Source organism: Notamacropus eugenii, chromosome 3, assembly GCF_028372415.1.
Source record: "Notamacropus eugenii isolate mMacEug1 chromosome 3, mMacEug1.pri_v2, whole genome shotgun sequence".
Lineage (NCBI taxonomy): Eukaryota > Metazoa > Chordata > Mammalia > Diprotodontia > Macropodidae > Notamacropus > Notamacropus eugenii.
The window spans coordinates 271,188,400-271,260,488 of record NC_092874.1 but is presented as its reverse complement, the minus strand read 5'-3'; the positions used below and the strand labels follow the sequence as shown (position 1 = coordinate 271,260,488).

At 38.5% G+C, this 72,089-nt stretch overlaps 1 long non-coding RNA gene across 1 annotated transcript; it reads left to right on the top strand.

Annotated features, from left to right (window-relative positions):
* Nucleotides 1–45,835: 45,835 nt before the first annotated feature.
* LOC140531531 (uncharacterized) lies at nt 45,836–53,888 on the top strand. Its single transcript, XR_011976357.1, has 3 exons — nt 45,836–45,981; nt 46,529–46,654; nt 53,791–53,888. It is a non-coding gene; the product is annotated as an uncharacterized lncRNA (long non-coding RNA).
* Nucleotides 53,889–72,089: the final 18,201 nt, after the last annotated feature.

Sequence of the window (72,089 nt, the reverse complement as noted above, 5' to 3'; positions counted from 1 at the left end):
AATGTGCTTTCTGTCTATTTTTTGTTCACTTTTAATTCATGTTCTCATTGGCAGCTCATTGCTTCTCACTGTCATCCAAGGACCTAATTTATCTGTGGGTTGCCATTTAAAACAGAGGTCTGGCTGTTCAGCTGAGACCCAGCAGGCTGCAGAGTAGACAAGGTCTTGGAGATCTGACAAGTTGGTTAGCACCATCTGTTAAAACTTTAACACTTGTGAGACTAGAAAAAAATGAAATGGATAGTTTTTTTTTTTTAAGCTGTAAGATTTTTCTTTTAATTCCCATGAGAACATCTGTTCTGTGATACCTTGTGTTGGCTTTGCTATAAACAGTGTAGTGAAACAACGCATGCTATTTACCTGAGGCAGAGAAAGTGTAGTGTATCCTGGTGTGTTAATGTGTGTGTGTGTGTATGTGTGTATGTGTGTGCGCTCCTGGCATGTGGCTCATGTCACTCAGCATCAAAGAATCCTGTAATCATAGTCTTTGGCCATGGGGAGAGGCTGAGTTGCTACTGAGCAGATGACAGAATCTCTAAGATGTTCTAATGTTAATTTTCATCTGTTCCCACTCTTTGGGGTTGAAGGGGGTGGGGAAGAAAACTGTTGTCAGACATATTTTGGGTCTTTGGATTTGAAAGGGGAGGGTGAGATGAACAGACATTTCTACTTCCTTCCAATGAAGATCCAGGATTTTGGATAAATCTTGCCATTTGCAGGGTCTGGTCCATTTGGCATTTCTGATTGGAGTCTTACCAAAACCTCTTACATGTGCCTGGCCTAATGGATAAAGGGAAAGATTGGGATTCAGGAAGACCTGTATTCAGATACTTTCTCAGACACTAGTTGTGTGAACCTGGGCCCATCACCTCTCTGGGACTCAGTTTCCTCATTTGTAAAATGACGAATTCGGATTTAAGAATCTTAAAGGTTCCTTTCAGTTCTAAATCTATGATACCATTTTTGATTTGCTGCATACCAGGCTGATGATTTACTTCTCAAAGATTCACTCCCTACAGCCATTGCTAACTGCTTATGGTTTTTTCTTGGACCTTGGAGAAGCTCTGAATTTTGGCCGATGTTCCTTATACTTATTTTGGGGTTTCTTTAAGGAGGTGACCAGTGACTTCCATCTATTTCTACTTTGCTCTCTTGTTCTGATGTGGTAAATTTCCACGTATGATTTCTTGAAATATGGCATCCAAAGTCATTTTTCTTTCCTTGGCTATGACTTTCAGTATTCCAATTTGAGGCTTTGCTTCTAGCTGTTATGGAGTTATTCCCTTCTTCAATATTAATACTTTATTGTCTTGTCTTAAAATGTCTTGAAATATAGTCTTTTATAAATCATGGTTTTCAGGGGGTCTGATGATTCCTAAATTATCACTCCACCTGATTTACAGACCAGTTGTTTTTGATATCATACATTTTATAGTCTGTTTTTTTCCAGCTGTTTTAATTTTCTTCTAATGTTTTTTCTTGTTTCATGAAGTCATTGATTTCTGTTGAGTCTGTTCTCATTTTCAGGGAGTGTGTTACTTAGCAAATTTTACCATTTTCTCTTCTCTGCGTTTCATTTCTGGGGTTCAACTCATCGGTAATCAACAGTGACCATCCAAGATACTTGCAGTGGTGAACTAATTCCAGAGGTTCCTCATTCAAAATTTTTTCCCAGTATTTTTCCCAACCAGGGCAGTATTCATTCTTTATGTTTTGTCTTCCCCTGTGTCTCTTGTTAAATCGGTTTTCTTGGAGTAGTTTTGAAGGTCACTTCCATCTTTAGGGATCAGGAAAAGTTTCATAGAGAATGTGATATCTAAATTGAATGCTAACTGAGTAGATTTGGCAGGTGGATGGGGAGATAGGAATAAAGAGAGAGCATATCAGGTGTAGGGAACATGATAAGCAAAATATCAGAAGTGGGGATGTGTGGGTACAGTAGATAGTGTGCTGGAACTGGAGTCAGGAGACCTGAGTTCAGATCTATCCTCAAACACTTAACTAGCTGTATGATTCTGGCCAAGTCACTTAACCTTTACCAATCATAGATTCTTCATCCCAAGGTTGTTTTAAGGATCAAATGAAATAATATTTGTAGTGTGCTTGGCAAACCTTAAATCTCTCTATCAATGTTAGTGGCCATGATGCTGAGGAGGAGTCATCTGATGTGACTGGATTATAGAGTACATGAAGAAGAAAATTGCGAGGTGAGATTGGGAGCCAAATGGTTGGAATGGAAAAGTAGAATAATCAAATCTTAGAGGGACCTCAGAGGTCATTTAGCTTTACCCCAACTCAAACCTATCTGTAATGTTGTAAAACTGCATGGTACAGAGACAGGGTTGGAATTGGAACCTTGACTGCTCTACTTATTAACTGTGTGACCTTGGGCTAGTCACTTAACCCTCTAAGGGCTCAGTTTTCTCTTCTGAAAAATATGAGGGAGTTAGAATTCAATGGTATCTCAGCTCTTCAAATCTGTGACCCTATGATCTCTATGAAGTACTCATCCACCTTTTCTTTGAATACTTCTATTAATGGAGAACTCACAATTCATGGAAACAGAATATTAGAGGCTCCCTCCACCTGGAGTTCCCTCCCTTTGGATCTCCATTCCCTAATTTCTACCTGTTGACATAAAATTCATCCAGCTTCCCTGTATCCCATTCCATTTTTAAACAGTTCTTATGCTTGGGAAATTTTTACGTATGTTGAGCTGAAATCTCCCTCTCTGTAGGCGTTTGGACTTTATTTGGTAGTCAGTGCCTACAGAAATGCCTTCTATTTATATCTACTGTATCTCCCAGGAGGAAGCAGAACAAAGATAGTTTAAGTGACTTGCCTAAAGTCACACAGGAAGTCATGGAGATGCTAAGCTTTTGACTATCTCCTTTAATGTCTCAGCCACTAGATAAACTGTCTTCCAGCCTCCCTTGCTCTCTTGTTGGGATTTTATTCTTTTGATCTCTGAAATCTGGTTGGGAGGAAGGGGGGAAGGATCTAATCCCAGAAATCAGACTAGCCTTTGAACTCCATAGACAACCTTCCAAATTAATCACATGCCAATGAGGGGAGGAAAACTCCCCAGAGCAGAGTGAATATAGTTATGAAATCTTTAAAGTCTCAGAGCATGATTTTCAACTGTGAAATCTGAGTCATTCATCCCATTCCTATTTCTGTGTGAGGGGATGAAAGGGATTTAAAGAAGGCCAATGACTTTTAGACGTTATTTTGGTCTTCTAAAGGAGAGAAGTTTAGAGTATATTTTGCCCATTTTGTCAATTTTACCATAGCATTTAACTCAGCAGAAGGACCTTTAGATATCATCCCTAGAAGCTTCCACATTTGTCAGGAAGCTTAAATGCATTTTTTTAAAAAAAACTGTCCCTAAGAAGTGGGACAGTTTTAGCCTTTTGCATTATTATCATGAAATCCAAGAAAGAAGGTGACTTTATAGGATGTGTCCCCAGCTCCTCACCTCCCCTGCCCATTCTATCACTGTCACAAACATCTGTGCACAGCAGCCCAGAGCAGTGGAGGAACAGAACTCTGAGTTTTATTGTTTATTTTGATTGTAATTTTCAATTCCTACCCCCACCCTCCCCATCTATTCTATTTTTCTCCTAACTTTTGTCCAGTACTGACCCTAGTCAGATATGATATCTAGAATGATCAGTTCTTTGATGGTGCTTCTTCATTTTGACATTGAGTCTTATCTAACCCTTATCTCAATACCTACGAGTGTTCTCTCTGTGTTCCAGGCCTGAACATCGAATTCATTATCTATTTTTCTCTCTCTTATTCCTTTCCTCTAAATCACTTGTGAAATCTATTGATTCTTAAAAAAGAAAATAACCCAACAAAACCAAGTCAAACAATTATCTTGCTATCTTTTGTTCTCATACCGAAATTATTTCTCAATGTGCCTCCTTTCCCCAACCACTATATCCATGGGGTTCAGAGGCCAAGAGCTGGAAGGGATCTCAGAAGTCATCTAGTGTCTAGCATACCCTACTTTCTCATTTTACAATGAGAAAACTGAGGCTTAGAGAAGTTGTGACTTGTCCAAATTCTTGCTCCCTGAACCAGATATCATACACAGTAGGATTTAACTCTAAGAGATTGATCAGTGCTTTATGTGAGGCCCATTTCACCTACCTCCTCTGCCATTTTCTTGCCTTGCACCTTGCACCTTGCCACCTGTACCATCTGGACCTTTCTTCCCCTTTCTGGTTTGGAACCAAAATAAAATCAATTCCGTCCTTCCTCCATGGTTCCATTCACCATCTGTGGAACTTTATATTCAAAATAACCCTTCTTGACCACTGCTTCCCTGTGTGTATCATTTCCCTCCTTATCAGAAAATAAACTCTTTGAATGTAGGGATTGGACCTCTTTTGTGTTTGATTGCCCAGCAATTATCACAATGCATGACAAACAGTAAGCATTAATCCTTTTCCCCCCCATTTATTCATTCATTCATGGGGTAGAACTAGGAATTGAATCCAGATCCTTTGACTCCCAATTCTTTAAAAAATACCACAATGCCTCATTTTTAATGGGGAAAAGCAGTTAAACAAAACCAAGTGATAAAAGGATGATGTCTGACAGTATATTCCCAGTGCCTGCATAGTAAGCATGTAAAAAATGTTTATTGATTGATTGATTATTCACCGTTCCTCGCCTGTAAACCCTTTCCCTTTACTGGGAGAATGTTGTTTAATCATTCCAGTTCATTTTGATTGGCCCTCAGTGTTGTGTTCAATTTCATGACTCGAATCGTTTTGTATATTCTCTCTTGATTCTATCTCCCTTAGCTTTATATCAGTTCACATAAACCTCATGCTTCTGCGGATTCCTTATATTCACCCTTTCTTATGGTATAATACTGTGCTATTATTTCCATATTTCTACTTCCTCTATGTGCCTGGCAGAATGAATGCTTTGTAAACCTTTGGTAAATGACACCTTTACCTGATAGAATTCTTCTCTTCCTTTAGAATCAAGTTTAGACATTACCTTATCCATGAAATTGTTCTCATCTACTGAAAGTGATCTCTCCAAATTTCTTACTCCACTTATCTCTCCACTGCCTTCATTATTACGGTTAGCTTTGCATCCTGTTATTTATGCATCTGTGGCATCCTTCCCCTTAAAGACTGTAAAGTTCTTGAGGTCAGGGAATACATAATTTTTATATCCCCAGTTCTTAGTGAAGTATTTGGTGATCAGTAAATGTGCTGAATCCTTGACTGTTAATGGGCACTAATAGTCCTTGTTGAAATTAAACCATGGAGATTTCCTTCTGAGATCCCATTCATAAGAGCAGGGTAAACTTGCCTAATAAGTACTTCCTAAATAAAGCTCAAGTATGGCCTTGATTGCTATGAACTCCTGCCTATTCGGCTTCCAAGTCCCATGGTAAGGCACCTTTGTAAAGTCATTGTTCAGATTCGACTTTCATATCATGTATGTACATCCGGCGATTCTGTTTTCAGTCTGCAAGGAGCCTTGGAGGTCAGAACTTCCCATATAGTTTGGCAACAAATGAAATGTTTTCAATAGAGGTGAAAAAAAATCTTGGTACATAACCTGTCAACTCGAGGAAGAAGCACAGTTTGTTCCAAGGGAGTGGCTTCCAAACCATCCAGGAGTCCACAGTGACGCTGGATGTGTGACTCATGCAGAAGGTTTGGATGAGGTTAAGAAAAGGGTTGTTATATGATACCAGGGTAAGGACAATGTGAAAAGAAGTAAAAACAAAATACTTCACTTTATAAGCTTTTGAAACAATCACACCCATAAACATTCCACACAAAATAGAGAGGGAAGTTGTGACGACTGGGATCCCCACCCACCCACCCAAATACACCCCCCCACATATACACATGTGTATATATTTACATACAAATACACATGTAGTTATATACATGCACTGTATCTAGATAAATATATGTGTATATGTACATATGTATACATACACACACATATATATGGAGAGAAAGAGAGAGAGAGAGAGAGAGAGAGAGAGAGAGAGAGAGAGAGAGAGAGAGAGAGAGAGATTCTATAACAGTATTCCTTTCCTTGGTTCATGTGTCTCCACACTCCTGGAAAGTGCCCACTTCCTCTTAGAGTTTGCGCATTGTTCACAAATTGCCTCAACATCAAGTCCATAAGTAAATAATCAACTTAATCAGATTAATAAAAGCATGATAAAATAAAAGGAATACGACAACAGAAAAAATTCCATCATTTGCTGCTCAAGTGGGGTTCCTCCTGTCTTCTTCTATCCTTCTCAGATTGGAAGTTCTTCAGTCTATTCTCTCCCTAGTCCTTGGCTTTGTTCCATGATGATGTAGTTAGGAAAGAAGACAACCATTTCTGTCTTCCACTGGAAAGGGACAAGGAATGTTCTTGATCACTGAGAGCAATGGCTTTGTACATGGCTGAGTGCTCTCTATTCATCTTGGATGGTTGACCACTGTTTATGAAGGTTCCAGCATGACTCTGGGTCTGTCTGTCAATAGGACAGGAGCTATCCACAGTATGGACTGTATCTGTCACCTTTTAGGATGCAGGGGAGTATTTCCTACCTATTCTCTAGACTGAGCAAAAGGATACAAGGGTCATGAACATGGCTATGACCGTACAAATTGGTTTCTCCATTTTGCCACCATGTTTATTCCTTTCTCCTTTAGGCTTCATACCAATCCTGCATCTTTATATCCACCAGCCAACCCATCCAATCTGAGGTTACTCATCCCTTGGTACTAAGCATCTAGGGAAGAGCATGTAAGTGAAGTTAGAACAAAGGCATTAAAATGTTTCCAAAGTACTGAAATGTCTCTCTGAATATTTGACACAAATTACTATATTCTTCTATTAACTTTTACAGATAAAGGGACCAAGTATGGTAGGAGGTAGAAAATGGTGGATTTGAAATCTTGGGTTTGAACCCCAAATTGACTACTCACAATCAGTGTGACTTTGAGAAAATCCACTTCTCTTGGCCTCAGTTTCTTCATCTGTAAATAAAGACTGTGGTAGAGGAAACATATACTAAACTTTCTACCATATTGACTAGGATAGTTTTTACTTTAAAAATATACAGATATTGTCCTTGAGACTTAATTGACCCAGGATATTGAGATTTGGGCCATGGATGTAGCTTCCTGGTGGCCCAAGTACAAAAGTCAACACATGAGGAGGCAGGGATTTCTCCCTCAGGACTGACACAGGTTTTGACTGACATACTAGAATGAGTGATGTAGAAGCTACAAAATCATGCCCAATTGAGCCAATTCTACAGCCTTGCTAGATATTCTTTTCATAATATAGCTAAACACATTTCCACTGTTAGATAGTCTGTGGTGTCTCATTTCATTCTAATTCTGAAACTGAAACATGGAACTAGCCTGATTCAAACCTGGCCTCCCACATTTGACAATAGTCAATAGGAATGGATTGAAGTATAATAAATAGGAATGGTTGATAAGGTATAGTCAATATAAGCGTCTGTCTGTCTGTGTTCATCCTTTGTTTTTGAAGAAAACCATGACATCAGAGAAATGATGACATGACTTGCACTTGACTTTGTTTTAAGTGAGGCAGGGCTGTATAAGGTCACCAGCTTCACTTTCCCCTCCTGAGCCATCTGGGTCCAGTGACCAGATATTCATCAGGATGACTAGAGAAGGCCCAGGATGCAATGAGATACCTTGGCCTTTTCAGGTACTCACTTAAAGTGAGGTAACACCCATTCAGTGAATAGGCCTCTTTAAGAAGTAATCAAGGAAATGTCCTCTTTAAAGAGAGAATAAAAAACAATAAGTAAATCAAGCTGGGAGGGAAAGAGCAACAGTTACTATTGATAATCACTCTGAAGCTAGGAGGGTCCTGAAAAGAGCCATTAAAGTGGAGTTTGGGCAGGGACCTATGGTTGTACAATGTATAGGCTTCAGAGTGCAGTATAGTAAATAGGAATGACTAGTCAATAGGAGTGGATTCTTGTTGAAATGGGGCAATGCTGGTGAAGAAGGGGAGACCAGAATGATTAGAAGTCCTGATGGTGAGCCATCTGGCTTCTATGATATGGTAAGTACACTTCTAGCTATAACTGCATACTGCTGAATGGCTCCCACTGACCCCATGAGATTAGAAAGTCAATCGTTTGTGGTCAGTCAGAGAAATATCAATGTACTATGTACTTTTATGGAAGGTACCCTGAAAATGATTATTGTTATAAATTATTGTTTGTTGAATTCAAATAACATTTACATTTGTGGGTGATATTGCTTTCCAGGTCCGCTAATAGGTCTGAACCCTCCCTAAAAGCCAGAGTTTTGGGGTTGCTTAAAAAAAAGTTGCTGAATAAAGTTCTTGGGACTCTTTATATGATGTTTGGGAGACCATGTACCACTTGGTTTTTCTTAGGATCCTTTAGTGCCAGACGTGGGGAGAGGTGCTTTAGTTGAGTCTTTCTAGGAACTCAGAGATCCTTCTGGAATTGAAGATATGGAAATCTATCCTGGATTATTTGCTGGAGTGGGGGATGGGTGTCAGTTTAAAAACAGAGATAGCCTCCCTTCTTATACCTGTAAATTGTAATTCTATTTCTTGCTGGCATTTCTAGTGGGGGGACTCTGTGGTGTGGACTCTAGTACAGGCTCTGGGCATCCTCCCCTACCTGACAGAAGTGGTGACTCCTTCCAGGTGGCAGTTAGTTCAGATACTGGATACTAGGAAAGTCTCAGGCCACCTCTTTTGCTTTATGTCTCTTTCCCTGATCAACAGCAAGTACTCTTGTGATGAATATTCCTAAGAAGTAAAAAATTGTGGGGAGTCAGTTGCTAGTGGGTTCCTCAGTTGGAGCTGACTGGTATCAAATCTGCCTCTTTGGAGCAGAAGTATAAAATATGCTACCCCACAACACTCCTGAGTGAGTCTGAAGCAAATTTAAATGTGATTGGGAGATATTTAACGAAATAAATACAATAAAATATATGTAACATTACATTTTAAAAACTAAGTCAATACGTAGACCATGGGGATCATTATTTATAGTTTAATGGTCCATTTCTATTTCAGTTTGACACCACTACTTTCCCATCAACCCTCCTTCTTCTGTATGAATTAAGTTTCATTTCTCCCCTGCTGTCAGCCCATCCTTGAGCATAAATACCTTCTATGACATCACTATCAAGTGGTCCTCTCATCTTCTCTTGAATAACTTCAGTGATGAGCAACTCTTAGTCCAGAGAGGTGGACTATTCCATTTTGGAAAAGTCCTTATCGTTAGGAAGTTGGTCCTTGTATTGAGTTGAAATGTCCCGCTCTGTAAAATCCTTGTGTTTCTAATTCTGCCTTCTTAAGACAATTAGTAGATTCAATAAATACGTCTTCTTCACTAAGCCAGTCAGAACTGAAGGTAACAATCAGATTTCCCCTAGCCTCCTTTTCCTCGGGTGATGTACCTATGGCTCAGAATTCTGATCACTTGTTCCTCCACATTCTACAGATCATCCCCAAAATGTAGCACCTGAACGTCCTGAAATGTACTTCTCCCTATGTGGATTAACCAGAGTAGAGGGTCACAGACTCATTATTTAATGGTCCTTTGCAGCAATAGACAGATGCAACCTGGGAGCTGTCTCAGGGATGGAGGGAAGCTGTGTGTAGTGTACAGTGGAATTTGAGCTCAACTTGGTGTTTTATCCAGGATTGGTTGCTGAGCCATTATAAACTGAAAAATAATGCATTTCCTACCTTTTTTTCCTTGGGTCCTAAGGTAATTTAAAGTGAATCATTACGGATTTTTCACGATTTTCTGTGGTTTTCCATGTTTTGTTTATTTCATCTTTTTTTTTTCCTTTGGAATAATGGCAAACATTTTTAGGAAAAAATAGTGCTATATAGAATTATTTGTGAATGTGGGGGCCCCTGAGAGGAGGCAAGCACAAATAGTTAAGTTGAAGAATGAGACAATGGTAGACAGAATACCTTTGGGGAGTAAAAGCTTGAGGAGCACCTGCCACCACATCCCAAAAGACTTTAACTCAAAGACGAGCCACGTTGGGAAAGGAAAATTCTAGTTAATGGATGTCTGGTCTATTTCCCTTTAGTCTGTTATTTCCATTTCTCTTAGACAAATTTGCACAATACTACTCCTAATTTGCTTAGCCCCTTACTTCTCCTCCTAGTCCTCCTCTTCTTCCTCCTTTTCCTCCTTCTCTTTCTCCTCCTCCTCTTATCACTACTATTACTTCTACTACTACTACTGTTACTACTACTACTATCACTACTATTATTACTACTACTGCTACTATTGATACTGCCACTACTACTACTTCTACTACTATTATTGCTAATACTGATACTACTACTACTACTATCACTACTATTACTACTACTGCCACCACCATCATCACCACCACCATTACCCCTACTATCCCTCAAACTTTTGGGTCTCAGGATTCCTTGTGTATACTCTTAAAAGTTATTGAGCACTTCCAAAGAGTTTTATGTGAGTTATAGCTATTGATACATAGCATATTAGAAGTGAAAATATCTTAGTAAAAAATAGTTTTGAACTTGTGGACCATTTGACAGGATCTCAGGGACCCTCAAGAGAAAGTTCACCAAGATACTAGAAGGATAAGATGAGATCATGCCTATGAAAGGACATGGAAGATAATGGTACCATATAAATAGGAGGGATTAAAGATTAGATGTGTCATTTTAAAACATGTCCCAGGGATATTCCTGGACCACACTTGGAGAGTCTTTGCTTGACTACTTTCAAGGCATGTCCCCTATCTCAGTCTATACCCCAAGGAGGATGCCAACCTCTTTTGCAGCTTGTCAAACCATCTCCCTTTTTACATTAGGACTTTTCCAAAAGCCCATCTCCTCCATGAGAGAGGCAGTGTTCCTTAACAGCTAGAGTGGTAGAATTAGGAATCAGCTAGTGTAGCAACCAAAAAAGTATTAATTAAGTACTTACCATGTACCAGGAGGAGAGATAAGTGTTGAGGGTACAAAAAAAAGTACAAATAAAACAAAACAAAACAGCCCTTGTCTTCAGGGAGCTTATATTCTAATGGGGGGAGACGTTTAAATAACAAAGTACCTACAAGACAGAGATTGAATTGATGGTAGAGGAAGGCACTAGCAGCTGGAGAAACCAGGAGAGGCTTTCTGCAAAGGAGAGATCTGAGCAGACACTAGGGGAAGCCAGGGATTCTAAGAGGCTTAGGTGAGGAAGGAGAGCCTTCTAAGGATGGGGAAGACCTGAATTCAAATGTTGCCTCTGGCATACCCTAGTTTACGGCATCAAGTAAATTGCCTTACCTCTCCAAGAACTCAGATTCAGGTAGAATGTAAGATTTCTGAGGGCAATACTGCTTTTTTCTTTTTTTTCTGTCTTGGTTGCCTCATCACCTTATTAATTCCCTGCAAAGGGCAAGTGTTTTGTCAGTGCTTATGGAACCAGAGCAAATGCGTAGATGGATATTTCATACTGCTTTCAGAGGAAGATTATGATTCATTCTCATTAATTATGAATTAGTTTTGTTTGGGTTGGAACAGCTTTCCTCTTGCTTTTGTGTGTTTTCGTTGTGATAGAGTGGCCCTATTGGGGGCTAGCTTTGATAATTGGATCTTTTTTCTTCCATTTTAGCCCTAAGCTGGGATATTCATGGGACATATTTCTAAATGTAACCTTGATTATTTAATCCTTCCTATTTATATGGTGCCATTATCTCCAAAATGCTTTTATATGCATGAGCTCATCTTATCCTTCCAGTTTCCTGGTGAGCTTTCTCTGCTTGGGGTCAGGCTTCTTTGGTCTGGTCAATGTTTTGGGCTCTCATCTACCTAGCTGCTGTCACAATTGGTGCTCCATAAACAAGAAGACTAAACAGAATCCTTAAACTCCTCCGAAGGTGCTTTTGCTATCAGTAGATGCCTTCATTTCCACTATGTGAAACTTTGGTTAACTGGGGGACATGATCCATTATGGGATCTTGTGTGCATATGTGTGTGCATATGTGTGTGTGTGTGTGTGTGTGTGTGTGTTGGGGGGTGGTGGTGGGGTGTTGGGTTGGAGGTGGTGCACAAAGGAGCATAGCACAAAATCCCTCTTTCAAATTAACCACAATCCAATTCAGAAGAAAATATGTAAGCAAAGGAAAAGTTAAAATAACAGTATAGGAGAAATTCAAGGCATCATATATAGATAGGGTGCTAGCCATTTTTTCAATCTCACCTGACTCTTCAGGATCCCTTCTAGGGTTTTCTTGACAAAGATAGTGGGAGTGATTTGCCATTTCCTTTTCCTGTTCATTTTACAAATGAGAAAACTGAGGTAAACAGGGTGAAGTGACTTGCCAAGGGTCATTCAGCTAGTAATTGTCTGACACTGGATTTGAATTCAGATCTTCCTGACTTCAGACCTGGTGCTCTATCCACTCCACCTAGTGGCCCTAGAAAAGACCTCAGGAAGACCTGAGTTCAAATGTTGACACAAACACGTACTATCCATATGACCCTAGGCAAATCACTGAACTGTTGTCTGCCTCAGTTTTTTCATCTGTAAAATGAGGATAATGATAACTACCTCACAAACTTGTTGTGAGGATGAAATGAGAAAATATTTTTAAGAGGTAACACTTTGCAAGTATTGTAGAAATAATAGCTACTATTATAGTACTATTTTTTAAAATCAGGTATGTGATTTCATAGATATAGGAAAGTCCTTGTGAGGAAACCCTTTTAATCAAAGCAGAGCCCCAGTATCTCTACAACTTATACCCTGAGGGAGTTGCCCAGGACATTGAAAGGTTGAGTGACTTGTACAGGATCACACATTCAGTGTGTGTCAGAGGTGACCTGAAGTCAGGTTTTTCAGACTCTGAGGCCAGCATTCTATCCATTGTACTATGGTTGCCTCACCAGCAGAACTCTAATGATTGTGAAATGAGTGTCTAGACAGTGCTATAGATTCACAGGTAGAAGAGAACTATGAAAGTTGAAGTCTTTTGGGAAGGGTCCTTAACCTGGGGTCCATGAACTCTAAAGAGTTACATGGATAAATTTCAGCAGGACTACGAATTTTTGTAGAAAAAAATTACATTATTATTTTCACTCACCTTCCCCTGAAACAACATTTTCTTCAGTTACTTAAAAATATAATTCTGAGAAGGGATCCTTAGACTTCCCTAGACTGCCTAAGGAGTCCATGACACTAACAAGGTTAAGATGTCCTGGAGCAGTAGGTAGCTATATGAAACTTAGGCAAGCCATTTAATTTTTCTATGCCTCCATCCATAAGTGGAAGGAGTTGAATTCAGTGGCTTCTAAAATTCATTTTTTAGCTCTAAATCTGATTTTATAGCTTGAGTTGAACCTTTGAAAGATAGGTAAGATTTCTACAGATAGAAGAGTAGGGGTGGGAATAAGGTGGGGGCATAGTATGAGCAAAGATGCAGGAGAAAGAATTCCATCCCATCCCATCCCAATCCAATCCAATCCAATCACAGGACATAATGAATAAAGATACCCTGAATAAAAACAGAAAAAATCCCTATCGGACCTTCCACTTGATTTTCAGAAGGCATCCCTAGCAGAGGGCTTAGTAGTCAATTGTTAGTCAATTTTCATTGGCACTAGATTGGAATTAATGTCAATGGCCCATTCTCCTCAGGAAATGAGCAGATCACATGTTGGCATGATAGCTGTCTTTAAATATTTGAAAGATTATCTTATGGAAGAGGAATTCTGTGTATCTCCAAAGAATAAGTCTAATATGAATGCATGGAAGTTACAGAAATACAAATGTCAGTTTGGTAAAAGAAAATGATGATGATGGGTGTTCATAAATGGAATTGATTTCCTTGAAAACTACTTAACTCACCCCTGCAAGTAATTGAGCAGGAGCTAGATGGCTAATTAATCATGGAAGAAATTTATTATGAAGCTTGAGGATAACAATGACCCAGGATGGGAAGGCGTAGGTGAGCTGGGATCTACATAGCAGAGCGTATTCACAATCAGGAAATCATAGATCCATTTGTATATTGAGGTTTTGGAATGGTGATTAGTTTAGAGTCCCTTCCAATTCAGACTTTGTAATATTCTGTTAGAGTTGGGAAAGCAGAAAACATGCACATTTTGGGGATATAAGAGAGTTCTCAGTGGTAAGGTGGCAAAAGTAGCTTGGAGCCAATTCATGAGCCCTTCTAAACGTGATTTTAGGACAATTTCTTCATTTGTCTCAATGTCATAGATGAATAAAAATCTATCCAAATATGTATGGAAGCAAACTAAAAGTGCACAGACTCATTGGAGTATTGGAGTAGCGGTCTCTTCCAATTCTAGTTTCCTATGAATATACATATTAATCATGATTTTTAAAATTTTTCCCAAGTCCACGATGAACACTGTAAAAATTAAAGTCAAGGATAAGAAAAATTAAACAATGATATATTGTTCATAGTAATTCATAAAGCAGTCTTGAAGTAACATAATATAACAGTCACATATATACACATTTGTATCTGTGTATGTGTACATATGTGTGTGTGTGTGTGTGTGTGTGTGTGTGTGTGTGTGTGTGTAGATACGTATATGATGATTTTCTTTCAACTTAACTTGGTTGGTCCTTGGATGGTAGTTCATTAATAAGACTATGCTTGAATATTTGAATCCTTTTAGACTTGGTAACACCTGCCAAAGCCTACATTCTGTTAGCAAGACCTTTGATACAAGTCACCAAAGTGAACTCCATGTCACAATAAGGCATAAATTAAAGGAGGAACATTTTGACCTATTTTTATAAAACATACTCAGATATCTCCCACAGTGACATTTATATATTTGATGTTTAAGATGTGTGTTGACTGTAATTAGGATTGAATTTTAAAATAAATATTCTACAAGTTGCACACTGGTGATCTTGTTGACTTCAGGCAAATTCTTGACTGGTCCAAGTCATCAATAGATGGTTTGTGAGGACTGGTAAAAGGGAAACAGCGATTATAAGGAGTCAGCCTATGTTCTTGAGGATTTTTTTTTTTTTTGCTAAAAACCCTCAAGAATATTTTCTGAAAATGCTCAGGGATTTTAAACAACCTCAAGGACAAGTCATACCAGACTAATTTCCTGCTTTGACAAAGTTCCTAGAATACTACATCAGTGGAATGTTATAGATGTGTCAATCTTATATATGTGTATGCTTTTAAGTTTGTGACCTAGCATGTATTATCATTTTTATAATAATGATTATAAATACAATAATAATACCTATTATTTATTCAGAAGGAAAATTCTAATGGAAGTCATGACAGTGTGGTACTGGATATGTATCATTATCATATATATGATATAGGATATCAAATATGATTTCAGCAAGAATTTGATGGAGTTTCTCATGATATACTTTTGGATGAGATGGAGAGTTGTGGGCTGGGTCACAGCTGTTGTTTTTCATCCTTTGTTCTCGGGGAGGACCAATGACAACACTAGAGGGATGTCTTGACTTGTGCGCCTAAATTGGATTTAAGTGAGGCAGAACTGTGCAAAGTCATCAGCTTCACTCTCTTCTCCAGTCATCAAAGAAATAGCTCAAGGTATAAAAACTATCTTTCTAAACTAGAACAATGAACCCAGTATAACTTGATGAAATTTAATAGGGATAAATATAAATCTTAGTTTAAAAAAATCAAATACAGGTGCAGGATAGAGTTGTGATTTTCTAGACATCTCCAGACAATGACACCTCTATTCTAGCCTTCATCTTCATCTCATTTCCTCAAGAAACTTAGACTTCTCCCTCGAAATCACTCTAGGCTCTGATAGGTGGATTTTGTCTTGTTTTGCCTGGACCTCACTTCCTAGATACTTCTAGATCCTGCTTATCATGAGACTTCAGCCGCACCCCCAACTTCCAGATCTCTTTTATGTCTTGTCTTCCCCCATTAGAATGTAAGTTCCTTGAGGGTAAGAGACTCTTGCTAGCTTGCATTCTTGTTCCTAGCACTTAGGACAGTGCATGGTAAATAGCAAGCATTTAATAAATGCTCTACCTTACCTACCTACCTATATGAAGAAGGTTTAAACTTTTAATTTTTTACAATAGTTTTATTGTAAGCTCAATAAATAACAACAGCTTGATTTGGTTTCCCAAAAATCTAACGTAACCTTAGGTTGTATCACTAGAAGTCTGGTGACTAGAAGATAGGAGGTGAGCATTATTATGGAAAGACCATATCTAGGGAAGCTTCTTTTGATTTTCTGGATACCACTTTTTTGAAAAGGACATTAATGAGATAGGAGGGATCACCTCCTACCAATGACAAAAAGGCTTGAAATCATATCATACACTAAAACCCTTGAAGGAATTAGAAATTTATATTCTGGAGAAGAAATTTGGCAAGGTGGTAGTGGGATTGAGGGCAGAGGTGGGGGGGAGGTGAGTGTAGATGTGATAGCTGTTGACAAATGGTTAAAGGTCTTTAGATGTAGTAAAAGAGTTAGATTTTTTGCATGGCTCCAGAGAGCACAATTAGATAAGACTTATGGGCAGGCAGCTTTCAGTTCAATATTAGGGGAAGAAAATGACATACATCTCTACCTTGGTGCTTTTGTATAAGCCATGCCCCTAGGATAGAATCATAGGCACTATGTATCTATATATGTAGGCAGTTTTCTAAACTACAAATTGCAGAGAAGTTCGTAATTGGTAGTTTCGCACACCAATGAAGTCCCGGTTTCAGTCCATATTCAGATAACACACCATTAAGTGTCTGAGGTAGGATTTGAACCCATCTTTCCTGACTCGAAGTCTAGCTCTTGATCTACTCTGTTAGGCTGTTTCCCATCATAGTCCCAAGGAGTAGTTCCCATCAAGGGATGTGAAGTAAAGGGAACCTTCCCCCTTCCCTGCCCCCCTCCACTTCAGAGCAGATGTAGACATCCTCTGACTGACTCCTGTTGGCCTTCAAGACTTTTACAATTGCTTTTTGAGTTGGAATTCCTTGGGTATGGTAGAGAAGCAATCCTTGCCCCTTGGGCCTTTCCTTCATGGATTTGTCAAGGGGAGAAAGGTTATTTGTACCTACCTAACTGTATGATTATTTTTTTCTCTTTTGCCTTAACCCCCTTAGTAATGTAAGTTCCCAGAGGGTAGAGGCCATCAGTTCAAAGACTGCACTAAGAATTTTGGAACACCCTGTATAAATATGAGCTATTGCGATTATTCTATGGTGGCTATCATAATGTAACAGTATTATATTATGATTTTGAAAATGTTTATTCTATGATTCAGTGTCTGATATCTCTCTTATAATTCTTCTTCAACTTCACATATATCTCACCTTCCAAGCATCTGTCAACTGGATGAGGGTTTACTCAAACCTTAAACATATTTTGGTCTTTAAAAAACATATTTATTTTTACCCCTCAAAGACCAGTGACTTTAGGTATGTGGGTCCTGACTCTGTGTAGCTGTTTATTACTCCTTGATGCCCCAGTATGGTGCTTCTTAACCTTTTTATGTGGCATGAACTGCTTGGGGAATAAGTCTGGTGAACCCATGTTAAAATCTTGTTTTTGAATGCCCAAAATAAAACACAAATGATTACAAAAGAAACCAGTTATATTGAAGTATAGTTATAAAAATACAGAAAAAAAGGGTCATGATAGGCTAAAAACTTCTATCTTAGTACATGATTTTATCATTTGCTGTAGAAAAAAAGGAAAAAGAAAAAACCCTCTTTTGGTGGTCAATCCACAGATGACAGTATTAAAAACAACATCAACCAAAAAAAATATTAAACTATATTTTTCTGTTCTAAGTATTTGGCTAAATATAATAGTGATATTTACAGAAAAGGGTGAGTTGGTAAGTAGATATTTTTAAAAATTAAGTTCTGTTCGTTTATTCATTTAGACATTCTCTCTACCCATGCCACCCGCCTAACAAATTGTTAACTCTTTTGAAAGATTGCTATTTCTCCTAGCAGCTTTTAAAATTTTTATTTGATGTTGTGTATATGTATGTATGTTTTAAAACCCAAGGTGCCGTTCTTCTGTGGAACATGACTTAAATAAAAATTCTTCATGGTGTTTTCACTGAGGCATTACACCAGGTTATGGTGGTCACACCGAATTTCCCACATCAACTACAGTAAGACAAGCTTAACTAGTGCATTGGGGAAACATCATCGCTGAGAGTAATCACGTGGGAAGTTTGGAATACTCGCTTTTCTAACCACTGAGGTTAATGAAACTGTAGCCTTTGAGATAATGTTACTGTGCAGACAGACCTAGGCCAAATGGTCATGGGTAATTCACAAATAGAATTACTATTGGACAGAGGGAAATTTCAGCTGATTGTGATCTGGCCCATCATAATGCCATGATGATCAGATGTTTTAAATTTACTAGGATTATATTTGGTCCAATGGCTTTTTTTGTGTGGACATAATTAAAATTAAAGCCAGGTATAGGGAAATTAATTTATGACTGTTTAACTGCATCTTCTAGCACACTTCCCCTATATATACCATAAAGCATGGTTGGCTAGATCCACTGGAGGCTGGAGAAAGAGATGGAATGTAGATGGCTTAGATTCTAGATGGTTTCATTTTTTTTTCATTGTTGTTTGGTCAAAACTCTGATTTAACTGGTGGAAGGAATTTTCTGGTTTGGAAACTGCTTCTAGTAAGGTAGATCAGCAACTCTTCCAACTTAGAACCTTAGCGATTGCTCAGACCACTGAGAGTTGAAGTGACTTGACCATGGTAACATAACCAGGATTGGTCAGAGATGGGGCTTAAACCTAGGTGTCCCTGAACTACACCATGCTACCTCTATTGGATTATATCATGTGTGTTGGAGGTGGAAGTAAAGGTTGAGGAGTGACACTTATTATGGTTTTGTGAGGTAATTTATTCTACCTAAATGATCTATTCAAATGTTGACGGTTCCAAATATCTTAAGATATTCCCAGTATCTTTTTCTAACCTTGTGAAATTTCTACTATATTACCAAGTGTTAGAATGGTAAAGACTGAGTATTTCTTTGAGTAACAGATATAGAACAGATATTGAGTTGTAGCTTAGGATAGAAATGGGTACCAAGAAGCAATTGTATCCATCTGGAAGTCTATGCCAAAGGACCAAAGAAACGCTTAGGAAAACAATTCTTTTTTCACATATTCTTGACACCATTTCCTACAGCCTTAAGTTTAAGGTCCTCAAACAACTCCAACTAAATAGCCAACTAATAGATCGATCAATTAACAGACATTTACTAAGAGTACCAGGTATCCTGTAAAGTTCTGGGGATATAAAGAAAAAAACAAAGCATTCCTTGCTCTGTAGGTGTTCACATTCTAAACACGGACATAGAGTCAGCGTAAATTGGCACATATGAGATAACTTCAGGGTAGATGGAGCAGTTTTACAGGGGACAAATGAACAGACACCTGTAATACTGTGATGCAGCAGAAAGAGGGCTTTTGGAATCAAAGGAACTAGGGTCAAATCCAGACTGCCACTGAATACTTGTGTGACCTTGTGGAAGTCACTTTAACTTCACTTGCCTCTCAATTATAAAATGAGGGAGATCAGACTAGATGGTTCTCTGAAGTCCTTTCTAGCTCTAAAGATATGATCCTATGACTTTTCCTCAGAGGGAAAGCTATGGATGGCAGCCAGTTTGGAAAATTCTAATTTGTTTTTGGAAAAGTAGCTTTGAACAAAGGGCAATTCAAAGCTATTTCTCAAAGGACAATTGGAAGGTCTCCTTCCTATGAAAATGCAACTCTCTTATTGAATATTCCATGGTTTTAAGACAAGGCGTATATTGCTTCATGAGAAGTGAAGAAGAAGTTTGTGTAACCGGATATCAACCTCCAGTTTAAAATCTGGATTTCACCGTTGTCAGGGCACTTTGAGGGTGAATAAGCAAGTATGTTCTGAATTACAGTAGCCAGCTCTGTTGAACTGCCATCTTTGAACAAGTTATGCTGAGACACTTCAAGGGACTTGTGATTTCTTGAGGGTGGGCATTCTCTCTAAAGATTCAAATTGTAAACCATCTATGCTCTCTCAACCTGGGGAGCTTTTATTTGTATCTTCCCATAAGCCTTCCATAAGGGGATCCAACTAATATTCTATAGACCTTCCCCTAGTTTCCTTCCTCTAGTGTCTAATGGAACACAGGGTTCTTAGGTAGATAAACAGGTAGGTAATTAGAAAGATAGATAATAGATGATAGATGGAAAATGATGATAGAAAAATAGATGGATAGATAGGTAGATAGATAGTATGCTGGTAAATGTTTAAAAATCAGCTCTCTAAAAAATGAACTTGTCACACTTTTAAGTTTAATTTGCCATATTAGCATTTTCTCCACCAGTTTTAAAAATGTAGACAATCCACAAAATAATAAAACAAGTTTTGATTTGTACTGTTTGCCAATTTTTGAGATGTAGAGGCTCACATTAAAAATCCCATTAGATTGTAAAGTCTTTAAATACAGAGACTATCTTTTACCTCTTTTTGTATCCCCTGCACTTAGCACAGAGCCTGGCACACAGTGGGCACTTAATAAGTGTTTATTGATTAACAATTGGTTCGGTGAGCTTGTTCAGTATGAATACAGCCCACCAAGGATAGACAAATAGATAAGTAGATAGATGATAGATAGATAAATGCATACATACATGGGTTAGGTGTAGATAGAGCATTTTATTAAACACCTGGGGCAGCTAGTTGGTACAATGGATAAAGCACCAGTGCAGGAGTCAGGAGGACCTGAGTTCAAATCTCACCTCAGACACTTGACACTCACTAGCTGTGTGACCTTGGGGAAGTCATTTAACCCCAGTTGCCTCATCCTGGGTCATCTCCAGTCATCCTGATGAATATCTGGTCACTGGATTCAAATGGCTCTGGAGGAGAAGTGAGACTGGTGACCTGCACAGCTCTCCCTCACTCAAAACAAAGTCAAGTGCAAGTCATGTCATTATTTATCTGATGGCATGGTCTTCTTCAGCAACGAAGGATGAACATACATATTAAATACTTACCATGTGCTAGGCACTATTCTAAATGCTGGGATACAAATCCATACAAGCAAGACAGTCCCTACCCTCAGGAGGTACATTACATTCTACTGGAAGAAGACAGCATATAAAAGGGAACTGGAAATCAAAGGTGGGGGAAAGAGGCTGGGAAGCCCTTCCCTGCTTAATGTGGGGCCAAGGAGATTGTCCAGGAAGTATAAAAGTCCAGAGAATGAGTTAAGTCAGAAGTTAGGAGAAAATGCCTGGGTCCCATAGGTCCCAGAGGAGCTGGTTTAAACCTGCTCAGAAGAGCTGATCGTTATGTTTTCATGTAAAATTTACTCTTTAGAAACTGGTAAAAGCTATACATCTCGATCTATTGTTTTGTTCATTGTTTGAGCTTAAGAAAGTGATGGAGAAAATGTCAATAATGCAAATTAAACTTAAAAATTTTATCCATAGATTTGTATTTTCAAAGAGCTTATTGTCAGATATTTATCAACACGTCACTGCTGGGGCTCCTCTTGAAGGGGTGGTCCCATTGAGGGAGTCTCCAATTAGGAAAGTGGAGCCTTAGTGTAGAGGCTTCCCCAGGGTTGTAAGGTGATTGGTGAGGAAGTAGAAAAATTCAGGGAGTAAGTTTGGCAGGGAGTTATCACTGATTGTCCTTGCCACATGATTAGCCCACCATCTTTTCCAGCCATATATCCCTTAGATAATATTCTTTACACTACTAGACTTGTTAAATTCGCCCCTGGTAATCTGTCACAGTCCACTCACAAACACCGCATATGTCTCTTCAATGTCCTTTGTGAGACTATGGTATTCTATGACTCGAAGTTACACAACATCCCTGGAAGAGTATTGTTCAGATTTTGTTTCAGGCAGTTTGGGTCATTAAGAACAATTTTCCAAAGACAATCCTATCCACTTTCCTCCTCTGATTCGATTTCTAGCATCTCATGGACATTCTGAAATGGAATGGGGCATCCTACCTGGTCAAGGATGCTTTTAGCTTTTTTCTTGTAGGTTATAGGATAGAAAATATCTTTCTAGTACCAAATGGACTGCAGTGGTGGTGTTTTCCACTAATTCTATGTACACACACATAATTCTCTCTCTGTACATATCTGTATATATGTGTGTGTTTACACATGTATATGTATATATGTATGTATATATAAATACACATGTATATAGATATACATGTATATATGCACATATAAAGTTATGTGTATATATACTTATACTATGTATGTGAATGTGTATATATGCATATATACATATGCAATACACATATACACATACATGTGTATACACACATATATGTATACACACATATACACACATAGTCTTGATATGTCAAGATTAAGTTATGACAGTTTGTTCCATGGAGGCAGATTAAATCTGTCTGTGACTTCATTGATAAATCCTACTGAATAGCCTGGGACAGATAGAGATGAAGTGACTTGACTAAGTCATAGCTTTTTTTGGCTATAACGTGATAATTACTGAGGCAGTGTGATATAGTACATAAAAGTCCCTGCCTCTGATATATACAAGCTGTGTGTCCCTGAATAAATCACTAACCTATTAGTGCTCTAGCAGTTCTCTTAGACTAGAAGTTTCAGAGGAAGAAGTGACTTGCATTGGCAGAAGGAGTTTCTTCATCTAGGAGTTCTCTATGCCAGTGATCTATACCATAGATCCAGTCTCTATCCTAAATCGCAGGAATTCTTAACCTGTCATGCATGGACTCCCAAGAAGTCTGTGGGCAGATTCCAATGGAACCATGAATTCAAATGAGAAATTAAATATTTATTTCAATATGAATATTTTCCTTTGTAATCTTATATATTTAATTTTATACATTTAGGTTTTTAAATTCAGTTAAAGGAACCATAGACTCCCCTAGATTTTCAAAGGGATCCATGACACAAAAATGGTTATGAATCTCTGGACTGGTCTGTCCTTACCTAACATGATATTATTATGCCACTCTTAAAATATGGTTTTTAATACTGAAAATTTAGATTTTCAACTTAGAAGGATCATGGTCCTATCAATTTCATTTCTGTACACAACATTGGGAATTTCTCCAAGACCATTTTGTTGTGTAATTTTTTTTATGTCTATTTAGTACTTCACCAACTAGATTATAAGCTTCTTGAGTGTAGGGGAATACTTATATATTTCTTCATAGGAGCTAACACAGTGTTAGGCATACAGGAGACATTCATTAAATGCATTCTACTTGATTTTTTTTTTTGCTGAGACAGTTGGGGTTAAGTGACTTGCCCAGACTTACACAGCTAGTTAGTGTTTGAGGCTGGATTTGAACTCAAGTCCTCCTGACTCCTGAGATGGAGATAGGAAGGGAGAGGGTTTTAAAATAATAATAGTTGACCTTTACATAACATTACATATATGTATAATACACACATAATGACATATATGTGCACACACATATAAATATAAATACATTTGATTATGTGTATACATGCATGTACAATACAATATGTGTGTGTTTGAATCTTACAGAACTCCTATGAGTTCTATACTACAGGCATTATCATCACCATTGCACATTAAAGGAAACTGAGATTCAGAGAATTGTGTCCTTGGTTACACAGATAATAAATGCCAGAGCCAGGATCTGAACCCAGTTTTTCTTTGCTCTAGGGGCAAGCATCCTGTCTACTATGCAAATTGCCTCTCATGAACACTTGCCTTAGATAAGCACCTTTGAACTCTCCAGGGTAGTTCGTATAGACTATAGATTTAGAGCTGGAAGAGGATGGAGAGATCATTCAGTTCACTTCTCTTGTCTTAAAGGTGAGGAAACAAAGGTGCAAAGAAGGTAAGTGACTTACTCAGGGCTTACACAGTTAGTAAATATCCTCAGTAGGATTTGAATCCAAGTCTTCCTGACTCAACATATATCCACTATATCCCACTGAAAGCTTGAAAAAGGAATGAGAAGGTAGCTTGGTTCAGTGGAACAAGTATTGGATTTGGAATCAAAGGACCTAGGCTCAAATCTTGGCTGCCACTTACTACCTGTCTGACCTTGGGCAAGTCATTTATCTTCACTGTGCCTCTCAGTTTCCTCATCTGTAAAATAGGAGGATTGGACCAGATGATTGCTATGCTCCCTTCTAGGTCTATTTTTACTATCTCATAATCCTACAGTCCCTGGAGGGCAGAAACAGAAGAGATTAATGCAGTCTCCTTATTTGGCAAGACTGGAGAATTAAATTGGGTACCAACAAATATGTGACTGGGAAAGGAAGTTAAATCCAGGTTGTATAGGGTCTTGAATGTCAGGCTCAGGACTTTTTTTCTGCAGACATGGGGAGTCATTTAAAATTTTTGATGATAGAGTAAGCTTTTTAAAGGAATTTAGGAAGATGAATCTAAAAGGATAGATTGGAGGGAGATAGATGATAGGCAAGGAAACTAGGTAGAAGACTGCAAGTAATAGGCATGAGATAAAAGGATCTAAGTTAGTCTTTAGACCAGCAGTGTCAAACCCAAGTAGGAAAAGGGACCACTAAAACATAAATGAGGAGCCCTGAGGGTTGCATATTGACTTAGAAAACCTCAAAATAATATCATATATATTTATATACTTTATAATATTTATATATTATTACAGATTTGTGTATTATATATTTATATTTTGTTAAATATTTTCAAATTAAATATTTTCCAAATCTTAATCTACTCTTGAGTATTGTAGGATTATTAGGACCCCTTTGATTAGACCATAGATCTCATGGGGCACAAAGCAGGACATGAAGAGTTATTGACATTTAAAAAAATTCCTTCTCTAAGGGTCAATTTTCTTTTTTTTTCCTTTTTTTAAAATTAATTTTATTTATTTTCAGTGTTCTACAATCACTACCATGTAACTTAGATTTCCCTCCACTCCCCGCTTCCTCCCCCCTCCTTCCCCAAAATGGCATACAGTTTTATATAGGTTCTACATATACATTCCTGTTAAATACATTTTCACTATAGTCATGTAGTATAGAAGAATTAAAATGAATGGGAGAAATCATATGGGGTCAGTTTTCTTTAGGACTCTCTCACATCCACTTAGTAATTTAAAAAATAACTTCTCTAACCAGTTTTCTTTTATTCCATATCCTGTTCTTAAAATATTAAAGAAATATTTGTGATCACTATTGTTAGGTTGGGTAGTAGTTTTTTTTGGGTACCATTTAGCTAGGGGCATTTTGAGCTTTTTCAGCAGGGTTATTTTTGAACTAGCTAACAAGCAAGGAAGGCTACATAACTTAACGGGTTAAAAGCTCCTGCTAATGGAGGCAATCTTGTGAATTGGACTTCTGTGTAGGATGACAGATTTTTCTCTGCTCCACAGCGTCATGATTTATCTGTAACCCTGTCTGACCCTTTTTCATATGCTATCTATTGATTCCAAGGGGTACATCCTGGATCAATGCAAATTTGCCTTTGAAAGAGTTTAATTTTGGGTAAATCTGGCTTACAAGGGAAACTGTACTCTTCAAAGACAAAATTAGAAGAAGGTATTTTGGATTTTTCCAATGGAATCATATAAAAAGATGAATTTTCATGGTGTGAATGCTCAAGCTTTGGGAGAAAGGAAGGGGAGAGTCACTGGTCTCAGACCTTTAGACATTTAGGAATTGGGAATACTTATTAGTCAGGATCTATGGCTTCTTCTTCCCTTGGATACCTCTAGGACTCTGGGAACTTTTTTTTTCTCTTTTGGTGATTGGGCAATTGTCCTTTAGTTTCTTCATGGTCTTGAAACATGAGGAGAGTTAACCACATGGAACTACAGGGCTTGGGCTGCTTGAGGAGGAAATAAGAGATGAGTGAGCCTGAGTTACATGTACGCAAAAGGTCAATGTCAGCGAGGGTTGTGAGCATTGAATGGTTTCAGGCTCCCCTGGCTAGACCTGTTCCTGAATCTACCCTCTCTGCTCAGGATTGCAGATGTCTTGGCAAAAAATAATGGAGGTACCTGCAGTAACAGCACAGGAAAATACTAATATTAAGTGGTTCCATTTATCATTGGAACTTGAGTGCCTGCCTAAGGCTTTTGAGTCTCTTTCTAAGGACTGGACCTATTGGATGTATGCCGAATAGGTATTGCCTATATGCTTTTACCCTTTCTTAGAAAAGGCTTCCCTTCTCTCTGAATTTACTGTTTCTCATCACCTCAGTCTATCAAGAACATGTTTTCCTTCCTACTGCTGGAACATTTATTTTGTCATCCATTTGGTGTTTTCCAAAAAACTGGCTAATTCACTGGATAAGACCTTGAAAGGATCTTAGATAGCATCTAGTTTATTCCTCCCCTCCTTCCTCAACTTCTCTCCCCATTTTACAGAGGAGGAAATTGAGTCCCAAAGGAGTTAAGCAACTTACAGTCAAAAAGGCAGAAAGTAGCAGACCTTGGATTTAGACCCTAGTCTTCTTACTCCAAATTCAATACTCCTTCGGCTACTCCTTACTGCAGAGTTCTAAGTTATCTTTTTACCTGTATATGCATTCTCTCTCAAATTATCAGTTAGAGTCCCACCCTTCTTTCCCCTCTCTGTTTTGCGTTTCCCTACAGTGCCTAGTCCAGGGCTGGACACATAGTGGATGGCCAATTAATATTTTCTGATTGATTAATTGCTTATTGTCAAACCCTAGAGAGGAATATTCAAGATTTTGTTGTTTTGTTTTGGACAAAATCTAGAGGACCAATATTTGTGTGGTTTTTTTCTTTTTTATTGTTAGCTTAATTATAAGTACAAGTATTTCCAATGAAAAAATAAAGCAGAAGAAACTGTGTACTTCTGTTACACAGTTTTCACAAAGAAAAAAGTATGCATATATATGTATATATATATGTGATATGCGTATATGCATACTTTTTTTTAACAGCAGTAACCAAATTGCTTTGTTGGTATTACTTCATGCACTTTTTCCTGCACACTGCAATTTTATCGAGACTATAGTTCTTTTGCCTATCACCCCCCACACTCTCACTGCTTCTCCAAATAGAAGCTCTTCCCTTGTAATAAATAAATATATTTTGCCAAGAAGAAATCAACACATTGATTGTATCTAAGAACATGCTTCATCCACACCTCTAGCTCATCACCTCACTCTCCTAAATACTATTCAGAAAGTGAGGGAAAAAACCCAGCATAGGAAAATAATCCAGTTTTGGGAATGTCTTTATAGAATGCAAAGGAGACAGTAGATATTAGACCTGCCACATTTTTTTAATGACATTTAATTTATGGCATTGTCCAGTTGAATAATCAAAGACTGAGTGAATAAAATGTCTTTGCTGCATGGTAGCCAAAGTAAATAACACCTGTCAAATTTAGGAATACTGATCAATCAGTTAATTCCTATTTTTCAGCTAACAAAATCTGACCCCAGATACTTACTAGCTGTGTGACCTTGGGCATGTCATTTAACCTCTGTTTGCTTCAGTTTCTCATCAGTAAAATGGAGATAATCGCATCTACCTTGTAGGATTGTTGTGAGGATCAAGTGAGATAATAATTGAATAATTTAAGTGTTTAGTACTGGGCCTGGCACACAGTAGGTGCTTTATAAATGTTAATGAAGATGATGATAAGGATAATGAGACTGGAGTAGTAAGAGGTCAATTACTGATATAATGTAGGATTCTGAAGGATAAAGGAAAAGCAAATAAACTTGGAGATAATCAGTGCCTGACTCTCCATATGGCCTCCCCCAGAAGAAAGTAAAATCCTTGGAGGGTATAGACTGTTTTTCATTATCATTGCTTCCCCTATACCTGGCACAGGTTGAGAGTCCCCATTTTGATGCTTCTACCTATGCAGGGCAAAACATTAAAGTCAGCCATAAAACTGTCAGACAATCAAACGTGTTGGATGGGATTCCATAAGTCAATAGTGTTAAAAATTTGACATGACCTAGTTTTTGTATTATCTCAATAACGCTCTCCTTTGATTATTCTCTGGTCAATCAGTGGCAGTTCTAGATTCTGTTTCCTAACTTTTGACCATGTGCCTGCTTCCAAAGAATTTTCCAAAGGGCAGTGCACCTCATTGCTTGCATGATCTTGGTTAAATTATTTCCCTTTGTGGAAATTCAATGCTCTCATCTGTAAAATGAAAGGGTTAGACCAATGATCCTAGGTCTTCTGAGCTCCTTTTGTCCTTATTTACACAAACCAATCCTTTGCTAGTTTGAGTATAATAGCTCTCTCTGTGTCTAGCTCAGGTTTACACTTCAATTTGTGGCTCCAAACTTCTTTCCCCTCAAGAGGAAAGAACAGTTGATAATGATCTGTTTGCTGGGGCTGAGTCAGGTCCCATTGGCCCAAGGACCTACAGTTTCTTCAGGGCCCACGCAGTGGTCCTCTCACAGCTGGAGTTGCCTACCCCACCCACTCCACTGCCTCCTAATTACCACATTCCCTCCCTCACAGGATATGACTTTCCCTTTCTCCTTCTCCAAGAGGTTATGCAAGAAGTGGGCAGGTCTCTCTCTTAGGGATCCATAGAAGAATGAAATGGAGTTTGAAGAATGTGCTTCTATGTTACAGCATTAAAAAAATGAGGCAGGTTGACTCTTGCCTTGCCCTCAGCCAAGAATTTTAGAGGACATAATATCTGATCTCATCTTAACCACTGACTTGGAGTGACTGAACAATCATTTAGCCTCTCTCTGATTCAATTTCCTCATCTATAAAATAGCAGATTGTGAAATAGCATGGTTGGATTACGTGTGTGATGGCTGGAGGAGTGTTGTAATGACTGGCATTAGAAATGCAGAAGGGAAGGAACCGTGGTTGGGAATCAGGATATCAGGATGATTTGTTCAGTCCTTTCAGTCATGTCAACCTCTTCATGAACCCTCTTGGGGTTTTCTTGGTAGACATACTGGAGTGGTTTGGTATTTTCTTCTCCAGATCATTTTACAGATGAGGAAACTGAGGCAAACAGGGTTAAATGACTTGCCCAGTGTTGCAGTTGAATATCTGAGACTGAATTTTAACTCAAGTGTTTCTGACTCCAAGTTTGGTGCTCTATCCACTGCACCACCTATCAGGATGTTAGACCTGTTCATATCATTAGCCCCATGACTTTGGAGAAAGAATTGATCTGGAGAAAAAGAGAAATTGTCTAGGTTTCCATCACAAACCTTTACCAAGTGTCATCCCGTCTGCCTCTTCCTTCCTGTCTGCATTAGGCCACAGATTAGAGTAAATAAGAAGGAAGAGGAGGGGGAGAGAAGGAAGAGGATTTATATAACCTTAGAGACGTTATTCTATTTAATAACAATATGGTCTCTCCAGTCTGGTAATCATCACATTGACCTTTAAGGAATAAAACATGCCTCAAATCACTTATTGGTTCATTATCCTTTCTCATGAGGGAATTTATCTCATTTCATAGGCTCATAAGATCCTAGATCAAGGCCTAAAAGGGACCTCAGAGGCCATCTGGTTCAACCTTCTCATTTTACAGTTGAGGAAACTGCTTGAATCATTTTATTTTCAGCCAGTAAAATTGTCAGGGAGCGGAAGAAGTACATGTGAGAATGCAAATAAGTTATTTTCTTTTACTTTTGTCAGAGTTTCTCAAACTTTGAAATGAGAGCGACAAATACACCCCCTTTCCTTCTGCCAGTCCTTTTTTCTGGTCTAATATCACACAATTTGATGATATGCTAATGCTCTGACAAGCTAGAAAGTCAAATGTCAATTTAAGGTACTGTTATAAGTAGGCAGGACCTAAGAGTCATGGGTATAGTGAGCTTCTGGGTGAGGAAGCTCCCTCTACCGTTTGAGGTCAATGGCTCCTCTGCCATTTGTGGTGTGAGATGAACTGCCTAGTGCAGTGGTACTAAATTCAAATAAAAATAAGGGCCATGACATTGTACGGAAGGATCTCTGCAGGCCGCTTAGTCTTCTAATTTTAAAATAAAATATTATCTATGTTTTACTGTATTTTTATTATTATTTTTTGATTAAATGTTTCCCAATTACATTTTAATCTGGTTCAGGCCACGTCCTAGCATGATGGGGTCCTCATGGACAGAGGACTTATCATCTCTGGCCTGGAGCACTAAGGGATTAAATGAATGACACCCAGTCACAGGGCCATACTATGTCAGAGGGAGAATTTGAAGTCAGGCTATCCTAATCTTCCTTTCTTCCTTCCTTCCTTCCTTCCTTCCTTCCTTCCTTCCTTCCTTCCTTCCTTCCTTCCTTCCTTCCTTCCTTCCTTCCTTCCTTCCTTCCTTTCATCCTTCCTTCCTTTCCTCTTCTTCTTCTTCATCTTCTCTCTCTTTCTCTTTCTTTCCTTCTTTCCTTCAAATAACTAACTAGGTTGAGTAGTAGCGTCTTCACTCTAATACCATTATTTTTGATGATAAAATCTAATTTTTTCTATTCATGTGTTACCTCATCTAGGTAGTTTGGCATAATTTTAATTCTACTCCTTAGTTATAAAATTGATAGAATCCACTTGAAATCATTAATGAATAAAAGTGATTCCAAGATTTTTTTTTGGTTGCTTTGTCCAGAGTGTTACTGGAAAGAATACTGAATTTGAAGTCAGAGAACTTGGGTTCTAATTCTGTCATTTTACTTATTCCCTGGGTGACCTTGAACAAGTCTCTTCAGCACTCTGTTTTCATCCTTCTTCATCTGTAAAATGACTTTCAGCTAGGTGGCATAGTAGACAGAGTCTGGCACTTTGAGTGAAAAAGCTCTGAGTTCAAATCCTATCTCAGACACTTAAGTGCTGTGTATCCCTGGGCAAGTCACTTAATCTTATTGGTCTCAGTCTGCAAAAAGGGAGTTATAATAGCAAAGACCTCACTTAGTTGTGAGGAATCAAATGAGATAGTAGGAAATACATACATGCATACATATGTGTGTATGTATACACATATACATACATGCCACCCTGCTTCTCTGTGTTAGTTCATCATCTCCACTAGAATGGAAGCTCCCTGAGAGCAAGAACTGTTTCTTTTTTTTTCTCTGTATCCTCAGTACCTAGCACAGTACCTGGCTTATAGTAGGGACCTCAAAGGCCAAGCTCCTTAGATAAGAAATCTCAAGAAAGGTCAATGACTTGTCAAGGTCACACAAGCTAGCAAGCATAAAGGGCTTTCACTCTGGAGCTAGGTCTCTTTCCACTGTTCCACTGCCTCCACCAGGTCGCTGAAAAGTGTAAATGGCATTGAATTATTGCTCTAGAGAGGACCTGTCCTTTGGGCAAGGATTAGTTTTGATATCATCTGAAGTCTCTTTCAGCTTGAGGCTTCTGATTCAGCAAAGAGCTTCTGTAGGTTCTGAATGTCATCGACTTCCAGGCTATCTTGTCTTTCTGGAAGAATTGCCGTTCATTACACTGACATTCCTTACCCTCTCTGGCCCCAGAGATATTTAGGGTTAAATAATTGAATAGGTTACATAAAGGGTATACATAAAGTATCGTGAGTATTGACTTCTATGGCACAGTACTTCTATTAGGTGCATTTCCTTTTTGACCTTAAGACTTCCGAGGCAGTATAAATATTTAACATCTTGGGAACAATTTGAATAATCTTAGTTTGTTCTGACATTAAAAATGCAGCAGCAAAGGAAAGGGCTTTTTTAAAATAGAATATAGACTCAGAGGTGGACAAATATCACTTTCCTGGTTGGTTACAAGAGCCCAGGGTCCTTTCCCAAGAAACCATGCCTAGCATCTCCACCAAAGTGAGTCAGTCTTAGATTTGCCCTTCCAGTATGTGTCATGCTGCTGGTTGTTCAGGGAATTAGACCCTTCTTCCCTACTACTAAATTCTGTTGGGAAATGGGAGTGAGTGAATAGTCTCACTCAAACTGGAATGTGGCTCATCTGAATCAGGGGAAGCTCTATTTGTTAACATGTGGGCAATGATGAGGTATGCCTTTAAAATGCTTTCTAAGGTGGGCAGGAAGTGAAAAACCAAACAAAACACCCCTCACTTCTCTGTCTCTTGTGCACAAATGAAGGCCCTGAGTTATCTCTGAACCATTAAGTGAGGATTTTGGCAGCTCTAGAGCTTGCCAGAGTTTCCTCCTTAACTGACAAAACAAATAGACAGTTGCTTGAGATTTGGCATGCTGAATCCATGTGAAAATACCCTGATATTTAGCCCCGAGGCTGGTGAGGACAGATGGAGGGGAGCTCAAATTGATAAGGGACTGACAGAGCCAGATAGGGGCTGTTGGCACTCTGAAATTGCTTATCACTAGAGTCCAAGAACTGCTGGGAGCTAGTGAGAGGGGATGTTCCCTTGGTGTTTTGATATAATTGGCAATGGTACAACTGATGTTGCAAGAAAGGAAACTGTCTCTAGACAAAAATTTCTTTCTGACTGGCATGGGTCCAGAACTGAATTGTGAACAGGGAGGTACGGGCACACCCCAAAACATCCTTGGTTAAGTTGCAGGTGTTGTGCAAAACCAAGTGGGAAGAGTGAATATTTTATTAGCTACATATTAAGTATATTTTGGCAGGTACTCTGACAGTTGCCTTCTATGTAATTCTGGTAGATCAGTATTGAAAGCAAACTTTCACAGCCTTGGAGGACTATGGGACTTTTCTAAAGTCTGCTGTAAAAGCAGGTATTGCATCTGCTAGAATCTTTTGTCGGAGTAGCTGAAATAAAGAAAATCTAACGAGGTTCTGTAATGGTAGGCTTGGTGGTAGATTGGTATAAAGACAGAGGAAAAGCAGAATCAAACTGTGCTTGGTGGTAGATCAGAGGTAGAGTTAAAGCAGAATCAAACTGTGCTTACAAGATGATAGGGGTGGAGTCATGCAGCACAAACCTGTAAAGGATTCTGGGAATTATTGGAGACATTAGGTTCCTTGAACACATCAGTGGAAGTGTGCTGCTGTGGCCACAGAGTCCAAAGAGATGTGTATATATAATTGGCAGACTAGTATTAAGAAACACATAGCAGACCTTGGGGTCAGTAGCTGACAGACACAAGTTTCAGGACCCAGGAAAATCTCTTAGATTATAGGTTGTGAATAATTGCTGAGGTGATTTGGAAGAGTTTCTTTACTCTAGGGTTAGGGACTAGATGTGTGATGTCAAGACTCTAGGGAACACCTAGAAGAAGAAATTCTTGATAATGCAGGTTGACAAATTTCTTTGAAGCTTCTAGTCTTATGGTGTCAAACTCAAATAGAAACAAATCCATGCAAGCTGCATATTGATGTAGAAAATTACAAATTAACATTATCTATGTTGTATTGTGTTTTTATTTATTTTGCTGAATATATCCCAATTACATTTTAATTTGCTTCTGTGCACACTGGATTTTTGCAGAGGCTTGAGCCTGGGATGGGAGTTGGACATCTCTGGCCTAGAACACTGAGAAGCTGTAAGTTGCTCAGGGTCACAAAGCCAGAATGTGTCAAAGGTAAGACTTGTCATGAGGTCTTCCTGGCTTGGAGGCCAGGTCTCTGTCCACTTTTCAAGAGGCCACTTATCCATAGCCACATCCATATCCATATCTATATCCATACATATACACAAATGCACATGCATACAAATAATACATATATACATATCCATGCATCTATATATGTATATATATGCATACATATACAGGTATACACACCTAGTTGGTTATTGTCCTTTGTTCTAGAAAAGGACCAAAATGATATTACTATGCTAGAGTCAAGTTTCAACGTGTCTGACTGTGGTTTATCAGACCAACAGAAGCTTGGAGTGTTCTATCACAGGTAGGGCACAAATAGTCTGTGTGAACATTTGGGTTGGATACTCCAAATTTACTCATTTTGCATTTCCTTTGAGTTGTTTTGATTCTGATTTGCTCATAGAGTACAGCACCTTCTCTGATGTGGGCATGCCATGCTGAGCACTCTTGGGTCAGCATCTCCCATGTCACACAATCAATTCCAAAGTTCTTAAGAGAGGCCTTGAAAGTGTCCTTGTGTCACTTCTTCTGACCACCATGTGAATGCTTGCCCTTTGTGAGTTCTCTATAAAATATTCTTTTTGGCAAGTGTACATTTTGCATTTGAACGTTGTAGTCAGCCCATTGGAGCTGCGCTCTCTGAAGCAGAGTTTGAATGTCTGGCAGTTTAGTTCGAGTAAGGAATTTAGTGTCTGGTACCTTATCCTGCCAGGTGATCTTCAGAATCTTCCTAAGACAATTCAAATAGAAGTGATTCAGTTTTTCTGGCATTCCTACCTATATGTACAATTATATGTATATTTATATGTACATATACATGCATAGGTATTATTAGGAAAAGAATAGAAAATAAAATAAAAGAAATGCTGTCTTGATTGTGTTCATATTCAGTTATCTGTAGTAACTGAACAAGTCATCTGGAGTGGTACATCCAGTCCTGATCATCCAAGTAGTTAACACTCTGTTTAGTATGTGGAAGGGTACATTTGGTTTTGATCATCTGAGATGAAGAGAAAGATATTGTGGAAGTTGAAAAGTCTAGGAAAGAATAAGTGAAATGATGAAGGGCTGGAGGAGCTTTTAAGTGAAGTGATACAAAAAAAAAAAGTAAAGGGAACAGATTTTTCAGGAAGATTGGACCTCAGAGAAGGGTAAAACTATCCAAACTCTTAAAGGTATCAGAACAGTAATTATGGAAATGAGGACATATTTCTACATCTAAGGATATCAGTTTATGACGGACTGTAGCCTGGGGGTATAGGACAAAATTCCTTAAATGCAGCTTTAGAGTAATTTTCATGGTCCTGCTGCTGGCTGCCAGGGGCATGACTGGAGGTGAGGGGAATTTACTTGCCTAGAATAAGTATCAAGCAGGCTTAGAAGTAGGTCCAGAAATACTTTGTTTTTATGGACTCTGTTACACTGACTAGGTAGAGTTGTGGGTTTGAATAATAAAATGACTGAAAGACCCCCTTGGCATTGTCAGACTCACAGAAGAGAAATAAGCACTATCTTTGAGTCAAGGAAGCACCAGTAGCCAAAGACAGCTCCAGGAGAAGAGCAGACAAAAAATCTAGCAGCAGATGATCAAATAAGTAGGTAAAGAAACTCCCAAACAGATGAGAGCAGTAACCCTATAGGAGAAATTAAAAAAACAAAACAAAACAATACAACAGCTTTGGTGGTAGAGTGAGGCAGCAAGAAGACACTGGTAGCTGGGAGACTGGAGCCATGTATGTAACTGCTGAGATACATTATAAAAGCAAGACTTGTTCAGGGAGTCTCCTCTCATGGAAGCAAGGGAAATCTATTAAAGATTATGTGTCTTTGCATATGGGAGACTTTACCTTTTTTTTGGTAAACTTTGTTATTTCCAATTAAATGTCTTTTGTTTTGAATTCATATGTCATCTGGATTAGTTTAGTATATTGTGTCTGTTTGGGTTTAGATATTTGAATATGAATAGATGATTACCCCCAAAGTAACATAAACCTGGGTGTCCCTGAGGGAAGGTGAACTACTTGAGGTGGTCCTGGGTAACACCAGAGAAAAGGTAGTTTTAGGGAAAATTAAAAACCTTTATATTACTGGGCATAAAGTTTCTGGAACTGATGAGAAAAGACAAAAATACAAAGCAAATTGAAGAGAGGTTAATTTAATTTTTAGGCAATAGATGTACACACATACAACTTAGAATTGGCCATACCAGAGTTTAGTGACTCGGTCTTTGAGATTTTATGTTCCTTTTGATGGTTCCAATGATAAATGGATAATTTAGGCTCTATGAACACACCCTGAAATGTTTGGGAACAGAAAAAAAATTAATTGCATTCTGATTGACTGATGATTAAGACAACTAAAATATTTGTTTTTAAAAAGAAAGCATTTAGCCATGTTAAATATAACACCTATACCAATTATATTTCCCCAATATCTAGTACAGAACCTTGCATAGAGTAGGTGCAAAATAATTGTCTGCTAAATTGAATTGAATGCAATTGCATGGTAATGACCAAAAAATCTCATCCAACTGAACAAAGTATCAAATTTAAGAACAAAATTTAAAATAGAATTTACAATTTATTGCCTCCCTTTATCATTTAGCTGGAATTCAGTATTTAGGCCTACTTTGTATATACTATAGTGGACAGAGAGCTGGCCTGGGTCCAGGAAGATGAATGCTACGTGACTTTAGGCAAGTAACTTAACTTCAGTATACTAGACCATTCCCCAAGACTACATTCCAAGAACCTGCCAACTTGTATCCAGAGGCAAGGGAGTTTTCTCATTTGGTAGTTCCATGTTCTTGTGATATCACAGGTCCAATACCAGTCATTATACCTATTTTCGTAAAATAATTTATCTAAACTAGATGCCAGTGAGGCCATATTTGAGGGTACAATGAATAAACAAATCAGTTAACGATGGATGGTATCTCTCCTTGACCTGACATTGATGGGACTACTTAGTTTGCTTCCAACTTACTTTTTGTATTTTATTTCGTGTTACTTCCCTTCATATACTATAAGTTCTAGGCATGGTAGTCAAGTAACTATTCATTGGTACTTCTCTTAGTACATTGGCCATGACCCACACCTGGAATACACCACTCCTATCATCTGTCTATTTAAAACAATAACAAAAACACATTTCTCTTCCTTCAGGGTCCAGTTCATGGCCACCATTGCCGTGAACCCTTCTCCAATCCCTCCAGTTGAGAATGATTCCCTTGCTCTCTTCAAATTTTCTTGAACATATTATCTGAATCTCTCCTCTGCCCTTATTGTTGGTTTTGGTCAATCATTTTTCAGTTGTGCCTGACTTTTCTTGACCCAATTTGGGGTTTTCTTGGCAGAGATACTGGAGTGGTTTGCCATTTCCTTCTTCTGCTCATTTGACAGATGAGGAAACTGAGGCAAATAGGGTAAAGTGACTTGCCCAAGGTAACACAGCTAGTGTCTGAGGTCAGATTTGAACTCAGGAAGATGAGACTTCCTGACACTATCTACTGCACCACATAGCAACCCCTTTGTCCTTATTATATTCCCCTTAGTATAAATGTTTGGAGACTCGAACTCCATCTATGTGTTGAATACAAACCATGATATATCTTGGGGAAGAAATGCCAATGTATGTGCTCTAGAGATAATGCAATAGGAATGTTTCACTAAAATATGAATGCAATACATCATGCTGTATAATTAGCTAGTGATTATGTTAAATCTACACATCTTTCCACCCTCTTTTGGATTTTGGAATCTTTACCCATCTTTAAAGTCCAACTCTAATGTCAGTTTTTTTTCCCCCTTGCACTTTTTTCTGAGTTCCTTTTCCCTGTCTCACAATACTTTGAAACTTTAAATGCACTATCATGCTATTATCTTGCATTTTAATTCATTGAATAGATACTGTACATTCCAGGAGAGCTATGATCACATTTCATTCAGACTTTACATTGCCCCAATCACCTAATTAAGTTGCCACTTAATATGCATTTATTGAATGCATTGAACTATCCAGAAACAAAATCCGTGTATCACATCTGGAAACAGTTTGGAGAAGAAGTGCAGGATGTTTGTGCAGCTTCCTCTGCTCATAACCTTACCTGCAATTCATTCTAACATCAGGATTTAAATTTCAGACAGATGTGTTAGTCTCCTAAAATGTTTATTATCTAAGGGTTCAAAGTAACCAATTCCCTCATACATATAATCTCTCTGAGAATGGCTCGGACATACATATTGATATCATATGCTACCAACCCGTTACTGGAATCTTGGCATTTTAGATCTGGAATGAATTTTAGAGTTCATCTAATCTCTCTCTCTTTTTATAGGTAGATACTGAGGTCCACAGATGTCACCTGTCTTGCCTAAAATTTCAGTTCAATTAATTTCAATTCAATACTATTACTGTTTATGCCTACTATATGCTGGGCATGGTGCTAGGTGCAAGATGCAAGGACAAGGAAATCAGACAGCCTCTGTCTTCAAGGGAATTATATGAGGGATGGAGTACAACAAAATGTACACAGATGAATAAGTATAAAATATAAGAAAAATAAATCAAAAGTAACTTGGTTAGGGGTAAGTGGATGGGGAAGGCAGCAGGAATTAGGAAAGGTTTCATGCAGGAGGTGGCACCTGATGAGATTTGAAAGGAGTTAGAGATTCCAAGAAATGGAGGGGATTAGGAGGGAGAGCATTATAGACATGGGGGGGGGGGGGGAATATCCTTTGCAAACACATGGAGAAGCAAGATGGACCTTCCTATATGTTTGGTTGGAATGAGGTGTGCATAATGGGGAGTTTTTGTGTGAACAAAAATCATTTATTTAGCTCATACTGTGTGTAGAGAATTATTCTTAGCAAGAAGCTTGAGATAATTCAGTCTTTACCCTAAAGAAACTTAAAGATTAATAAGGGGATTAGACTTCAACACAGTTATAAAATCCTGGAAGATCCTGGCAGCAGTGGTTGGCATATGAGTGGGACATTAAAGGATGGGTAAACAATTCAAACAGATTAAGAGAGAGAGGAAAGGTATACCTGGTAGAAGGAACAGCATGAGCAAAGGCACCAAGGTAGGAAAGCAGAAGGTGTGTTTATGAGGAAAAGAATCAGTTTGTCTGGATTGTAGAGTGACTAATGTGAGCTAAGGGTAGGAAGGATGGAAGGCACAAGTTGGTGGAAGATTTTGAATGCTAGGAAGCAGAGTTTGAAAGTCACTTCAGAGGCAATAGAAAGCCACAGATTGATTGATTATTTATCTATATGTTTATCCATCTGTCCGTCTATCTAATCCGTCTATCCTACTTATCTATCCATCTGTCAATATCTATCTATCTATCTATCTATCTATCTATCTATCTATCTATCTATCTATCTATCTATCTATCTCTATCTATCTATCTATCTACCTATCTGTCTGTCTGTCTGTCTGTCTGTCTGTCTGTCTGTCTGTCTATCTATCTATCTATCTCATCCATCCATCCATCTATCCATCCATCCATCTATCAGAGTAACCCAAACAGCTCTATGGCAAAGAAACATTGTTTTGGCAGCAGTAGGAAGGATAGATTGGAAGAAAGTTGAGAGTGGAGGAGGGAAGTTGTAGTAACAATCCAGGCACATAGTAATAAGGGCTTATCTTAGAAGGGTGGCAGTGTCAATAGAGAGAGAGAAGTATAGATTTAAGAAATTTTTTGGAGATAGAATTGATAGTATCAAAATAACTAGTGCTCGGGACTCTTTCTGTTGTGTCAAGCTTCTTCCCCTAATATCCACTACAAGAGAATGCTCAATATTTAACTAATGGGTTGGGTAGTATCCAAAAGTCAGTGTAAGATAAGGCACACATATTTTCCCCACTTCAGCGCTGTGCATTATAATTTATAAAATTGAGAACTAGTCATTAAATTAAAATTGTGGACACCTTAGGGAGTCGTTGAGTCCAATTGCCTCATTTTATGGATGAGAAAACTGAGACTCAAAGAAATATCTTTTCCAAATTCGCTTTGGTAATAAAGGATAGAATAGGAATTCAAATCCAGACCCTCTAGCTTAAAAACCACCACTTTTCTTGCTATCCCACATTGTAGTTGTCTGTTTTGGGGACCTGTGCCAAAGATTATTCCAGCCAAGACATAGTCTCTATAGGGATCCTCTTGTTATCAAATCCCGTATATCTTGAAAAGTATCATACATGGTAATTCATAGCATTGAATTCAGGGACCAAACAATGGGTTTAGAATCCTACCATTGTTACTCACAGTGTGTTTGACTTGGGAAAATCACCTAATCGTTGTAAGCTTCAGTTTCCTCATGTGCAAAATTATGAGGGTTGGAGTAGCCAGGCTCTAAATGCCGTATTCCTGTGATCTAAGCTTATAGTGGTGCTCTAGGCTGAAGGTGTCAAAGTCAAGTAGAAGCAGGGACCATTTGACCATACATAAGGATTCCCACATTTTGATTTAGAAAACCACAGGTTTATATTTTCCTTCATTCCTTTGTTCCTTCCTTCCTTCCTTCCTTCCTTCCTTCCTTCCTTCCTTCCTTCCTTCCTTCCTTCCTTCCTTCCTTCCTTCCTTTTCCTTCTTCGTTCGTTCGTTCGTTCCTTCCTTCCTTCCTTCCTTCGTTCCTTCATTCCTTCCTTCCTTCCTTCCTTCCTTCGTTCCTTCGTTCCTTCTTTCCTTCTTTCCTTCCTTCCTTTCTTCTTTCCTTCCTTCCTTCCTTCCTTCCTTCGTTCTTCCTTCCTTCCTTCTTTCCTTCCTTCCTTCTTTCCTTCCTTCTTTCCTTCCTTCCTTCTTTCCTTCCTTCCTTCTTTCCTTCCTTCTTTCCTTCCTTCCTTCCTTCCTTCCTTCCTTCCTTCCTTCCTTCCTTCCTTCCTTCCTTCCTTCCTTCCTTCCTTCCTTCTTTTCTTCCTTCCTTCCTTCCTTCCTTCCTTCCTTCCTTCCTTCCTTCCTTCCTTCCTTCCTTTCTTCATCAAAACATAAAAATCAGATAGGAAATATGTTTATATTTATGTTCATGTTCTACATGGGAGTGTTGGGAGTTCCATGTGCCCCATGGGCATATATTTGATGCCTCTACTCTAAAGTTCTCTTGTGTGCAGAATTTACACTTCAGCTCAATTGATACTGAGATACTTTGATGAAGAGAAATTCATTTTTGGGAAATCTCAGCTGAGACTCTTTGGCCCTCCTTTCATCATCTATAGGGCTCCCCTTGGAGGGTGTGAGAAGGGAAGGGATCAGCCTTCTTTACTGGAGGGTGCATGGTGTAGTGGCTAGAGCATTGTACTTGGAGTCAGGAAGACCCAACTTCAAATCCAGCCTCAGAAACTTATTAGCTGTGTGACCCAGAACAAATCATCTAACCTCTCCGTGCCTCAGTTGACTCATCCGTAAAATAAGGGGATGAGAATTGATGGCCATTAAGATCCCCTCTACTTCTAAATCAATTATCCTTCCTCCTCATTCTTCCTTCTCCAGAAGATAAACTCCTGAGGATAGGGACTATTTAATTTTTTTTCTTTTTATTCTTATTATTGGGAGCAACTAGATGGCACAATGGAGAAAGCGTTGGGCTCGGAATGAGTAAGACTCATTTTCCTGAGTTCAAATCTACCCTCAGTCACTTATTAGCTATATGACCCTGGGCAAGTCACTTAATCCTGTTTGCCTCAGTTTCCTCATATGTAAAATGAGCTGGAGAAGCGAATGGCAAACTACTTCATTATCTTTGCCAAGAAAACCCCCAAAAGGGGCCACAAAAAGTCAGACATGACTGAAATGATGGCAGAACAACAAGAAAAATTCTCACTATTGAATGTCTAGCTTAGTGCCTGGAACATACAAAGTACCTTAAATGTTTGTAGAATTGAATGACATCTCTTCTCAACCTCCCCCCCCCCCCTTCTCATTCTATCCTGAAGTAGGGTTCACTACCACTCAATTTTGGGCAGCTAATCCCTACAAATCAATTTGCCAATTAACCAATGAACAAATATTTATTGTGACTATCATGATCCATACATTGGGCAAACGAAGACAAAAAGAAAGAAACAGTTTCTGTCATCAAGTAACTTATGTTCAATTAGGGCAGGAACCATAAGTATGTATGTGTATGTATGTATGTATAGATATGCGCTTATGAATATGTACATGTATGTTTGTGCACACAAAATATAAAGAGAGCTATCCTAGGAAACTGGATTTAAGAACAGATAGCCATTTAGCAGCCAGATTGGTAGTTAAGTGGCATAGTGGATAGATTGCTGAGTCTGGAGTCAGGCAGACTGCAGTTAAAATTTGCCTTCTGACACTTACTATCTCTGTGACCCTGGGCAAGTCATTTGACTTCTGTTTGCTTCAGTTTCCTTATCTGTAAAATGAGCTGAACAAGGTAATGGCAAACCACTCCAGTATTTTTGAGAAATCAACAGACAAACCCCATTGTACAGTTGGGGAAATTAAGGCAGAAAGCAGTTAAGAGACTTGCCCAGTGTCACTCTTTTAATAACTATGTGAAGCTGGCTTTGAACACTAGTACTAGGGGTGTACCAATTAGCTTGACTTTTTTTTTGTACTTAGCATTTTTTTCTAATTTCATGTAAATATAGTTTTCAACATTTGTTTTTGTAAGATTTTGAGTTTCAAATTTTTCTCCTTCTCTTCCCTCCCAAGAGAGCTTGCAATCTGATATTGGTTATACATATACAATCATATTAAACATATTTTTACATTAGTCATGTTGTGAAAGAAGTATCAGAACAAAAGGGAAAAGCCATGAGAAAAACAAAAAAAGTGAAAATAGTAGGCTCAATCTGCATTCAGACCCCATAGCTCTTTCTCTGAACATGGATAGCATTTTCCATCATGAATCTTTGGGAATCGTCTTAGATCATGGCATTGCTGAGAAGAGTTAAGTTTATCAAAGTTGATCGTTGTACAATGTTTCTATTACTGTGGACAATCTTCTTCTGGTTTGTTCACTTCATTCAGCATCAGTTCTTTTAAGTCTTTCCAGGTTTTTCTGAAATGCACCTGCTCATCATTTCTAGCACAATAGTATTCCATTACATTAATGTACCACAACTTGTTCAGCCATTCCCCAATTGGTGGACATCCCCTCGATTTCCAGTTTTACCACCACAAAAAAGAGCTACTATAAATACTTTTGTATATGCAGGTCCTTTCCCCTTTTATATGATCTCTTTGGGATACAGATTTAGTAGTGATATTGCTATTTGACTTTTAATTCCCTCTGTCACATAACGGAAGCTCTCTGTTCTCTAGGTAGCTTTCTAGGCCTCTAAATTGTACGAAGGTGCTGATAGGTACAGGAATTCCCTCATGTGGGATTTTCCTATACTGATAAACCACAGGTGTAGTCCCATTAAAAGGTTCCTATTGTGTGTGATGGTCCCCTTTGACTGTCTGGTGAATACTATGGACATTTTCTTTGAATAATTCATTTAAATGCAAAAAAGAAATAATATAAAATACATAGATTTACAAATAGATATCTCTATCTTTATCTATCTATCTCTCCATCTAACAAATAAACTTGTGGTCACCAGGTTAAAAATCTCTGCCACACAAAATATATACATAAATACAAGTTCCACACTTTGGGCTAGTAGCTTTTCCAGTGCTGGACTTCCAATGTGAGCTGCTCAACAAAGAAATGGCAAATGAGAGAGGAAGTTTAAGTGAGGGTAGAGTGTGAGAAAGTTGGAGAAAGATAATAATGAAAAGAGTAAGAGGAAGCCCAGAGTAGCAAGTTCTGCAGTATCACCATGAAGTCTTACATGATAAAAATGCATATTGAGGAACTGAAATTAGAATTCTTGGTAACCTTGGAAACGGGCACTGTTATTGCTCAATTGTAGTAAAAAAAAAAAAAAGAAAGAAAGAGATCCTGGAATTTCTGTGAAATGGAAATGACCATAACTCTCTAGCTTTTGAGTCCAAGCAATGGTAGGGAATCTTCTCTTGGATGTCTCTGGGGTGAAATGAGAGAAGCTGCAGGAACCTGGCATTCCTCAGTGTTTCTTCTTTTAAATATGTCTAGGCTCTTTGGAGATGTTTCCGTGGTTCAGGTTTTTTTTTTTTTAAATATGCTTCATTTGGATGGGATATGTCCAGGGTTTTCTTATGTGTCCATAACTTTCCATTTCCTGCCTTGGCAACAATCTTCCCTATTTAGAAACTTTTCATGAGCTGGTCCCTTGAAAAAAATGCTTGGGGAGGATGTAATTATACTAGTCTCTGGGTACCCAGGCTAATTTTAGAAAGAGGGTGGAGGAGTCAGAGGCAGAACCATATTTCTAAAGAGTGTGCTATGTTGTAGTTGAAGAATTGCTGAGTTTCTTTGTGGTAAAACTATAGGAGAATCTTCAGAATGGACTTTTAGGACCCTGTTCCTTTTTCTAACGGCAGAATCCTGCTAGAGCTCAGGGATGAGTTGATAGAAATTTGACCCCTAAAGTTTTAAGAAACCTTTCTAGCCTTCCAGTTCACCATACCAGTTCGGGAGTCCCTGGATGATATCCACATTTCCATATCTATGATATTCCATAAAATGATATCTAGATTCTATTTCAGCAACAGAGAGCTCACTAAGAGGCAGTTAAGAGTACTGAACTTGGAATCAGAGATCCTATGTTTAATTTCCATGCTAGTACCTACCTATGTGAACACTTGAATACTGTGCCTCAGTTTCCTTATCTGTAAAATAGGGGATTGGATTAGATGTCCTCTAAGATCCTTTCTAGTTCAAAATCTATGAAACTTCTGAGGCAGAGGAAAGACAAAAGGAAAAAAAATTATTGAATCCTTTCTATGTGCTAGGCACTGGCACATTAGATTGTGACTTCTTCTCATTTGATTATGAACTCCTTGAAGGCAGGGATTGTCTTTTGCCCCTTTTTGTATCCTAAGTGCTTGGCACAGTGCCTGGTTCATAGGAAGTGCCTGATAAGTATTTTTTGCTTGCTTGGGCTTTACAAATATTATTTTACTTGATCTTCACAAAATCCCTGAGAGATAGATGTTATTATTATCTTCATTTAGAGGAAATTGAGATTGACAGAGGTTAAGTGATTTGTCTAGAAGCACATTGTTCTTAAGTGTCAGAGGCTGAATTTGAATTCAGGTCTTCTTGACTCCAGGTCCAATACCAATGAGCTGCCATTTTCTTTTTGGATAGCTCTCATTTAACATTAGGGACTTCTTCCTTGTGGTGACTTGAAATCTGCCTTCCTGTACTTTCAATTCTACCACTGCTTATAGGTCTGTTCTCTGGAGCTATAGTCAAATGTAGCTTTGATACTCCCTTCCAGCCTAAATTTCTTTAGTTCAGGGCATTTTGCCCCAGTTTAGAGAAAATCTTTAAAAGATCTGAAGATTTTTAAAATTTGAAAATTCATTTAGCATAGCATTAAGGACTATAAAGAGTTGGTTCTTTGAATATTTTGAATATCCCCTGTTTTACAGATGAGGAAAAGATTAGTTAAATTGTCATGGATCAGTTAGGGAAACAGATTTTCAAAATATGTTTTTCAGCAAAAGTGATTAGGGAAACTAACAACATGTAAGCATATGAGAGACACTTGGAGGGAGAAAAGGAAGATGGAGAGGAGATGAGAGGAAGGGAGAAAGGAGAGAGATAGAGACACAAACAGAGAGACTGAGACAGTCAGAGAGAGGCAGAGATAAAGAGACAGAGACAGAGACAGAAAAACAGAGATAGACACAGAAAGAGAAATAGAGACAGAGATAAGAAGAGAAAGAGACATAGAGAGAAAGAGAAAAAAGAACTAGAATGTAAAAAAATCGCAGTGTGTTGTCTTCAGTTTTTAGGTACATAGCATGGAGAGTTTGGAGAGGTAGGTGTTCACACATCTATGCAATGGTTTTGAAGGATAACCTGCAACATTTAATGTACTTCTCCTAGGGGATTCTAATCACACGGATTGTGAAATGTAGCCCGAAGGGAAAATCTGGTTGAGGGTCTGAAGGTAAGGTCTTTCTCTTCAATATCCCTAAGAGTACATTGTTAAGAACTTTTTGGAACTAAAATTAAGTTTTAATTTTTGAGTAACTGCTACTTATAAAGCACTAGGCTATGTACAGAAGGAATTTTTTTCTTTTTTTCTTTTTTTTCCAGAGGGGGATAGTGGAGACTGGGTTGGTGATTTTATTGTGATAGGGAACTCCTTCTACCAATGTTGATCAGCCCCTCCTCTATAACTTATGATCTTAGACTGTGATCTGGACACTGAGAAGTTAAACAATTTGGATAACAAGTGTATTGTCCTTCGTTGCTGCAGAAGACCATGCCATCAGAGAAATAATGACATGACTTGCACCTGACTTTGTTCTGAGTGAGGGAGGGCTGTGGATAACAAGTACATGTCAGAGGTAAGTCTTGAATGCAAGTCTTCCTGAATGAGGCTAGCTTTTTATCCACTGGTCCAGCTTGTCTTTTCATATCGATAGACATACAAAGATCAATTAGATGCAGTTCCTGCCCTCAAGTAGCTAAGTAATATTTTTTATTTTCTTGTTTTTTTCCCCCTGAAATTTGTTTATTCACCAAACAACATACAACATGGATGAAACATCAAACTCTGAACCCTGTAAACAATTGAACAATAATTTTGAGTGATTGTATGTGAAATATGTCATCGTACGCTTTAATTATTTGCCAATGAATAAAATAAATGTACATTAACTTACAGAGGTAGAATCTACTTTTTCTATTGTTTTTTTTTCCTATTATGTTAAGATCATAGACCTAGAAGGAACCTCATGGACTATCTAGTGTTCAACTCCCTCATTTTACAGATGAGGTAACTGAGGCTCAGAGTTTCCCAAGGACACATAGACATTAACTATTAGAGGCAGGATTTGAAAGATTCTTTCCACAATATCACACTGCTAATCTCCATTCTTCTTCTTTACGTAGCTGAAACCAGTGTCCTCATTGCTCTTCTCCACCCCTCAACAGTGAAAATGAATGGCCTTGTTTTCTGAGATCTGTAACACCTTGAAAAAAGGAGAGCAAAGTGAATGCATATGCCATCAGTGACAGGTAAACAAATTTATTTCCAGCTCATGCAATTCTTTCTCCAATTGTGGTAAAGAAAGATGATACTATTAGTTTTTAATCCTACGAGGTAGGTTGCTTCATTTTCTATTTTTGTAGACTTCTTTGTGCACCCAGAATTTTGTCTTACAGTGAAAATTATATTAACAAGAATGTGAATTTTAGACTATTTAATCACAGCTGGTAGTCAGCTGCAAAATAGATGCATTTTTACTTCATCCTAAACTGGTCAATAGATTTCTCTTCCACCAATGACAGGGGAAACAGAGTGATAGAGATTATATTATTGATTTAATCAATATGATTTATACAATGTAATTTCATTTTCTTTTTGGACTGGATCTGTGATTTCCTTGGGATTGGGAGCCCTGGGTGAGGAAGCTCCATCTCACAATGTAAGGGCATTCTTTTCTTATCATACTTCCTTGTTGAACAAAATGACCTCTTGAATCCCTTACCCCCTTGTCCATCACTGGTCATGCTTTGCCAAACCCCAACCCTGAACTGCTTCCATCATCCAAGTCTTTCAGCCTATCCAGGTGCTGCTAAATGGAACTAGGGGGGATAATGAAACTGGGTCAAGTGGATCTACCATGAATGCACTCATCTCAACTGGGTCCTCGCTGAAACAAGGTGATCGTTTCTTCTTCTCCAATTGATTTGTTATCCAATCTCCATAGTGGTTATTCCGCACTTTTCTCCTCTCCCTTCAAGTCTCTTAGAATGCCCCTTCCCTGAGGACTCCAGGTCACAGTCATTAGAAGTACTGAAACCATCTATGGAGAGCTCTCCTTTCTTCTCTTGCCTTAACTCACACTGCTGAGACATTTTCTATTATCTCCTCCTTCAGTCTGTTCTTGCATAAAGTAGCCCTATTCCTCACCATGGTCAACCACTCCATATGCACCCTCAATCCCCTTCCTTCCTGTCTTCTCCAGCACACTGCTCTTCTGTTAATCCCCATTCTCTCTTTTATTTTCAGTCTTTCCCCATCTTCTGGCTCCTTCTCTGCTACTTATAAACATATATTTGTCTGCCCTACCCTTAAAAAACCCTTCCTGTCCCTCATTATCCCTACAACTATTTTCTCATGTCTCAATTTCCCTTTGCAGTTGAATTTCTTGTGAAAACTACCTCTGCTAGGTGCTTGCACTTCTTTTACTTTCTTCTAAATTCTCTCCAATCTGGCTTCCAACCAAATTATTCAATTGAAATGGCTCAATTGAAATGGGCAGCTAAGTGGTGCAGTGGATAGAGTGCTGGTTAGAAGGAGCTGAGTTGAAATCCAGCCTCAGATATTAGCTGTGTGACCCTAGGCACTTAACCCTGTTTGCCTGAGTTTCCTCATCTGTAAAATGAGCTGGAAAAGGAAATGGTAAACCACCCCAGTATCTTTGCCAAGAAAACTCCAAATGGGGTCATGAAGAGTCAGACACAACTGAAATGACTGAACAACTTTCCAAAATTACCAATAAAGTCTTAGTTGCCAAATCCAATGATCTTTTCTTAATCCCCATCTTTTTTACTTCTCTGCAGCCTTTGATATTTCCTCCTTGATATTCTCTCCTAGCTGGGATAAAAGCATCAAGGTTATATAGTCTTCCATTTAATGCTCTTTATAACTGACTCCTTCTTTCCTTATATTTTCTTCAACATACTCTACAATTTCTCCCCTCCTGTGTACTAGGTAAGTGATCAACATGTCTCATTGGCATCTTTGCACTGGTTGTCCCCCATGTGTAGAATACTGCTCCTGGGCGACTCTGCAACTTAACGTCCAATACTCAGCTCAGATACTGTATTTGATTGCATATCATTCCAAGTATCTCTGCTGCTGGTGCTTTCCCCTCTCTGATTACTTTCCATCTCTGATTAATGTCCAACTATAATTCCAGAGGAATGATGATAAAACACAAAATAAGACATATATTTTCAGCTATACTCAATGTGAGAATTTGTTTTGCCTGACTAAGCATATTTGTTATAAGATTTCCTCCCCCCCAAAAAAGAGGGGCGGGGGAAAAGGGGAACCAAAATAAAGGAGGAAAAAAAGAAGTCAGAGTCATCGAGGCATGAAGAAGCTAGGAAAACCTCACAAGCAGGATGGTTTTAGAAATTATATCCTGTTTATTACATATTTTAAGAAAAAAAAGGAAGCTGTATATATGATAGACTTCCAGTTTCATGTATGATCAATCTTCTTTTTCTGTTCTACGCATATGGAAACACTCATCTCATATAATTCTCTCTGTTCTGTTCATTCTATATTAGTTCATAGAGATCTTTCTAGTTTTCTCTGAAACCGTTCCTTTCATCATTTCTTACAACATAGGAATATCCTGTTATATCCTGTGCCATGATTTATTCAACCATTCCCCAATGGATGGGCACTCCTTTAATTTCTAGTTCTTTGCCCCTACAAAAAACTGCTGTAAGTATTTTTGTAGATATCAATTCTTTTCCCTTTTTTTGATCTCCATGGAGCACATAGTACTAGTAATGGTTTCTCTGAGTTTAAGGGACAAACAGTCTGTGATCTGGGGGTTTGGTAATAGTTGCAGAATGACTGGACCAGTTCATAGCTCTGCCAACAGTACATTAGTGTGCTGTTTAAATACTAAATAGTAATTGTTTCTCTTTTACCCAGGAGCCTTGAGGGTCTTCTCCATCTATTTTGTATTAATCACATGAGTACATTGTTATTTTGTATTGTCTCTTCTGTTAGGTTAGGAGGTCCCTGAGGGCAGGGACTTTTGCCCAGGTCACCGAGATGTTACGTGATTTGTCAATGGTCCCACAGTCAGTATTCGTAAGAAACTGGATCTGAACCCAGGTTTTCCTGATTCTGAATCTGGCTATCTACTGTTCCTTTCTGCTTCTCCTTGTTGAAATAACATCTTTGTTGTTGTTTAGTTGTATCCAACTCTTCGTGACTCCATTTGGGGTTTTCCTGGCAAAGATGCTGGAATGATTTACAATATCCTTCTTATTCTGAGGCAAACAGGGTTAAGTGACTTGTCCAGGGTCACACAGCTAGTAAGAGTCCAATGTCAGATTTAAACTCTCCTGACTCCAGGCCCAGCCCCATATTCACTGTGCCGCCTAGCTGCCCTTCATAATAAAGCATAGATAATGTTAATATGGGGTTTTTCAAGTTAATATGTTCCTACAGAGACCCTTAAGTATGGTTTAGTGCCCCTTGTTTCTATATGAGTTTGATACCACTGTTCTAGATAATTTATATAGTTGATCTCAGGGTACATTTAATGAGGCTTCATGCCTAATAATGTCTATGTTTCATGGGTCCTGGTAAAGGGAATTCTATGCTTGAGAGATCTCTGGCCCTGGTCCTAGACAGAGCTGTAAGTGGCCTTGGGATTGTAAGATTTTGGAAGACTATTATCCTTAGATGTAGTCTGCGTAAGTAAGTGGAAGATGTCATTCTCCTTGCAAATACATGTTTGTTTTGGCCTGATTAAGCACAAGTTTAACAATCTGCTAAACATATTGATAGGTAGAGAGGCTTTTGGGTGTATGAGGAGGGTGCCTTAAATAGGTATGGCTTATGCTTTCCCCTGGAGAATTTCCCTGGGGTTCCTTAAGAAGAAATATAATGACTGAAGGTAAAATTGGAGGTGATTAGATTTCTCATAGTGCTGGGCCTGGAATCAAGAAGACTCATCTTCCTAAGTTCAAATCTGGCCCCAAACACGTACTAACTAGCTGTGTGACCCTGGGCAAGTCATTTAACACTGATGGTTTCAATTTCCCCTATAAAATGAGCTGAACAAGGAAATGGCAAACCACTCCAGTATCTTTGCCAAGAAAACCCCAAATGGGGTCATGAAGAATCAGATGCAATGGAAACAGCTGAACAACACTGATAGTTCTTTCTCACAGATAACACATTGTAATATTTTGAAAATTAATTGTTATTGTTGTTAAACTAGCCATGCCTGTTTTTCTGAATATAATGCAAATACAGAACTACACATAAAGATGAATTTATAGTTTTACAGTATTTTTCTACATATGCAAGCACCAGATGATCATATAGCAGAGAAAAATAATATCCTATGTTACAAATTACTGATTGCTCCTACTAGCAAGATTCTCTACGTTGGAAGTAACTGTTTGATCATGAATCACATTTAGAATTGTGTCTTTCATTCAATCTCAACCTTTTGTTAAGATCTATCAATATGATATTTCAGGCATTTTCTGTATCGGGATAAAAGTAAAATTGTAGTTCCTGGGGGTGTCTCCCACTTGTGTGCCTGTAGAAAAGCTAGCCAAGGTTCAAGGCTTCCTTTGGTTTGGTATTAGGGGTGTGCTGGAGCCACTTCTAATCACCTTGTTAAATTTTCAGTGTGAGAGTTTATATTTTGGAAATTGGCAAAGGCTACAAATCAGGGCTTGATTTATTATTTTGTTGATTGCCTAGACAGTGATGGAAAGAATATTAATAATTCAGACTAAACTTAATAGATCCTTCACTCAAAACAAAGTCAAGTTCAAGTCATGTCATCATTTCTCCGATGGCATAGTTTTCTTTGGCAATGAAGGACAAACACGACGATGAATAGTATGTTCTACATTTTCAGAGAGCGGGTTGTTTTTACCAACATGCCTCCAGTCAGTACCCATTTAAAATCCTTAATTCAAAGCCCGCAACATCGGTTTACATATTAATTGTTTCAAATAGTTATTACATATAATACATGTTTGGCTTGATCAGGCACAAGTTTAATGATCTGCTAAAAATATTGATGGGAAGGAGGAGAAATAGGCTTTTTGCTTTGTGAAGAAGATACCTTAAATAGGTATGGTTTATGCCATATATCAACATTTTTAGTATCTTATTAAACTTATGCTAGATTAAGGCAAACCAAAAATGTATTTGCATGAAGAATGACATCTTGATGATTCAAAACAAAAGATATTAAAACAAATGGCATATCAAATAAAAAGACAAGAATAAATCTGACTACTCCCACTCCATACAAGTATGGCATTCATTCTCTCACAGGCATAAAAAGATAAACAGAAAGAGAAAAAAAAAAGAAAACTTGTTATTTAATATGGGCAAACTATTTACATCCCTATATGGGCGTTACCTCCCTCTAAATGAGTACCTGAAAAAAGCCAGCCTAAAAAGGCCAAAGTCTCCTATTGCATTGTGGGCCATCTCTAGTCCTTCTGATGCATTGATGAATATCTGGTCACTGGACCCAGATGGCTCAGGAGGGGAAAGTGAGGTTGGTGACCTTGCACAGCCCTCCCTCACTCAAAACAAAGTCAAGTGCAAGTCATGTCATCATTTCTCTGATGTCATGGTTTTTTTCAAAAACTAAGGATGAACACAGACAGACAGACTGCCCTACTGTTGAAGAACACCCCATATATAGAACATGGACACATATGTGGAGGGAACATACATAAAGGATACTTACTACTCTCTGTTCCCATGTAGTAAGATTACAAAACTAGACAACCTCTCCTATACCAGGTTAGGCTGATGGTCTCTTTGTTCATATTTGAGGCTATAAGCCACCACACCGAACCAGAGAGCAAATAGAAGCCAGGAGAATGGCCCAAACTGTGGTTAACTCTCTTCAACTGCCTTTTTCAAGGTCCTTGTTCCCTGACAACTATCAGAATTGGGGTTAGAAAATCCATATAGGCTGGTTTCAACTCTACACTTATACTTTAGAATCCTATTAAGTCCTATGAGGCTACATCTGCTAAACCATGTCTGGAGCTGCCCTCCCACTCCCTCGTCAGCCCCACCAGAAAAAGCAAAGCAAAGCAAAACAAACCACTGGGTGGTAGGGGCCGTGGGATTCACCTCAATTCTGAGCTTCACCCTGATTAGTATGCAAACAGAGCTAGAATAGTGGACCTGGAGTCCAGATGACCTGAGTTTCAAACCTGCCTCAGGCAAACACTAGCAGTGGAACCCTGGGCAAGTCACTTAAACTCTGTCAGCATCAGTTTTCTCAACCGTTAAAATCAGCTTAATAGTAGTGCCTACCTCACAGAGTTGTAAGGACTAAATGAGATAATATATAAGGACTTTGCAAAACTTCAAGTGATATGTAAATGCTATATAATTGTATAAAAATAATATAATAATATCATATGTGATAGTATAGCAATATGATAATTATAACTTCTCCTTCTCCTTCTCCTCCTCCTCCTCCTCTTCCTCCTCCTTCTCCTCCTCTTCACAATCTTACTTTTATTTTGTATAAAAACCAGCAACAAAATCTTGTAATCTTTTTGCTCTTCATTCTGGCTAGTCTAGAGCTCTCTGGTCTTCCTATAGAAATAATTTAAATATCAAAACTGAGATGCCCAATAAAAGGAAGGAGACCATTCAGATCCCTTTTCACTTGGGACTTTCTTGAGAGAGGCATGTAATATAATAACTATAAAATTTATATGATCTTCTCTAATGTTAATATTTCAGTGAATTCATTAGCATTCAAAAGATAAAATATGACCATTAGCTCAGTATTATGTCTATAAGACAGTCAAGCCATAGTTGAATGTCTCTTTTCATTTTTCCACATGTGTCACTCAGTTTATTTAAAGAAGCGAGAGTTCATTCATACTCAGAGTGGGTCCATTTGAGTGCTTGAGTCTCAACGCTAATATTTTCTCCCCACTAGGTGTCACAATGCAGAGCAGTAGAAGTGTAAGTCCTTGAGTTTGAATCCTGCCTCAGACTCTTATTAGCAGTGTGACCCTGGAAAAGTCATTTGACTTCTCTGAAACTCAGTTTCCCCATCTATAAAATGGGGATGATGACAATAATAATAGAACTTACCTCTCTGGGCTTTTATGAGGATCAAATGAGAATAGTTCATGCAGAGCACTTTGCAAACCTTAAAGCACAATACAAATGCTAGCTATTATTATTGTTAAAGGGCTAATTGAGGAGAATGTTGTCCCTGGCAAATTATTTCAAAGTATTCTGGTAGGTCTTGGAGGAGCCATCAAAGACTTGGATTATGTTTGTTAAAAAAAAAGAGTGTTGGAGCAAATGATGACAGGTATCCCGGGATGGAGAAGCCCCCAATTTGTGCATGGTTCTCATCTTTGTCTTGTGGTTCTAGGATCCGAAGCCCCGGAGCACAAATGTGTCATGCTTGCTCAGCAAAAAGAGGTTGTGAAACAAAAAATGAACTAGAAAACAAGAGCCCAACACAACTGAGTGGTGGTGAGTAAAGGAAGGAAGACAAATGAGATGAGATTGCACGTTGATGACACTCCCCAGAGTTACTCAACAGTCAGATCTGACAAATATCATTAGAAGAAGGAAACATTTTGGCAGAGTCAGCCACCCCCAACATCCCTCCTCAAAACCCAGTTAAGAAATCCCCACTGATAGATGAGTTATTTCCTCTTTTTGCCTCATGAGTATAATAAGAAAAGAATGGGCCCTGAAGCTAAAATACTAATATTAAGAAACATTGGCATGGGTAACATGGGGAATAGTACAAAGGAATACAAGAAAGATCAAGAAATATGGCACTTCTAGATGCCCTATATTTATCTGTGGGTACTCTTTAGGTGTTTTAGCATATATTTATGTTGACTTAAAAGAAAGTAGCAAAGTTACAATTCTTCTCTGTCTAGCATCTTCCTTTGTCTCCATGTGCATTCCATATGCTTGGATGACTTCCATCATCTTACCTTCCTCCAGCAAAAGAAGTAACCACATGACAACAAAACCTTCTCTGGACCTTGCCCTGCACATCCTAGTTATCATCCACTTTCTCCCTTTTTCATTTGTTCATTTGCTGAGTATTTATAAAGTGCTTACCATTTGCCAGGCAGAGACAAAAACCAAACAGTCATAGGACCAGAGATTTAGATCTGGAAGGGACCTCAGAGACCATCTGACCCAGTCCTGTCATTTTATAATTGATGAAACTAAGAGCCAGTGAAGTTAAATGATTTGACCAGACAAGGTCACATGAGTTGGAAGTGGGAGAGTTGGAAGTTTAAGCCAGGACCTCTGATTCCTGAGTCATTGAGATTTTTGTTACTCAAACTGCCTCTCTAGCTGAAAAAGGTAGGGATGTTTGACCTGGAAAGGAAAAGGGAACACATGAAAGCATAAATTCCTGGCCTCAAGGTATTTATATTCTATTGGCAGGAAAGAAAATGTCCACAGATAAATAATTAGACAGAGATAGGTGGAAACAGAGAGATAGGTAGATGATAGGTAGGAGACAGACCTACAAGACATGCCAAGACAGGCAGGTAGGTAGATAGACTGAAGACAAGTAGGTAGATAGATAAGTACACAGATGGCAGATATATAGCTAAGATGTAGGTAGGTAAATAGGAGATAAGTAAGAAGGTAAAGAGTATGGTAGGAGATGTTGGGAGACATTTGTGGTATAGAGAACAAGGAGGAGACTATTATAATAGTTTAGGCATTAGGAAATGAAGGTCTGTACCAGGGTGGTGATAGTTTCAGAAGAAAGTAGGGGGTAGATAGGAGAGATGCCATGAAAGTAAAATAGACAGGTCTTGGCAAGAGATTGGCTATTGAGAATGAGAAAGAGTGAGAGCTGAGAATGACACTTAGGTTTTGAGCCTGGATGACTGGGAATAGGGAAGTTAGGAAGAGGGGAGATTTGAGAGGAAAGAGAATGAGTTCAGTTTAGAACATGTGAAGTTGAAGATGTCTACAGGACATTCAGTTTGAGATGTCCAATAGGCATTTGGAGATGTGAGACTGGAGGTCAGCAGAGATAAGTAGTTCTGAGAATCATCAGCAGTGAGATGATCTGTGAATTCATTAGAGCTGATAAGATCCCCAAACGAAATATTAGAGAAGCTAAGAAAGCCTGGGAGAGAGCCCAATGGGACAGCAGACTTGCCTCCCTTGAGTTTAGAGGTCATCGAGTTCAACCCTTTTATTTTTCAGATGACAAAAATGAAGGTCAAAGAAATTGAGTAACTTGTCTGAAGACTGGCTATTAGTTTCCTTATGTGTAAAATGAGTAGCTTGGGTTAGGTAAGTGGAATTCCTCCATGTCAGAGACTGTTTCAGTCTGATCTTTGCATCTTCTTTGATAAGCACAGCACTTGGTACATAACAGGTGCCTAAAGAATTCTTCTTAATTGGCTGATTCTAGCCCTAAATCTATGATCCTGTAGTGGTTAAAAATAGATAAAGAGAGTGTAATAGTAAAAGTTGGATGCATTTTGGACATTGTTACGGTGATTGGGATCATCCACTTATTTCCGTTTTGGTGTTGGCATGGAGGTTAGATCAGTCGTCTTTTCATGTGGCTTCCTTATTCATCAGAATATTTGAGTACTGCCTCATGTGGTGGTGCAATCCTGAAATCCTTGCCCCCTGAGAGGCTGAGGCTGATGGGTCACTTGAGTGTGGGAGTTCTGAGTGAGTGTCTTAAGTTGATTGAGTATCTGCACTAAGTCCAACAACAATAAGGCGAGCCTCCAGGATTGGGAAGGGGCACCAGGCTGCCTAAAAAATAAGTGAAGTAACCCAGTTCAGAAATGGGGCAACTCAGAGCATCAATGCTCATCAATAGAGGGATCAAGTTCATGAGCAGCTGCTGAATTTTCAGCCTGGTGAGGAGACCCAGTCTTGAAAAACAAACAAATGTACAAACAAAATACCCACGAATATTTGAATACCAAGATCAGAAAACCTCTCATCAGTGTGACAAAGCAGATTTCCTTCAAGTGACAGAAGAACCTCTGGGCAGGAAGTAACTAAATCCTCATGTAGTAGGCGGGATTAGGCCAGTCCTCTGACTTTGTTGATTATTTACACAGCTTAACGTGATATTTTTTTTCTTTTGGTGATGGAGGTACAGAGGTGAACAATTCTTTGTTCTGCAAAGCAGCACTGATGCTGGCTTTGTGCTAACTTTGTAACATGCAGATATCCAGTGCCATGGGCTAGATGTTAGAACTGGGGCCAGGCAGAAGGAAAATTGCGTGGCTTGTAAGGCTGTCACTGGCATCGTCTAACTTCCTCTTTCTGCATTCTTTTTCAGTTCCTCTTCTCCCCCCTCACTCCCCACCTCCACATGCTCAATGGTTCTCTTGCCACACTAGGTCTCCCTGTGGGAAAGAGGAAAATGATCTGTTAAGCTAATTCATACTAAGGTGTGGGTGACTTAAGATGTTATTCCACTCAGGGGTTTCTGCATTCATAATAAGAGCGTAAGGAAAAGGTAAATGCTTGAAACCCCCTGGAAAGCTCCTATGAACTGATGCAGATTGAAATGAGCAGAATCTTGGAACAATTTATACAATAAGAACACTACTATGCAGACAAACAACTTTGGAAAATTTAAGAACTCCGATTAATGCAAGGATCAACCACTTCTCTCTGGGTTCCACTCCTGAATGTGGGCTTTCTCTATCATGCCATAGCTGTTTTGACATCCTGGAAGCTCACCTTCCTCCTGGGCTTTTCACATTGGAATTTCACACTATTCTCGCTGCTCTTGCCTCAGATCATTGGTCTCCCCTTCTCCCAACCCTTCCTCCGCCACCCCCCCCCCCGACTCCTTTTTAAGGATAGTACCCAGGCTAGCCATGTCTTAATTCCTCTCTGAGCTCCATTTCTATTTCTCAGGACTTTTCCTACCATATCCTCTATCTTAGACCTCCTCCCCTCCTGCCATCGTCCACTACCTCACTTTTTAGCTTCTTTTTATGTGTTGTTTCTCCTTACTACAATGGAAGCTATTTGAGGGCAAAGACTATCTTCTTTCCTGCTTGAATTTGTGTAGCACTTAGCATTGTACCTGACACAGAGTAAGTGCTTAAGAAATGTTTGTTGACTTGACTTGACTAACCAAGATCTCCGAAGACCTATGATGGCATACTGCCTACCTCCTGAGAGAGAGCTGATGGACTAAAGATGCAGAATGAAGTGCATATTTTTGAACATGGCCAAACATGGGAATTTGTTTTGCTTGGCTATACATATTTATCATGAGGATTTTTTCTTTGTTGGAGGTAAGGTGGCAAAGTGGGAAGGGAGAGATAAATGCTTATTCCGTTAAAAAAGATAAAATTTAATTTAAAAAGAGGATAATACTTGACACAAAGGAGTGATGTTCAAAAAAAGGAAGGTGGTCAAGGTGGTCAAGGTGGTGAAGACCCTTAAGTTGCCGAGACCAGTTGAACGAAGTGATGATGCTAAGCATGGGGAGGAGCAGATGAGTTGGGGGAGAATGAATGTTGTCTTCAAGTATTCAAAGCAAGTATTTGAGGGGCTGTTATAAGGAAGATTGGATTTCTTCTGTTTACTATCAGAAGGCAGAATTAAGAGCAACAGATAGAAATTTCAGAGATGTAGATTTGGGATCAATGTAAGGAAAAACCTAACAATAAGAGCTTCCCAGAAGTAAAATGGCCTGCCATATAAGATGGTGGTTTCCTTTCTTTTGGAGGTCTTCACATAGGGGATGGATGACCAGTACTACCAAACCAACAAGCCATGACTCCTGATAGTTGTTGGGGCAACAAAGTGAAAACCACATCATCACCACCACCAAAAAGGCAGTCCTTGATCTCAAAGGGCTTATATTGTACTTGGAGGTGGTGACTGTGGTGGTAGTGGTGTGTGTATGTGTGTGTAAAACATGCAAATAGATAATCTGAGGAAGTGGGTGAGAGAACTAACAATTCAGAGAACTTGAAAAACTTCCTACATATGAGCTACATATAGAAAGAAACTAGTGACTTCCAGAGGCAGAGGTGAGGACTGAGTGTATTCCAGGTATGTGTGTTAGCCTGGGATGTGTATTTTGGATAACAAATGCTCAAGGATCAACACACACAGACACACACACAAGCACAAACCACACAAACATCCACACAATCTCCTTATTCCCAGGTTTCATGACTCACCTATCTGACATCTCCAACATATCTATGTTTTCTACAATGTGCTTGAAATGGATTTTGGGGTAGCAGGAAGCTAGGGTCAATCTCAGGACCTAAAATCATAAATATGATTACTTCATTAATAAAATACCATGCCTTCACTTCCTCCTTTTTGGGGTTGACCACGTGTTGGTATATTGTAACGGGGATTTTTGGTCAGGTATGGGTAGGATTAGATAATATCTGAGCCTACTCCAATCTCTGAGATTCTGGAATTCTGTGCATCTGAGCTTCCTAGGGGATAAGGGGAGGATTTTTTTCATGGTCGTAGTGGTCAAGTTTTCTTACTTCTCAAGTAATACCATCTGAGCGACTATCTGCCTACAGGAGTAAGATGGCATGATGGAAAAAGCTTCAAACTTGAAGTCACAGGATTAGAGTTCAAATCTTGCCTGTGTTTCCTTTCCTTGAGCAAGTCAATTATCATCAGTGGATCTCAGTTTCCTCATATGTAAAGGAAAGTTAGACTAGATGATCGCTAAGTTCCCCAAACTATACCTATGATAGGTAGCATTTTAATAGCAATTTGAAATTTGCAAAGAACTTCAAATTTTATCTCCTTTGATCCTCTCAACAGATGGGGAAGCAGAGGCTCAAAGAAATTAAGTGACTTGCACAGGGTTACATGGCACATTAGTGTCTGAAGCAGGATTTGAACCCAGGTCTCCCTGACTCCCAGTCTAGCATTTTATGTGGTACATCACCTACATGACTTCCTAACTCTTTTTCCCATGTTAAACTGGGCCTAGCAGGACACCATTGTGTTTACCTGGGCATATACAGAATTTCAGCTCAGCTTTCCAACTGCCTGGTTATCCATTGGAGGTGCAAAAACATACAATTATGTACTGATGGAGACCACCCTTCCTTTGATGGATGGTCTTTCATTAGCCATGGATATAGCTGGGAAAAAGGAGCCATCTGGGTACTTCAGATTTAATCAGTGCAAATGTAGGATTTCAAATGAGAAGCCCACACCTCTAATTAGCACTCAGTGAAGTAACCACAGCTGTGTATAAATATCTACTTATTCACGATCCACCATGTGCTGGTACCATATTGCTATCCTATGAAATTAGCATACACCCATGGTGGTTCAATACGTCTGAAATGTCCTTCTTGAGGACAACTGTACTGTATATTAAACAAAGGATCCTTAAATATCTGCTTTGTGTGGAGCGCTCTCCAAATCTGCCCCCATGCACCATCTCTGGTCTTTTTCTCTTGCTCAGGTCACACTCCAAATGTTTTCTCACTCAAGTCAAGCACACTGAAATTGCCCAAGGGTCTTCAGCTTTAATTATATTGAGTGTAGGCCCTCATGCCAAGCCCCAAAGATTCTGTTGGGACTCCCAAGCTCTATTCTCACATTCACCAACATTGATTCTTATGCTGGTCTAACCCATTGAGGACCTAGGCCCCCAAACCCCTTCTCACAACCACTTTCAGGCTCTCACTGTGCTTCCACAGGTCACAGACTACAGCCAGGACTCCCAAGCCACCAATTGACACACTGCAGCTGGGGGGTTACTTCCTGGCAATTCTAACAATTCGTTGTAGGACTGGAAACACCTGCCTCCTCTGCAGCTGTCTCTAAAATGAGGGGAAAAAATCTTTTGTGACAAGAGACACCTCTCTTTCCTCCTCCCAGTGCCATAGTTTCCTAAGCTCCTGACAAATATATGTACAAAAATAAATATAATGCAAAATGAGACACATTAAATATGAGGGCAAACTGATTGATTTCATCGAAGAATATTTCATCGATACTTTTTGTAGTTTTTAAAGTTAATTGGGAGGAAACAGTTTATAGTAGAGGTTCTTAATCAGGGGTCCTTGAATTTGATTTTTTTTTATAATTGAGTTTCATTATAACTGGTTTTCTTTATAATCCTATGGATGCTATTTTATGCACATGAAAACCATGATTCTGAGAAAGGGTAAAGTGCTATATCTCAGGGATTAAGGGAGGAGATTATATTCAATCTATATCTATGAGCAAAGATGAATTGTAGTAGCTCAAAAGAAATTTAACAAAAGTAGAGACATCTCCACTACACGATGTTCATATGGACTATTTGTGCCTGACTTGTGGTGGAGTCTTCTGAGCTCCTATTGGTCTGATCAACCACAATCAGAAATGCTGTACGTTGACCCTGACGTGGTGATGTCATTTTGGTTTTCTTTAAAAATGAAGGACAACCCCTACTACCAAATCAATCAGTGAGCATTTTTCTAAGGCAAATGCCTGCTAGTCCTGTGCTTGCCACAGAGGGTAGAATTACGAAAACAGAACAGTCTCTACTCTCAAGGGGTTTACTTTTCATAGAAAGAGTTTTTGATGTTATGGGCCCCTTTGGTTGATGAAGCCCAGGGATCCTTTCTCAGAATAATGCTTTTTGATTACATTTATAAGAGAAGGAAATGCTAAATTTCAGTAAGAGGTCAGTGAAAATAAATGGGTGCTTTTCCCATCCAAGTTCATAGAATTCCCTAAAATCTACCTGTGGACCCTATTGGGACATGTAGGCCCATAGGTAAAATACCCTTGTTCTACAATGTTGAAAGCTGAGGGCAGGTCAAGGGGAATGTGATGACTGAGAAAAAGGCATTTGGATTAGAAAACAAAAGAATCACCGGTGATGTTTGAGCAACCAGTTTCATTAGAGGGGTAGAGAGATGTCTTAGTGGAAAAATGAGTGAAGGTAATGAGAAAGTGGAGGTATTAAATATAGACTATTTTTTAAGGCAGCTAAGTAGTACAATGAATAGAGCACTGGGTCTGGAGTTGGGAAAACCTGAATTCAATCTGGCCTCAGACGCTTATTAGCTATATGACCTTGGGCAAGTCACTTAAGCCTATTTGCGTCAGTTTCCTCATCTGTAAAATGAACTGGAAAAGGAAATGGCAAACCATGCCAGTGACTGCCAAGAAAACCTCAAATGGAGTCATGAAGAGTTGGAAATGACTAAATAATTTTATAAGGGTGTGTGGTGATGAAAGGGGAGAGGGAATTGAGAATAGTAAGTTGTTGTAATTGAAAGGGCTGCAGGAAGGTGTTTTTGGAGTTGGGGTAAACAAAGAAGTTTATAGACACAAAAAAAGCAAGCAGGAGGAAACTGAAGCTTTTTGAGACAGAGGAAATAATTGAGTGAAATCTTAAAAGGAATAGGATCATGATCCCAGACAGAGAAAGAAACCAGGTACAGAAATACCATTTGGAATTTGACTAGCTAGGAAGGACTTTTCCTCATCGAAATGATGGAAACATGGTGGGAAATGACTATTCCATGTAGGAATTCATGACAGGGAGATAAGGGAATCCCTTGTGCATACCCTGAGATTTTAGAGAGATGATGTCAGTAGTTTCAGAGAAAGTAGGACCTCATGGTCTGAAAATTGTCCCAGAAGGGATGGTGAAAATCTCCTGAATGGAATTCTGGAAACACAAACAGATAACTCACAGATGAAGAAAATGGTGAGCTGCCTAAAATACCAGTGTGGATAGAGAGGGAACTCATTGGTCAAGTTGGTTTTAGAAAAGAATTGTGTAAGAGAGAGAGGAAAGGGCTGGCAAAGACAGGATAAGGACTGTGACTCCACTGCTGTGGAGAATTTCCTCTACCAATCTATGTCAGTATCTAGAGAGCATGGATAATATAATAGCTAGCATTTATTAAGTCCCTACTGTGTGCTAAGCACTTTAAAAAATTCTCCCTATTGTATAATTATATATAATATATACACATAACATATGATACTGTACATTATATATAATATATATTATAGTTACATATAATAGATATCACCCCCAATTTATAGTTGAAGAAACTAAGGTAAGGTAACTTGCCCAGGATTATACAGCTAAGAGTCTGAGGTAGGATTTGCACTTAGGTCTTCCTGACTCCAGGCATGCTACTCTATCCATTGTGCCATCTAGAAATTAAACTACTTGCCAGTGTCACATGGTCAGTATGTGTCAGGAACAGGATTTGAATCCAGGTCTTCTTGGTTTCAAAGGCAACTTTCTATCCACTCCACCACACTGGGAGAACAAATACCAAAGAATGGTGTGTGTGTTTGTCCTTCGTTGCTGAAGACCATGCCATCAGAGATATGATGACATGACTTGCACTTGACTTTGTTTTGAGTGAGTGAGGGCTGTGCAGGTCACCAGTCTCACTTCTCCTCCAGAACCATCTGAATCCAGTGACCAGATATTTATCAGGATGACTGGAGATGATCCAGGATGAGACAGTTGGGGTTAAGTGACTTGCCCAAGCTCACACAGCTAGTGAGTGTCAAGTGTCTGAGGTGAGATTTGAACTCGGGTCCTCCTGGCTCCTGCATTGGTGCTCTATCCACTGCACTACCTAGCTACCCCACCAAAGAATGGTATAACCTTTAAGAAGAGTGTAAATAAGATGTATCATGACTCAGAATGAGTTGCGGTTGACAGTGAATATTAAGGATATCAAAAAGAGCTTAAAAAACCCTACACTACGATGATTGTGCAAATGACTATTTTTATTTGATATTAGGTTCAAGATAAAAATAAATTTTATTTAAAGAGTTTCAAAAAGCTCCATTAGGGTCAAGTGGATGATCAAGGAAGAGATAGGACCACTGTCCAGGGTGAATGGAACAGTGTTAATGGACAGCAGGGCAAAGGTGGAATTATCCAACTTGTATTTTGCTTCTGTTTTCTTCTTGCTTCCTCCCCCATTAAAGAAAATTCTCTTTGGACTGAGAGAGATAGAATCAGAAGGATTAGTGAGGAGTTGAAATCCAAGAAACTATAAATGAGGAGACCATCTTCAATGAATTCAAGTCATCAGGCTTAGATGAGCAGTATCCCAGCCTACTAAATGATAGATGTAATTGCTGTGATTGCTCTGGAATTTTAGAAAGATTGTGGAGAAGGGGAGAAGTTCAGCAAAATTGGTCAGTGATGACATCAGATGAAAAGTGGGGAGGATTGAGGGGTGGGGAGTGCTGGAGATAGCTCCAACTTGCTTAAGAGAGTCTGTTGTTTAATTTTCAGTGTAAACATTTTCACTTCAAAAACTGGCAAATACTACAAATCAGAGTTTGAGTTATTGTTTTATTGACTGTCCAGATGTAAGAAAGTGATAGAGAAAATGTGAATAATAAAAATATGAATTAAACTTAAAATTATGTCCTAAATAAATTTTTTGGAGGGGCAGCTGATTGTTAAAGATTTACCACCATACCCTGGACCACATCTAAGTTTGTTCTAAACTCATAAACAGGAGAAGTCATAAGCCTTTAAGATCTAGATCAACTGTAAATTGTCAACTGAAAAAACCCTTTATTCTAATGAAGTTCCTGTAGGAAAATGGACTTTTTAAAAAAAGTGCTGAAATATTAAAAACAAAATCAAAAGTACCGAGTTGATGCATTGAATATAAATGAATACAAGTTCATTGCTTAGCTGAGAACCATTAGAAAGTCCAATTGGCAAGTGAAGATTTAGGGTGAAGCTATCTTCAAGTATTTGAAAAGTTGATAAATTACATGAAAGAAGGATTAGGATTGTTTTACTTGACTTGTTGGGCACCATTATAGTGTAATGGATGGAAGGGTAGACTTGGAGCCAAGAAGATTTGGGTTCAAATTCTTCCTCTGCTACATGATGGCTTTGTGACTGTGGTTGTCACCTAAAATTTCAATGCCTTAGACAATTATCCAAGACTATTCAGTGAAAGCATTGAGCTGTATTAGTAGAAGGAGTTTCCCCATCCCTATGGCAGTGACATCACAGGTTCAGGTCCTGTCCATGCTGGGTTCCAGAGGACAAAGCTAGAGACAGTGGTTAGATGTTTCAAAGAGGAAAATTTAGGTTAATGGAAAACTCTCTAAAGCTTAGAGCTATGCAAAAGTGTAATGGGATGTCTTGGAAAGCAGTCAACAAGCATTTACTAAGTGCACACTATGTGCCAGGCACAGTGTTAAGTACTGAGGATACAAAGAAAGGATTAAAAATTAAACCTCCTACTTTCAATAGGTAACTTACAATATAATAGAAGAGACAAAATGCACACCTATGTACAAATAATTCATACAGGATAAATTGGAGATAATCAACAGAGGAAAGGGTAAGACAAAGGAAGACTAGAAAAGCCTTCTTATAGGAGGTGGGATGTCAGCTGAGTCTTTTTTAAAGATCTATATGAAAATAGATATTATATTTTTTTCAACTATATGTAAAAATATTTTTTAACATTCATTTTAAAAAAATTGAGTTCCAAATTCTCTTCCTATCTCCTTCAAATCTTCCCCATCCCTGAGACACTAAACAATTTGATATCGGTTATACCTGTCCAATCATGCAAAACATATTTCATGTCATGAAAGAAAACATGAACCTCTCCAAAAAAGACCCCACAAAAATAAAATGAAAAATAGTATGCTTCAATCTGTATTCTTACTCCAGCAGTTCTTTTTTTGAGGTTGGACAGCATTTTTAATTATGAGTCCTTTAGAATTGTCTTGGATCATTGCATTGCTGATAAGAGCTAAGTCATTAACAGTTGGCCATTGTACAATACTGCTGTTACTGTGTACAATATCTTCCTGCTTCTTCTCACTTCACTTTACATCTGTTCATGTAAGCCTTTCCAAGTTTTTCTGACATCATCTTGCTCATCATTTCTTATAGCACAATAGTATTCCATCATAATCATATTGCCAGAACTTGTATATCTATTCATCAATTGATGGACACTCCCTCAATTTCCAATTCTTTGCTATCACAAGATCAGCTGAGTCTTAAAGGAAGATAAAGAAGGAAGAGGAGATGAGGAGAGATACAGTTCCAGGATTAAAGGACAGTCATTACAAGTTCCTGGAGCCAGGAGGGTGGTGCCATTGAATTTCAGTCAAGGGATTTCCCTTCCCTGAAGATCTTCAAGCAGAGTCCTTATTGGATATATGAGAGAGAAGAGATGCTTATGTAGCTACTGGTGTCACTAAATGACCTCTGAAATTCCTTCCTTCTTTCAGATTCTAAGTCATTTAGTATGTCCTTATTTCAATGATCGTTCTATAAACCTCATCATTATACTCTGAGTGAAACTAGCATAATTTTAATGAGCTAGTCATAGCTTTGGAGAAAGGCTCTGCCCATACATTCAGTAACATCCCAGCTTGGGATGTGAAGTTTGCATGCTAAAGCCTTGACATAGTATATGAGAACATGGCCACATACTTAAGTAGCGTAATTTTCAAAGGGCAAAGGTCATTTCAGAGCAATAATAGTTGTGATTTTTGACAAATGGAGAGAAAAATAAAGTGGAAAAATGGAGAGAACTCATAGGCACAAATCTAGAAAGAAAAAATGTTCAACAGAATGTGCCAATGAATCAAGAGCACTTAGGATCTTTAAGTTAGAGTTGGAAGGGATCTCAGATATAATTTAATCCAAACCTTTATTTTACAGATAAAGAAACTGAGGCTCAGTTAAATGAGGAAAAGTTAAATGCCTAAGGTCACCAATGTGGAAAGTCAAGGTTCAAACCTAGTCTCTCTGGCTCCAAATCTAGCCCTTTTTCCTCTAAACCTTGATAGTTTCCTACTGGTTTTACTTTAGATCAGGAGACCTGAGAGTATGTAAACTTTTTAAAAAAATGTGTATTTTTTGTATAATTGTTCAAGACAGTTTTGATCCTATGTGTTTTAGTTTATTTTTTGTGTTTAAAAGCGTCATTCTGATGATGGATCAATAGGCTTTACCAAACTTTTTAAGGAATCCATCACACACATATGTTAAGAAGCTTTGCTTTAGATAGATAAAACATTTCTTTCTTCCTTTCTTTCTTTCTTTCTTTCTTTCTTTCTTTCTTTCTTTCTTTCTTTCTTTCTTTCTTTCTTTCTTTAACTTTTAACATTCATTTTAACAAAATTTTGGGTTCCAAATTTTCTCCCCTCCCCCCACCCCAAAACACCGAGCATTCTAATTGCCCCTATCACCAATCTGCTCTCTCTTCTATCATCCCTCTCTGCCCTTGTCTCCATCTTCTCTTTTGTCCTGTAGGGCCAGATAACTTTCTATACCCCTTTACCTATATTTCTTATTTCCTAGTGGCAAGAACAGTACTCGACAGTTGATCCTAACACTTTGAGTTCCAACTTCTTTACCTCCCTCCCTCCCCCGCCTTCCCTTTGGAAGGCAAACAATTCAATATAGGCCAAATCTGTGTAGTTTTGCAAATGACTTCCATAATAGTCGTGTTGTATAAGACTAACTATATTTCCCTCCTTCCTATCCTGTCCCCCATTTCTTCTATTCTCTCTTTGATCCTGTCCCTCCCCATGAGTGTCGACCTCAAATTGCTCCCTCCTCCTCATGCCCTCCCTTCCATCATCCCCCCCACCCTGCTTATCCCCTTAACCCCCACTTTCCTGTATTGTAAGATAGGTTTTCATACCAAAATGAGTGTGCATTTTATTCCTTCCTTTAGTGGAATGTGATGAGAGTAATCTTCATGTTTTTCTCTCACCTCCCCTCTTTATCCCTCCACTAATAAGTCTTTTGCTTGCCTCTTTTATGAGAGATAATTTGCCCCATTCCATTTCTCCCTTTCTCTTCCCAATATATTTCTCTCTCACTGCTTGATTTCATTTTTTTAAGATATGATCCCATCCTCTTCAAATCATTCTGTGCAGATAAAACATTTATTAAGTGAAAGTAATCTATTGCCAGACGCACAAGTGAATTGTAAATTCCTTGAGGTCAGAGACCATGTCTTACTCATTTTTGTAGCTTTCCCAATGACCAGCAATACATTGCATAAAGAAAATATTTAGTATTTGTGGAATGAATGAACCCATGAAAGGATAAAAGTTACAGAGATAGTTAATAAAAGTCAGGATAGTTGGTGGGAGACAGAAAACAGGACTAGATTTTTAGAAAGGCTTTGTTTTATAAAAAGAGCAGAGGCCAAACTATGGTAGATATTTCATTGAAAAATAAAGCAGGATATGATTTAGGGAGCACAAGTATCCTTCAAGTTGGTGACACATTTGCAAGACAGCAAATATAGATACAAGGCAGTAATTATGTCAATGTTCTCTAAGGGGTTTTAAGTTTTCAGAGGGACCCCAAGTAGGGAATGGCATTGCCTGCCCAAAATGTCAATGCAGCTTAACCATTCCTAGAGATTTCTAATGACCAATAGAACCAGAGAAAAGAGAGTTTCGAGAAATAATCAGTTTAATTGATTCATAATCTGGGAAACAAGACCAGCTAAATGAAGAAGATGGATGAGCTGGTTCCTGAGAGAGCTGATAGAATCATCGCATTAATTCTTATTTTCTCCAAAGGAAGCAGAGGATGTAGCTAATTCTTTTGTTATTTTTATTGCTAAATGGATGTAGAGAATTATAGGATCATAGACTGAGAGCTGTATGGGATCTTTGGAGCCATCAAGTTCAACAGATGAGGAAACTGAGGACCAGAGAGGTTAAGAGAATTATGGAGGGTCACACAGTTAGTAATAAGAGTTGAACTCAGGTTGTCTCAACTCTGAGACCAGAACTCTATTATACTCTACCATCTTGCAGTCTTAGCAGACAGGTAAGAATAATTATTGCCTTTTAGTTAATGAAATATTTGGACCCTATTTCTGTGGGCTAAAACGTTTCTGATGGTCAGTTTTTGGTTATTTGTATAATTTACTTTTACCAGTTGTCAACAAAATTTTAGTTTATTTTCTGTAAAGTAGGCTTTGAGACTCCTTTTTTCTACTGTCAGTTGTTCATAGACTGAAAATCAATTTTAATATTAACTAATCCAAACATAATTGGGCAAGGAGGTGCCCAGTTACAGGAAATCACATAGTGCACTTTAAAGCCAAGTAGAAGTAATGTTTCAATTATCTATCAATTATTAACCAGTCTGGATTGTTCATGCCAATGCCCTCCATCATGGAAAATAGTTGAGAGGAGTTTGTGTTGCAAATTAGCATTGGTTATGTTATACAGCTGGAAAATAACAGCAAAAATTTTCTGGAAGAAGAAAAGGTCAAGCATATCAAGGGAATCAATGACAAAAAAATGTGTGAAGTAAAAATGGCCCAGCAGTAACAGATCTCAAACTGTATTACAGTTGTAATCATTAAAATAAACTGCTACTGGCTAAAAAACAGAGTAGTGGATTAATTGTAACACATTAGGTACACAATGCATAGTAGCAAATGACTGTAGTAATTTAGTCTTTAACAAACTCAAAGATCAAAGATTTGGGGACAAGAAATCACTATTTGGCAAAAATTGCTGGGAAAACTGGCAGAAACTAGGTATAGATCAACATCTCACACCACATACCAAGATAAAGTCAAAATGGATACATGATTTAGAGTGATATCATAAGCAAAATTAGGGGAGTATGGAATATTTTGCCTGTCAGATTTATTGGTAAGGGAAGAATTTTGACCAAACAACAGATAAAGAACACTACAGGATGTCAAATGAATAATTTTGATGACAACAAATGAAAATGTTTTTGTGAAAACAAAACCAATGCAACCAAGATTAGAAAGAAAGCAGGAAACATTTACAGCAAGTTTCTCTGATAAAGGCCTCTTTTCTCAAATATATAGAGAACTGAGTCTGATTTATAAGAATAAGTATCATTCCACAATTGATAGTCAAAGGATATGAATAGGCAGTTTTCAGAAGAAGAAATCCAAGCTGTCTATAGTCATATAAAAATGCTCTAAATTACTATTAATTAGAGAAATGCAGATAAAAACAACTCATAACATTGTGCTAACTCCCAGAGGTACAAACGTAAAAAAGCAGGACCATGCTTGCCCTCAAAAACTTGCATTCCAATAGGAGGAGATAGCACATAGCAGAGAATGGTGGCCAGGGAGGAAAAGTGAAGCCATGAGGAAGTAGAATAATATGCCCTTTGTAGGAGCAATGGCAGAACTGATTTGATTTTGGTTCTAGAAATGGAAAGGGGCAAGAGGATTGTGAGATAGCATGGTGTTAGGTGAGAAGTCCAGCAAATACAACCAAATGTGGCTGGAGCTCAGGCCTAGAGATAGTGGGCATTTGAAGCAATGATGAGTTTGTGCAGTGGTGCCCTCAGGCTGGAATTCTCAGAATTAAAAGGTTAAGTCTTCTAGGATTTAGTTTCTGCAGAAGCCAGCAGACTGGTAGCTGAGTGGTGGGCCTGGAGTCAGGAAGATTCAAGTTTCTGAGTTCAAATCTGCCTCAGACACTTACTAGCCGTGTGGCCCTGGGCAAGTCACTTCACACTGTTTACCTCAGTTTCCTCACCTGGAAAAGTGAGCTGGAGAAAGAAATGGTAAACCACCCCAATATCTCTGCCAAGAAAACCCCAAATGGGGTCATGAAGAGCTGGACACAACTGAAAAATGATTAAATAACAAAAAAGCTCATGAGAAGTGTGTGTATGGAAGGGGAAGGGCAGAATTGTATATGTTTGTTACTTCTTCAAAATAAGGACTTCTAAATTTTATTTCAGTTTCCTTATGTTTCTACACATTTTTTTCCTTTCCTTTTTTCCTTCAGTCATCAGAATTCTTCCCAACTATCCATCATGCATTCATGAATGTCATGATTGAGAAAAAGAAACCTTTAGTTTCTCATTCCCAGGCTGCCATAAACCTTGTGATGCCCAATGTCTTTGCAGATCATCAACATAAATTGTTTTGCATATACTTTCCCAAAGTTGACCAATGCATAGGTTTGACATCCCCTCCAATGTTGCCTTCTCAACAGGCAAGTGTGATTAGCTAATGACATAGATGGTAATCTGACTAGGGCCAGTTTAAAATGATTTAGGGGGGTCATGCAGTGACATATTGGATAAAGTGCTTTACTAGAGTTGGGGAGACCTGAGTTCAGATCCTGCGTCAGAATAGCTCTGTGACCCTAGACCAGTCATTCAGTTTCTTTTTCTGTAAAATTAGGATAATAATGGTACCTAGAAGAATTGTTGTAGTATCAAATGGGATGATTATATTTAGAGTGCTTTGCAAATTGCAAAGTGCTAGATTGAATAGTTATTATCCCTAAGTATAATGGCAATAGCAACTTATTATTATTTTATTTTCAGCACTAGAACGAGGATTTTTTTTAGAGCACTAAGAAGTTGGTAGGTAGGATGAATTTCATCTGTCTATACTAATGTCAAACAATTAAAAATGTACATTTCTGAAGACTGACTGAAGAGTGAATCATATGTAACATAATCTCTCCTCAGTATCTTAATTCATCACAGAAGGTAATTATGCATTGTAAGAATACAATGATGGCCCAGAAGGGATTGTAAAGATAAGAAATGTCTCCCTCCTGTCATAAGGTAAGGTGAGCTGAGGGCCAGACTGCTCTTTCCCCATGGGCAAAGCACAATGGTTATGATTTCAACACCTTTGTTGTGTTCCAAGACTTTTCTGAGAAAGCATCTGATGACGAAATTGGCATCTTAATAGGTAAAAGTGATTTTGTTCTATGATATTGGTGGTTTTCTGTTTGGGACTACCAGAAGAGTCATCATCAATCTAAAGGAATCTGCTCTTGTCATTTGGAATATTCTATGCAGTCCTGGGAAGGACACTCACAATAAAATAATAAAGATCATCTATATTTATGTGGCATTTTAAGGCTTGCAATAATACGTTACATATTTACATGACCTCATCTGGTCTGTGAGGTAGACAGTGGAATTATTATTCTACCCACTTTGGCAGGCATCCAGAGGTAATCAGGATGGTGAGGGGACTGCAACCTGCCATATAAGGATTAGTTGAAGAAACTGGAAAGTTGGTTGAATTGAAATTGAAATTTTCTTGAATTGAGACGCAACATGGTGTGGTGGACTTGGACTCAGGGAAACCTGGGTTTGAATCCTGTCTTAGACACTAAATAGCTGTGTGACATTTGGCAAATCATTCAACTTCCCTGGGCCTCAATTTTCTCATCTGTAAAATGAGAGGGCTGGACTCAATGACTTCTGATATCCTTTCCAGCTCTAAGTCAATGATCCTAGGCAGTATAGTAGATAGAGTGCTAGAACTGGAGTGAGGAAGTCCTGAATTAAAATCCAACTTTATCATATATTGCATTCCAGCCTTCAATTCCATCCACACTTATTATGACCTTAGTTGAATCATTTAATCTCCGTCAGCTCAGTTTCTTCTACTGTAAAATGGGGATAATACTAGAACTTAGCTCCTAGGGTTGTTGTGAGAATCAAAAGAGGTTATATTTGTAAAGCTCTTATCATAGTAAATGGCACTTAGTAGGTACTTAAATACTTATTTCCTTTGTCTTATTTAGAAGAGAAAACTTGGGGGGGCGGGTGGAATTTGACAGCTAATTTTGAATATTCAAAGTAGAAATTCTTGACATTTTTGAGTCACAGATCTCTTTGGCAGTCCCATCCTCAGAATAATGTTTTTTTTT